This window comes from Zea mays, chromosome 2, assembly GCF_902167145.1.
Source record: "Zea mays cultivar B73 chromosome 2, Zm-B73-REFERENCE-NAM-5.0, whole genome shotgun sequence".
Classification (NCBI taxonomy): domain Eukaryota; kingdom Viridiplantae; phylum Streptophyta; class Magnoliopsida; order Poales; family Poaceae; genus Zea; species Zea mays.
Genome location: NC_050097.1, coordinates 45,214,927 through 45,286,805, shown reverse-complemented (window position 1 = coordinate 45,286,805; position 71,879 = coordinate 45,214,927). Strand labels below are relative to the sequence as shown.

The 71,879-nt window shown below is 47.8% G+C and overlaps 2 protein-coding genes across 3 annotated transcripts; one reads left to right on the top strand and one right to left on the bottom strand.

Annotated features, from left to right (window-relative positions):
• Positions 1-35,968: 35,968 nt before the first annotated feature.
• On the top strand, positions 35,969-40,986 carry LOC100193044 (uncharacterized). Of its 2 annotated transcripts, XM_023301429.1 has the most exons (5): positions 35,969-36,206; positions 36,611-36,930; positions 39,442-40,074; positions 40,190-40,660; positions 40,778-40,986. In XM_023301429.1, exons 1-4 carry the CDS (start codon positions 36,002-36,004, stop codon positions 40,631-40,633), a joined length of 1,602 nt encoding a protein of 533 aa, XP_023157197.1. In that variant the 5' UTR covers positions 35,969-36,001; the 3' UTR covers positions 40,634-40,660; positions 40,778-40,986. The 2 variants fall into 2 exon arrangements, with proteins under 2 accessions (XP_023157197.1, NP_001345532.1); NM_001358603.1 differs by having other exon boundaries at positions 35,987-36,206; positions 40,190-40,825.
• A 516-nt stretch (positions 40,987-41,502) lies between these two features.
• Positions 41,503-46,727, bottom strand: LOC100284078 (uncharacterized). Its single transcript, NM_001156976.2, has 3 exons — positions 46,222-46,727; positions 43,221-43,419; positions 41,503-42,260 (listed from the first exon to the last, which is right to left on the bottom strand). The coding sequence occupies exons 1-3, from the start codon at positions 46,665-46,667 to the stop codon at positions 41,949-41,951; spliced, it is 957 nt and encodes a 318-aa protein (NP_001150448.1). The 5' UTR covers positions 46,668-46,727; the 3' UTR covers positions 41,503-41,948.
• Between the last annotated feature and the right edge of the window lie 25,152 nt (positions 46,728-71,879).

The following is a 71,879-nucleotide window of genomic DNA, read 5'->3' as shown; positions in this document are numbered from 1 at the left end:
TGTGTTTTTAGTTGAGTCTCTTGGATATAATTTGTTATCTGTTAGTCAATTATGCAATATGGGATATAATTGTCTATTCACGAATGTAGATGTGTCTGTCTTTAGAAGAAGTGATGGTTCATTAGCTTTTAAGGGTGTATTAGACGGCAAACTTTATTTAGTTGATTTTGCAAAAGAGGAGGCCGGTCTAGATGCATGCTTAATTGCTAAGACTAGCATGGGCTGGCTGTGGCATCGCCGCTTAGCACATGTGGGGATGAAGAACCTTCACAAGCTTCTAAAGGGAGAACACGTGATAGGTCTAACCAATGTTACTTTCGAAAAAGATAGACCTTGTGCAGCTTGTCAAGCAGGTAAACAAGTGGGAGGAGCGCATCACAGCAAGAATGTGATAACCACATCAAGACCTCTGGAGCTGCTACATATGGACCTCTTTGGACCCGTCGCCTATCTAAGCATAGGAGAAAGTAAGTATGGACTAGTTATTGTTGATGACTTTTCCCGCTTCACTTGGGTATTCTTTTTGCAGGATAAATCTGAAACCCAAGGGACCCTCAAGCGCTTCCTAAGGAGAGCTCAAAACGAGTTTGAGCTCAAGGTGAAGAAGATAAGGAGCGACAATGGGTCCGAGTTCAAGAATCTTCAAGTGGAGGAGTACCTTGAGGAGGAAGGGATCAAGCACGAGTTCTCCGCTCCCTACACACCACAGCAAAATGGTGTGGTAGAGAGGAAGAACAGGATGCTTATAGACATGGCGAGGACGATGCTTGGAGAGTTCAAGAACCCCGAGCGCTTTTGGTCGGAAGTCGTGAACACGACTTGCCACGCCATCAACAGGGTCTACCTTCATCGCCTTCTCAAGAAGACGTCGTATGAGCTACTAACCGGTAACAAACCAAATGTTTCGTATTTTCGGGTTTTTGGGAGTAAATGCTACATTCTAGTGAAGAAGGGTAGGAATTCCAAATTTGCTCCCAAAGCCGTAGAAGGATTTTTATTAGGTTATGACTCAAATACAAAGGCGTATAGAGTCTTCAACAAATCATCGGGTTTGGTTGAAGTCTCTAGCGACATTGTATTTGATGAGACTAATGGCTCTCCAAGAGAGCAAGTTGTTGATTTTGATGATGTAGATGAAGAAGAAGTTCCAACAGCTGCAATACGCACCATGGCGATTGGAGATGTGCGGCCACAGGAACAAGATGACCAAGATCAACCTTCTTCCTCAACAATGGTGCGTCCCCCAACTCAAGATGATGAACAGGAGGCGTGTGATCAAGGGGAGCACAATATGATCATGTAATGGAGGAAGAAGCGCAACCGGCACCTCCAACCCAAGTTCGAGCGATGATTCAAAGGGATCATCCCGTCGACTAGATTTTGGGTGATATTAGCAAGAGAGTAACTACTCGATCTCGATTAGTTAATTTTTGTGAGCATTACTCTTTTGTCTCTTCTATTGAGCCTTTCAGGGTAGAAGAGGCCTTGCTAGATCCGGACTGGGTGTTGGCCATTAAAGAGGAGCTCAATAACTTCAAGAGAAATGAAGTTTGGACACTGGTGCCTCGTCCCAAGTAAAATGTTGTGGGAACCAAGTGGGTGTTTCGCAACAAACAAGACGAGCACGGGGTGGTGACAAGGAACAAGGCTAGACTTGTGGCAAAAGGTTATGCCCAAGTCGCAGGTTTGGACTTTGAGGAGACTTTTGCTCTTGTGGCTAGGCTAGAGTCCATTCGCATTTTGCTAGCATATGCCGCTCACCATTCTTTCAGGTTGTTCCAAATGGATGTGAAGAGCGCTTTCCTCAACGAGCTAATCAAGGAGGAGGTGTACGTGGAGCAACCCCCTGGCTTTGAGGATGAACGGTACCCCGACCACGTGTGTAAGCTCTCTAAGGCGCTCTATGGACTTAAGCAAGCCCCAAGAGCATGGTATGAATGCCAGAGAGACTTTTTAATTGTTAATGCTTTCAAGGTTGGGAAAGCCGATCCAACTCTTTTCACTAAGACTTGCGATGGTGATCTGTTTGTGTGCCAAATTTATGTGGATGACATAATATTTGGTTCTACTAACCAAAAGTCTTGTGAAGAGTTTAGCAGGGTGATGACTCAGAAATTCGAGATGTCGATGATGGGCGAGTTAAGCTACTTCCTTGGGTTCCAAGTGAAGCAACTCAAGGATGGGACCTTCATCTCTCAAACCAAGTACACGCAAGACTTGATCAAGCGGTTTGGGATGAAGGACGCCAAGCCCGCAAAGACTCCAATGGGAACCGACGGACACACCGACCTCAACAAAGGAGGTAAGTCCGTTGATCAAAAAGCATACCGGTCTATGATAGGGTCTTTACTTTATTTATGTGCTAGTAGACCGGACATTATGCTTAGCGTATGCATGTGTGCTAGATTTCAATCTGATCCTAAGGAGTGTCCCTTAGTGGCGGTGAAGCGAATCTTTAGATATTTAGTCGCTACGCCTTGCTTCTGGATCTGGTATCCAAAGGGGTCTACTTTTGACTTGATTGGATATTCAGACTCCGACTATGCTGGATGTAAGGTCGATAGGAAGAGTACATCAGGGACGTGCCAATTCTTAGGAAGGTCCCTGGTGTCATGGAATTCTAAGAAACAAACTTCTGTTGCCCTATCCACCGCTGAGGCCGAGTACATTGCCGCAGGACAGTGTTGCGCGCAACTACTTTGGATGAGGCAAACCCTCCGGGACTTTGGCTACAATCTGAGCAAAGTCCCACTCCTATGTGATAATGAGAGTGCTATCCGCATGGCGGAAAATCCTGTTGAACACAGCCACACAAAGCACATAGACATCCGGCATCAATTTTTGAGAGACCACCAGCAAAAGGGAGATATCGAAGTGTTTCATGTTAGCACCGAGAACCAGCTAGCCGATATCTTTACCAAGCCTCTAGATGAGAAGACCTTTTGCAGGCTGCGTAGTGAGCTCAATGTCTTAGATTCGCGGAACCTGGATTGAATTATAGCATACTTGTGTTTATGCCCTTGATCATGTTCCTTAATGCATTTTGTTGTTTATTTATGGTGCTCAAGTTGTACAAGCACTCCCCGGACCTCACAAGTCCTTTGCAAGTGATGCACAAATTTAGGGGGAGACGTGCTACAACTTGACCCTTTGAGACTAACTGTGTGCTTGAGTTTGCTTAATTTAGTCTCAAAGGAGGTTTGAAAGGGAAAAGGTGGACTTGGACCATGCAAGACTTCCACTGCACTCCGATGAAAGAGTAACTTTTTACCAAGTTCATCTTTGTACTCTTACTGCCTTTTTACTCTTAGTTGAAGATTTTGGTGAGGCAATGGGGTTAAAGGGCCAAAATTGATCCCGTTTTGGTGCTTGATGCCAAAGGGGGAGAAAATAAGGCCAAAGCAAGAAATGGATCAGCTACCACTTGAGAATTTTTGAAAGTAGAGTTAGAGTTGAGTTAGAGTTTTTGTTTGTCAAAATACTCTTGGTTGCCTCTTATTGTCAAAAATTGGTCTCTTGTGGGGCGAAGGTTTAATTATGGGAAAAGGGGGAGTTTTTGAACTCTTTGATCAATTTCTCTTGAAATATCTCTCTTTATGTTTCAACAAGTGTGTGACTTAGAAATTGAGGTTGATTTGCAAAAACAAACCAAGTGGTGGCAAAGAATGATCCATATATGTCAAATTTGAATCAAAACAATTTTGAGTTCTTATTTGAATTGATTTTGCACTTGTTCTATTTGCTTTATGTTGTGTTGGCATAAAACACCAAAAAGGGGGAGATTGAAAGGGAAATGTGCCTTTGGGCCATTTCTAAGTATTTTGGTTATTTAGTGTCCAACACAAGTGCCTAAGTGTTGATCTATGCAAAGTGGTGGACAAAGTGCAAATCAAGTCAAAAGGTATGTTTCTAGACTTAGTACATTGTTTTATGGACTGATGTATTGTGTCTAAGTGCTGGAAACAGGAGAAATCAAATTGGAAAAGAGATGGCTTTGTTCTGCCAAAGTCTGCTCAGTCTGGGTGCACCAGACTGTCCGGTGGTGCACCGGACAGTGTCCGGTGCGCCAGGCAGACTCAGACAAACTTGCTGCTCTCGGGAAGTAATTAACGGCGTACGACTAAAATTCACTGGACTATCCGGTGTACACCGGACTGTCCGGTGAGCCAACGGTCGGCCGGGCCAACGGTCGGCCGCGCGATCCGCGCGAGACACGTGGCCGAGCCAATGGTCGGAAGGGGGCACCGGACTGTCTGGTGTGCACCGGACAGTGTCCGGTGTGCCAACGGCTCTCAGGCGCCAACGGTCGGCTTCGCCACAGAAGGAAAGAAATCCGCACCGGACAGTGTCCGGTGGTGCACCGGACTGTCCGGTGCGCCAGGCGACAGAAGGTAAGATTTGCCTTCCTGGAATGCTCTCAACGGCTCCTAGCTGCCTTGGGGCTATAAAAGAGACCCCTAGGCGCATGGAGGAAGACACCAAGCAACCTTTGAGCATTGTTGATCATTCACACTTCACTCTTGCGCACTAGTTCGTCATTCTTAGTGATTTGGGCTCTGTTCTAGTGAGAACCTTGAGATATTGTCTTGAGCTCAAGTCTTGATCGTGGGTGTGCGTATTTGCTGTTGTTTTGTGTGTGTTGCTACCCTTCCTTACTCTTGTGCTTCATATTGATTCTTATTGTAAGGGCGAGAGACTCCAAGTTGTGGAGATTCCTCGCAAACGGGAAAAGAGCAAAGTGAAAAGAACACCGTGGTATTCAAGTTGATCATTGGATCACTTGAGAGGAGTTGAGTGCAACTCTCGTTCGTTGGGACGCCACAACGTGGAGTAGGCAAGTTTTGTACTTGACCGAACCACGGGATAAAATCCTCGTGTCTCTTGTGCTTGTCCTTATTGTGTCTATCGTGCTTCACAAGAGCTCTCCTCTCTACTCACTTGATTTCATTATACTAACTCTTAATCAAGTTTGTGGTGTTAAGTTTTAAGTTTTATAGGATCACCTATTCACCCTCCTCTAGGTGCTCTCAGCCAACCCAGAGAAAATCACGGCCATCACCAACATGGGGCCTATCAAGGACTTGAAAGGAGTGCAGAGGGTCATGGGATGCCTTGCGGCTCTGAGCCGCTTCATCTCGTGCCTCGGGGAAATGGCCTACCCCTATACCGCCTCTTAAGGAAGACCGAGCGCTTCACTTGGACCCCCGAGGCCGAGGAAGCCCTCGAGAACTTAAAGGCGCTCCTTACAAGCGTGCCCATCTTGGTGCCCCCCGCTGCCAGAGAAGCCCTCTTGATCTACGTAGCCGCAACCACTCAGGTGGTCAGCGCCGCGATCGTGGTCGAGAGACGAGAAGAAGGGCATGCATTGCTCGTCCAGAGGCTGGTCTACTTCATTAGTGAAGTACTGTCCAAGACCAAAATCCGCTACCCACAAATTCAGAAGCTACTAAATGCGGTAATTCTGACGCGGCGAAAGTTGTGTGTAACGCCCACTTTGTAAGAAAGGCTAAAAAGAGAAAGTATATTACTCTATATCTATATGTGTTGTCTATATTTATCATTTCATGAGAACATCACATGAAAACAAATAATTAATAAGAATGTATACCACTAAAATTGTGCATCATGCTGGAGTTTAATTGTTTGTGCATTTAATAATAAAGAAAATATCAATAAGGTTACATTAATGATGTAAATGAAGGATTAAAACCTAATTCAAATCTTAGAATTTGGAAATAAAAATGTAAAGAAAGAAATATTATTCAATATAAAATAATATTAAAAGTGAATAACTTTACCACATGATGGTGAGAATAAATTGCATAGTTAACATGAACTTGAATTTGCACTTAAGTGGAATTCAAATTTGAGATTTAAATTTGAAAAAAATTAGAGAAGAGAATAGAAAATAAAAAAAAGAGAAGAAACCTTACTTGGGCCGACTGTACCAAATTCGGCCCACCTTCACCGCGCCAGCCCACACGCTCCCGCGCTGGTCATGTGATGGCTCGCTGTCAACTGGGGCCGCCGGTCGGTCTTCGGCGCCGACAGGTGGGACCCGCCTGTCGGGGTTTCCCCCTTTCCTCGCGGGTTCTGTTGCAACAGGAAGTCACGCGCGGTCGCTGACAACCCGACCCCCCGTGTCAGCCGTTCCTCTTCGCCTTAACTGACCGCGCGGGGTACTCGTCGCCGTGGCCGTGAATCGCGGGCGACCTCCTTCCAGCCCGAGCCGGGTCCACGGAGGATAAGTAGGCGAACTCCCCTGCTCCTTCCTTCCCTCCTCATCCGCTTGCGCCGCCGTGAATCGCACAGAGAGGGGGGAAAATTCGAGTGAGGTTGAGTGCCGCCGCGGGCTAGGAGTGAGGGCCGGTCGGCAAACCTCGTGCTCCCCGTTGCCGCTGCCCTAACGTCGTGTCTAGAAGTCTCCACGGACCGCGAGGAAGGTGTCGGTGGCCTCGACGTGCACGATTGGTCGACGGAGCCCCCGGGATTCCTCACCGTCGTGTGCCATCTCCGCCGCGCCGTGGTCAGGGGCGTTCGGCCTCCAACTGTTGGTATGAACCCCCATCCCATGTTCGCCGTCGTGTCAATTTTGTTCCGCGAGTATCAGATGCCGGGATGGTGCACCGTAGGGTAGGAATCGGGTTCTCCGGCGATGTGCCGCCGCGTCCGTCGCGGGCGCCGCCGTTCGCTCGGCCGTGAGGTAGGGGAAGATCCTGGTCCGTTGATGCAATGATGTACGGCTATGATTAGATATGAGAGTGTGAGGTTTTCAACCGTTGGATCTTTCACCGACGGTGTTGATTAGTTTATGCGTACCGATTCGGGAAGTGTAACGGTGGCCGTCCGATCGGGATCGGGCGCGTCTGGGGCGTGATCCCCTGTTTTAAATCGGGACCCTAGATCTTGATTCGTGCGGCTATGAGGGCATACCGGTTCGGGGCCGCTGGGATCTAATCTGTAGCGTCCAATGGTGATCGTGCGGCCGAGATTAGAAGATACCCCTTCGCGGGTCAGAGTTATAAAAGAACCCCTCACTTTTTAGCAAATCAACCCGCCATCCACGTGAACTGTGCTCTGTGTCTGCGGGGTTTTACTCCGAAGCCCCTGCGCTTTACAGAAATCGAGGCCCAGTCCAGAGATCATTTAATTTGAATAAATGAAATAGAAAATGGATTTTCAATATGAAAATAATTACTAGAACTTCAATAATTCATAGAAAATTCATATAAACTCCAAATTGAGCCATTCCAGTTCCTAAAATTTTATAATATTATTATCTATCATCTAGAGCCTCTGTTATGTCATGAAAACAGTAAGGAATTTATTTACCACTTAATCCTATTTAAAGCACATAAAACCTTTGAAAATGCATAACTTAAAATCTATAACTCAGAAAATTATGATTCCTGTTCCTAGAATTTTATTTTATTATGTAGAATATCTCTGTGTATTTTGTTTACATGCTTGGTGTAATGTTAATTTTCCCTGTATCCTGTGCTTGTTTGTATTGTGGCGAGTAGAAGAGCCCGTGACCGAGGATCCTGGTGAGCAGCAGGTTGAAGTAGCTGAGCAGGAGCTCATTAAAGGCAAGTTGTGCCCTTGATCACTTACTTTCCCAGCCATGTTCTTATTAATTTTAATGATCTGCATAGGATAATTTTGATGGGAGCCTTTATGTTACCCCAGTTTTGATTACCTCTATACCTTGTTCACCCCTGAAATATTTTTGGGTAGTACTTGCTATTGCTTTATGTGGATTGGGTATGGAGATACACTATTCATGATTATTCTGTTATTAACTTGTTATTATTATTGTTCATGTTAAGATCATTAAATTAATGGGAACATGGAGCGACCACCCGGGAAAACAGTGCTACCACAAGGGTATAATGGGACGCCCTTGGCTGACTAATTAGGAAAGCTAGTGGAAGACTACCTTACCTGAAAGGGGCAAGGGCAGTAGGGGAGAGGTCAGTGCGGGGAGGTCCCTGGTTGATTTTGCTGCGATGGCGGTCAGCCAGGAACCCTGTACTGGATCTTCCTATAAACTGTAGCGGGTTTTCGGAAGCTAGTGGAACTTTGTAAAGGCCTCGTAGTGGATCCCTAGCCATTCACCTCGGTAGTGTCTAAGGGCCTTGCAAACCCAGGCGACATGGGATACACGACTTGTGGGTAAAGATGCGCAACCTCTGCAGAGTGTAAAACTAGTATACTAGCCGTGCTCACGGTCAAGAGCGGCTCGGACCCTCACATGATTAAATATGGAACTTAAATTCAATTTGACATTTGCATCGCATTTGGGATTATTTTACTATTACTGTTCTTTATTATTATTAAGGTTTGGTATTTACTTACACTTAGTAATTGCTAATAAAATTTTGACCAACTTATAAAAGCAATGCTTAGCCTCAGCCTTTATTCCATTGATCAGCCTTACACTTCATGAACTCCCACCTTTGGTGAGTTCATGTCACATTATTCCCCACAACTTGTTGAGCGATGAGCGTATGTGAGCTCACTCTTGCTGTCTCACACCCCCCCCACAGGAGAAGAACAGGTGGTCGAAGAGGAGCCGCCTAACACTGAGGAGTTCGATCTGATCTAGATGGCGTTTCTCAGTCGACATTGGCGCCAACGATCCTTAGTTCGTTTTATATTTATCTTTATTTTGTAATAAGTCTTCCGCTATGTAATAAATACTCTGATGTTTTGTGACATTTATCTCTATACACTCTGTTATTATATATGTTGTCTTCTTGGCGCATGTATGAGATGCACCCGGCTTTGTTCCTTAAAACCGGGTGTTACAGAAGTGGTATCAGAGGAAATGTTGACTGTAGGACGAAGCCTAGATAGAAATGGACAAAACCCTTATCTACTTATCTTACTCTGATTCATTCCATACTTACCTTATCTTGATCCTATCTCACCTTCTACTGTTCTACTCTGATCATTCTTACCTTTTCTACTCTGAGACAAGATGGATTTCAAACCTTGGAATCCCTACCCCTATGACATTCTTAAGAGTTAGGGAACCCGAAACAAAAGTTAAAACTATTTTCTTAAAAAAAATGTTGGTTGATTGTGCTGATGCTAAATGTCTGATTTGCTTCTTTGATTGATTGAATTATTATAGATGGACATCTTAGCATGTACCAACATAAGGTATTGAATTAGCTATAGTAGGTGAAATATTAATCTGCTTAGCTAATAAATCCCCCAAAGTAACACGATTGTAATTACTGCCTTGTCTACTGCTCTTTCTTACCATATGTATCTAACTCAGATGGTCAATACCAGGAGGGGTGGTGGAATTGATTTGCCTCCTAACCGACACACTCGAAGAATTTATAGACAACCTCAGCCGCAGCCTGCAGAGATGAATCCTCCTAATCCTCCACCAGGCGGAGTTGACCCGCTGGTTGCTGCTCAGATGGCGGTGATGCAGCAAATGGCGGACACTATGGCTGATATGCGTGCCCAGATGCAGCAAGAACGCCAGGAAATGCGTCAGGAAAGAGAAGATATACGCCAGGAGTTGCGCCAGGAGAGAGATGAGATACGCCAAGAAAGGAGGGCGCAACAACAGCAACTGCAGCAACAAATGCAACAGCAGCAACAACAGCAACAAGTGCCACTGCCTCCACCACCACCACCGGTTCCACCTCGTGATAAGCACCGGGAGTTTATGAGTCATAAGCCACCTACATTCGCTAGCTCACCTGATCCACTGGACGCGGATGATTGGCTGAAGTCAATTGAGAAGATGCTGAATATTGCACAATGCACTGATCGGGAGAAGGTCTTATATGCTTCTGGACGTCTGACTGGTCCTGCTGCTGACTGGTGGGATTCTTATACTGCTGCCCATGATGCTGCAGATACTATTACCTGGGCAGAGTTCAGTACGCAGTTCAGGAACTACCATATTCCAGCTGGGATGATAAAGATCAAGAAGAAGGAATTTCTGTCGCTGAAGCAAGGAAGTATGTCAGTCAGCGAGTACAGAGATAAATTTATTCAGCTGTCGAGATATGCTCCAGAGGAAGTTGCTGAGGATGAGAGAAAGCAGGAGCATTTTATTGAAGGACTTAATGGACCGCTGCAGTATGCTCTAGTGGCACACACTTTTCCATCATTTCAGAGGCTACTGGATAAGGCTCTTGCTATTGAACACAAGCGTGTTCAACTGGGTGATTTGAAGAGGAAGGCTATCTCACAGGGACAGGGTAGCAGCAGTGTTCGTCCTCGCTACAGTTCGCCACAGGGTACACCGACTCGACCCGGAGGACCACGCCCAGTTCAGCAATCACCACTGAGGACTCCACCTCCTCGACAGGCTACTCCCACGGGCACCCCGACAAAGTTTGCAGGACAGAGTCCGGGCACTCAATGTTTCAAGTGTGGGAAGATTGGTCATTATGCAAATGTCTGCCCACAGAGGATTGCTACTACTCCAGCTCAGAACAAGCAACAGACCCCTGGCAAGGGATATTCTATAGCCAGGGTGAATCAAGTCAGCGTTGATGATACTCCTGATGGTGGGGACCTCGTAATTGGTATGTTTTATGTTAATACAATTCCTGCAACCATATTATTTGATTCTGGTGCTACACATTCATTCATGTCTGCTAGATATGCCAACACAAACGAAATACCACTGCTAAATATGAGAAAACCCCTGATAGTAATTACACCTAAAGGGCCTGTTGAGGCGAATCAAATGACACGTAGATTGACATTAACCATTATGGGTAGAGATTTTGGAGCTACTGCTATAATATTAGAGTCAAGCAGTATAGATCTGATCCTTGGTATGTCGTGGCTAAGAAAGGCAAAGGCCGTTATAGCATGTGGTAGAGGTACCATAGAACTTACTACCACTAAAGGAGAAAGATTTCAAGTTAATATTGCAGTAACCTCCTCATCCATGCGTGCAATGTTCTTTATGCCTGAGGAGTTTGTTGGTGATAACATCCGGGTGGTTAGAGATTTTCCGGATGTCTTTCCAGAGGAGTTACCAGGGATGCCACCTGATAGAGAAGTTGAGTTTGTTATTGATCTCTTGCCTGGAACCGCCCCTATTTCTAAACGGCCATATAGAATGTCTGTAGAGGAGTTGAAGGAACTGAAGAAGCAGTTGACGGAGTTACAAGAGGCCGGTTACATTCGTCCGAGTTCCTCACCTTGGGGAGCACCGGTCTTGTTTGTACAGAAGAAGGATGGATCGCAACGGATGTGTGTGGATTATAGATCTCTTAATGATGTTACAGTGAAGAACAAGTATCCATTGCCCCGTATTGAGGATTTATTTGATCAGATGAGAGGTGCAAGAGTATTTTCGAAGATTGATCTCCGATCGGGTTACCATCAGATGAGGATTAGACCATCGGATATTCCCAAGACGGCTTTCTCGACTCGATATGGATTATATGAGTTTACTGTTATGTCGTTTGGATTAACCAATGCACCAGCTTATTTTATGAACTTGATGAACAAAGTGTTTATGGAGTATTTGGACAGATTCGTCGTGGTATTCATCGACGATATTCTCATTTATTCTCAGAGTGATAATGATCATGAGGAACATCTGAGGTTGGTGCTACAGAAGTTACGAGATAATCAACTCTATGCTAAGTTCAGCAAGTGCGAGTTTTGGATTGACAGGGTGTCATTCCTTGGTCATATTATTTCTAATGGAGGAATAGCTGTGGATCCTGCTAAAGTAAAGGAGATAATGGAGTGGAGAGTGCCCACTACAGTTACGGAGATTCGGAGTTTCTTGGGACTCGCAGGATATTATCGGAGATTTATTGAAGGATTTTCTAAGATTGCTAAGCCCATGACATCGCTTTTGGAGAAAGGAAGAGAATTTAAGTGGGATGAGAAATGCCAAGAGAGTTTTGATCAATTGAAGGAGAGATTGATGTCACCTCCAGTATTGATTATGCCAGATCTGCAGAAGGGATTTGACATTTACTGTGATGCATGTGGCCAAGGACTTGGATGTGTGCTCATGCAAGAAGGACATGTGATTGCCTATGCATCTCGTCAGTTGCGGAAGCATGAATTGAACTACCCCACCCATGACTTAGAGTTGGCTGCCGTTGTGCATGCACTTAAGATTTGGAGACACTACATTATGGGAACTAAGTGCCAAGTATACACGGACCATAAGAGTTTGAAGTATATATTCACTCAGAAGGATCTCAACCTGAGGCAACGCCGTTGGTTGGAGCTCATTAAGGATTATGACTTGGAGATTCACTATCACCCAGGCAAGGCGAATTTGGTTGCAGATGCCTTGAGTCGGAAGGAGCATGTTCACTCCGCTTTCGTTGTCCAGCTACCTGATGAATTAGCAAAGGATTTTGAGAGGCTCAACCTGGGAATTGTTACACATACGGAAGGAGTTACTATTGAATTGGAACCTACCTTGGAGCAAGAAATTCGTAAAGGTCAGGTTGGTGATGCTAAGATTCAAGAAATCAAGGATCTTATTACTGAAGGTAGAGGCCCGGAGTTCACAGAGGATGAGCAAGGCACGATATGGTTCAAGAATCGGATCTGTGTTCCCGATATTGATAGTCTTTGGGAAACCATATTGAAGGAGGCACATGACTCAGTTTACTCTATTCATCCTGGGAGTACTAAGATGTATCAGGATTTGAAGCAAAAGTATTGGTGGTATGGACTAAAGAGAGATGTGGCTGCACATGTGGCTATGTGCGATGTATGCCAAAGAGTTAAAGCTGAACACCAGAGGCCAGCCGGGCTATTGCACCCACTAAAGGTACCTGAGTGGAAATGGGAAGAGATTGGCATGGATTTCATTGTTGGATTACCCCGCACGTCTGCTGGATATGATTCTATATGGGTGATTGTGGACAGGCTAACCAAGGTAGCCCACTTTATTCCAGTAAAGACCACGTATTCAGGAGCCAAGTTAGCAGAGTTGTACATGGCACGGATTGTCTGCCTACATGGTGTGCCAAAGAAGATTGTGTCAGACCGGGGACCACAGTTTACCTCTCGATATTGGAAGAAGTTGCACGAGTCATTGGATACGAGATTGAATTTTAGTTCGGCTTACCATCCACAGACTGATGGGCAGACTGAGAGGACTAACCAAGTACTGGAAGATATGTTAAGAGCTTGTGCTCTTAAGCATGGTGGTAGTTGGGATAAGAGTTTGCCGTATGCGGAGTTCTCATATAATAATAGCTACCAGGCCAGCTTGAAGATGTCACCGTTTGAGGCTTTGTATGGCAGAAAGTGCAGGACTCCCTTGTATTGGAATCAAACTGGTGAAAGGCAGTTGTTTGGACCTGAGATTATACAAGAAGCAGAGGAACAAGTTCAGCAAATAAGGGAGAATTTGAGAACTGCACAATCCAGGCAGAAAAGTTATGCTGATACCCGGAGGAGATTACTTGAGTTTAAGGAGGGTGATTATGTCTATTTGAAGGTGTCACCGCTCCGGGGCATGAGAAGGTTTAAAGTCAAAGGAAAATTGTCCCCTCGCTTTATTGGACCCTTCTTAATCTTAAAGCGAGTGGGAGAAGTTGCATATCAATTGGAGTTACCGGATCATCTTGCGGATGTTCATGATGTATTTCATGTATCTCAACTGAAGAAATGTCTCCGTGTCCCTGAGGAACAGTTACCCATGGAAGAGCTTAGTGTTCAAGGTGATTTGACTTACACGGAGTACCCGATCAAGATTTTGGATACTTTGACTCGAGTTACGAGAAATAAGGTGATAAAGATGTGTAAAGTGCAATGGAGTCACCACGCTGAAGATGAAGCAACTTGGGAAAGAGAAGAAGAGCTTCGCATAGATTTTCCCCATCTTTTCCCTCGTTCCTCCTAAATCTCGAGGACGAGATTATTTTTAAGGGGGGTAGGATTTGTAACGCCCACTTTGTAAGAAAGGCTAAAAAGAGAAAGTATATTACTCTATATCTATATGTGTTGTCTATATTTATCATTTCATGAGAACATCACATGAAAACAAATAATTAATAAGAATGTATACCACTAAAATTGTGCATCATGCTGGAGTTTAATTGTTTGTGCATTTAATAATAAAGAAAATATCAATAAGGTTACATTAATGATGTAAATGAAGGATTAAAACCTAATTCAAATCTTAGAATTTGGAAATAAAAATGTAAAGAAAGAAATATTATTCAATATAAAATAATATTAAAAGTGAATAACTTTACCACATGATGGTGAGAATAAATTGCATAGTTAACATGAACTTGAATTTGCACTTAAGTGGAATTCAAATTTGAGATTTAAATTTGAAAAAAATTAGAGAAGAGAATAGAAAATAAAAAAAAGAGAAGAAACCTTACTTGGGCCGACTGTACCAAATTCGGCCCACCTTCACCGCGCCAGCCCACACGCTCCCGCGCTGGTCATGTGATGGCTCGCTGTCAACTGGGGCCGCCGGTCGGTCTTCGGCGCCGACAGGTGGGACCCGCCTGTCGGGGTTTCCCCCTTTCCTCGCGGGTTCTGTTGCAACAGGAAGTCACGCGCGGTCGCTGACAACCCGACCCCCCGTGTCAGCCGTTCCTCTTCGCCTTAACTGACCGCGCGGGGTACTCGTCGCCGTGGCCGTGAATCGCGGGCGACCTCCTTCCAGCCCGAGCCGGGTCCACGGAGGATAAGTAGGCGAACTCCCCTGCTCCTTCCTTCCCTCCTCATCCGCTTGCGCCGCCGTGAATCGCACAGAGAGGGGGGAAAATTCGAGTGAGGTTGAGTGCCGCCGCGGGCTAGGAGTGAGGGCCGGTCGGCAAACCTCGTGCTCCCCGTTGCCGCTGCCCTAACGTCGTGTCTAGAAGTCTCCACGGACCGCGAGGAAGGTGTCGGTGGCCTCGACGTGCACGATTGGTCGACGGAGCCCCCGGGATTCCTCACCGTCGTGTGCCATCTCCGCCGCGCCGTGGTCAGGGGCGTTCGGCCTCCAACTGTTGGTATGAACCCCCATCCCATGTTCGCCGTCGTGTCAATTTTGTTCCGCGAGTATCAGATGCTGGGATGGTGCACCGTAGGGTAGGAATCGGGTTCTCCGGCGATGTGCCGCCGCGTCCGTCGCGGGCGCCGCCGTTCGCTCGGCCGTGAGGTAGGGGAAGATCCTGGTCTGTTGATGCAATGATGTACGGCTATGATTAGATATGAGAGTGTGAGGTTTTCAACCGTTGGATCTTTCACCGACGGTGTTGATTAGTTTATGCGTACCGATTCGGGAAGTGTAACGGTGGCCGTCCGATCGGGATCGGGCGCGTCTGGGGCGTGATCCCCTGTTTTAAATCGGGACCCTAGATCTTGATTCGTGCGGCTATGAGGGCATACCGGTTCGGGGCCGCTGGGATCTAATCTGTAGCGTCCAATGGTGATCGTGCGGCCGAGATTAGAAGATACCCCTTCGCGGGTCAGAGTTATAAAAGAACCCCTCACTTTTTAGCAAATCAACCCGCCATCCACGTGAACTGTGCTCTGTGTCTGCGGGGTTTTACTCCGAAGCCCCTGCGCTTTACAGAAATCGAGGCCCAGTCCAGAGATCATTTAATTTGAATAAATGAAATAGAAAATGGATTTTCAATATGAAAATAATTACTAGAACTTCAATAATTCATAGAAAATTCATATAAACTCCAAATTGAGCCATTCCAGTTCCTAAAATTTTATAATATTATTATCTATCATCTAGAGCCTCTGTTATGTCATGAAAACAGTAAGGAATTTATTTACCACTTAATCCTATTTAAAGCACATAAAACCTTTGAAAATGCATAACTTAAAATCTATAACTCAGAAAATTATGATTCCTGTTCCTAGAATTTTATTTTATTATGTAGAATATCTCTGTGTATTTTGTTTACATGCTTGGTGTAATGTTAATTTTCCCTGTATCCTGTGCTTGTTTGTATTGTGGCGAGTAGAAGAGCCCGTGACCGAGGATCCTGGTGAGCAGCAGGTTGAAGTAGCTGAGCAGGAGCTCATTGAAGGCAAGTTGTGCCCTTGATCACTTACTTTCCCAGCCATGTTCTTATTAATTTTAATGATCTGCATAGGATAATTTTGATGGGAGCCTTTATGTTACCCCAGTTTTGATTACCTCTATACCTTGTTCACCCCTGAAATATTTTTGGGTAGTACTTGCTATTGCTTTATGTGGATTGGGTATGGAGATACACTATTCATGATTATTCTGTTATTAACTTGTTATTATTATTGTTCATGTTAAGATCATTAAATTAATGGGAACATGGAGCGACCACCCGGGAAAACAGTGCTACCACAAGGGTATAATGGGACGCCCTTGGCTGACTAATTAGGAAAGCTAGTGGAAGACTACCTTACCTGAAAGGGGCAAGGGCAGTAGGGGAGAGGTCAGTGCGGGGAGGTCCCTGGTTGATTTTGCTGCGATGGCGGTCAGCCAGGAACCCTGTACTGGATCTTCCTATAAACTGTAGCGGGTTTTCGGAAGCTAGTGGAACTTTGTAAAGGCCTCGTAGTGGATCCCTAGCCATTCACCTCGGTAGTGTCTAAGGGCCTTGCAAACCCAGGCGACATGGGATACACGACTTGTGGGTAAAGATGCGCAACCTCTGCAGAGTGTAAAACTAGTATACTAGCCGTGCTCACGGTCAAGAGCGGCTCGGACCCTCACATGATTAAATATGGAACTTAAATTCAATTTGACATTTGCATCGCATTTGGGATTATTTTACTATTACTGTTCTTTATTATTATTAAGGTTTGGTATTTACTTACACTTAGTAATTGCTAATAAAATTTTGACCAACTTATAAAAGCAATGCTTAGCCTCAGCCTTTATTCCATTGATCAGCCTTACACTTCATGAACTCCCACCTTTGGTGAGTTCATGTCACATTATTCCCCACAACTTGTTGAGCGATGAGCGTATGTGAGCTCACTCTTGCTGTCTCACACCCCCCCCACAGGAGAAGAACAGGTGGTCGAAGAGGAGCCGCCTAACACTGAGGAGTTCGATCTGATCTAGATGGCGTTTCTCAGTCGACATTGGCGCCAACGATCCTTAGTTCGTTTTATATTTATCTTTATTTTGTAATAAGTCTTCCGCTATGTAATAAATACTCTGATGTTTTGTGACATTTATCTCTATACACTCTGTTATTATATATGTTGTCTTCTTGGCGCATGTATGAGATGCACCCGGCTTTGTTCCTTAAAACCGGGTGTTACAGAAGTGGTATCAGAGGAAATGTTGACTGTAGGACGAAGCCTAGATAGAAATGGACAAAACCCTTATCTACTTATCTTACTCTGATTCATTCCATACTTACCTTATCTTGATCCTATCTCACCTTCTACTGTTCTACTCTGATCATTCTTACCTTTTCTACTCTGAGACAAGATGGATTTCAAACCTTGGAATCCCTACCCCTATGACATTCTTAAGAGTTAGGGAACCCGAAACAAAAGTTAAAACTATTTTCTTAAAAAAAATGTTGGTTGATTGTGCTGATGCTAAATGTCTGATTTGCTTCTTTGATTGATTGAATTATTATAGATGGACATCTTAGCATGTACCAACATAAGGTATTGAATTAGCTATAGTAGGTGAAATATTAATCTGCTTAGCTAATAAATCCCCCAAAGTAACACGATTGTAATTACTGCCTTGTCTACTGCTCTTTCTTACCATATGTATCTAACTCAGATGGTCAATACCAGGAGGGGTGGTGGAATTGATTTGCCTCCTAACCGACACACTCGAAGAATTTATAGACAACCTCAGCCGCAGCCTGCAGAGATGAATCCTCCTAATCCTCCACCAGGCGGAGTTGACCCGCTGGTTGCTGCTCAGATGGCGGTGATGCAGCAAATGGCGGACACTATGGCTGATATGCGTGCCCAGATGCAGCAAGAACGCCAGGAAATGCGTCAGGAAAGAGAAGATATACGCCAGGAGTTGCGCCAGGAGAGAGATGAGATACGCCAAGAAAGGAGGGCGCAACAACAGCAACTGCAGCAACAAATGCAACAGCAGCAACAACAGCAACAAGTGCCACTGCCTCCACCACCACCACCGGTTCCACCTCGTGATAAGCACCGGGAGTTTATGAGTCATAAGCCACCTACATTCGCTAGCTCACCTGATCCACTGGACGCGGATGATTGGCTGAAGTCAATTGAGAAGATGCTGAATATTGCACAATGCACTGATCGGGAGAAGGTCTTATATGCTTCTGGACGTCTGACTGGTCCTGCTGCTGACTGGTGGGATTCTTATACTGCTGCCCATGATGCTGCGGATACTATTACCTGGGCAGAGTTCAGTACGCAGTTCAGGAACTACCATATTCCAGCTGGGATGATAAAGATCAAGAAGAAGGAATTTCTGTCGCTGAAGCAAGGAAGTATGTCAGTCAGCGAGTACAGAGATAAATTTATTCAGCTGTCGAGATATGCTCCAGAGGAAGTTGCTGAGGATGAGAGAAAGCAGGAGCATTTTATTGAAGGACTTAATGGACCGCTGCAGTATGCTCTAGTGGCACACACTTTTCCATCATTTCAGAGGCTACTGGATAAGGCTCTTGCTATTGAACACAAGCGTGTTCAACTGGGTGATTTGAAGAGGAAGGCTATCTCACAGGGACAGGGTAGCAGCAGTGTTCGTCCTCGCTACAGTTCGCCACAGGGTACACCGACTCGACCCGGAGGACCACGCCCAGTTCAGCAATCACCACTGAGGACTCCACCTCCTCGACAGGCTACTCCCACGGGCACCCCGACAAAGTTTGCAGGACAGAGTCCGGGCACTCAATGTTTCAAGTGTGGGAAGATTGGTCATTATGCAAATGTCTGCCCACAGAGGATTGCTACTACTCCAGCTCAGAACAAGCAACAGACCCCTGGCAAGGGATATTCTATAGCCAGGGTGAATCAAGTCAGCGTTGATGATACTCCTGATGGTGGGGACCTCGTAATTGGTATGTTTTATGTTAATACAATTCCTGCAACCATATTATTTGATTCTGGTGCTACACATTCATTCATGTCTGCTAGATATGCCAACACAAACGAAATACCACTGCTAAATATGAGAAAACCCCTGATAGTAATTACACCTAAAGGGCCTGTTGAGGCGAATCAAATGACACGTAGATTGACATTAACCATTATGGGTAGAGATTTTGGAGCTACTGCTATAATATTAGAGTCAAGCAGTATAGATCTGATCCTTGGTATGTCGTGGCTAAGAAAGGCAAAGGCCGTTATAGCATGTGGTAGAGGTACCATAGAACTTACTACCACTAAAGGAGAAAGATTTCAAGTTAATATTGCAGTAACCTCCTCATCCATGCGTGCAATGTTCTTTATGCCTGAGGAGTTTGTTGGTGATAACATCCGGGTGGTTAGAGATTTTCCGGATGTCTTTCCAGAGGAGTTACCAGGGATGCCACCTGATAGAGAAGTTGAGTTTGTTATTGATCTCTTGCCTGGAACCGCCCCTATTTCTAAACGGCCATATAGAATGTCTGTAGAGGAGTTGAAGGAACTGAAGAAGCAGTTGACGGAGTTACAAGAGGCCGGTTACATTCGTCCGAGTTCCTCACCTTGGGGAGCACCGGTCTTGTTTGTACAGAAGAAGGATGGATCGCAACGGATGTGTGTGGATTATAGATCTCTTAATGATGTTACAGTGAAGAACAAGTATCCATTGCCCCGTATTGAGGATTTATTTGATCAGATGAGAGGTGCAAGAGTATTTTCGAAGATTGATCTCCGATCGGGTTACCATCAGATGAGGATTAGACCATCGGATATTCCCAAGACGGCTTTCTCGACTCGATATGGATTATATGAGTTTACTGTTATGTCGTTTGGATTAACCAATGCACCAGCTTATTTTATGAACTTGATGAACAAAGTGTTTATGGAGTATTTGGACAGATTCGTCGTGGTATTCATCGACGATATTCTCATTTATTCTCAGAGTGATAATGATCATGAGGAACATCTGAGGTTGGTGCTACAGAAGTTACGAGATAATCAACTCTATGCTAAGTTCAGCAAGTGCGAGTTTTGGATTGACAGGGTGCCATTCCTTGGTCATATTATTTCTAATGGAGGAATAGCTGTGGATCCTGCTAAAGTAAAGGAGATAATGGAGTGGAGAGTGCCCACTACAGTTACGGAGATTCGGAGTTTCTTGGGACTCGCAGGATATTATCGGAGATTTATTGAAGGATTTTCTAAGATTGCTAAGCCCATGACATCGCTTTTGGAGAAAGGAAGAGAATTTAAGTGGGATGAGAAATGCCAAGAGAGTTTTGATCAATTGAAGGAGAGATTGATGTCACCTCCAGTATTGATTATGCCAGATCTGCAGAAGGGATTTGACATTTACTGTGATGCATGTGGCCAAGGACTTGGATGTGTGCTCATGCAAGAAGGACATGTGATTGCCTATGCATCTCGTCAGTTGCGGAAGCATGAATTGAACTACCCCACCCATGACTTAGAGTTGGCTGCCGTTGTGCATGCACTTAAGATTTGGAGACACTACATTATGGGAACTAAGTGCCAAGTATACACGGACCATAAGAGTTTGAAGTATATATTCACTCAGAAGGATCTCAACCTGAGGCAACGCCGTTGGTTGGAGCTCATTAAGGATTATGACTTGGAGATTCACTATCACCCAGGCAAGGCGAATTTGGTTGCAGATGCCTTGAGTCGGAAGGAGCATGTTCACTCCGCTTTCGTTGTCCAGCTACCTGATGAATTAGCAAAGGATTTTGAGAGGCTCAACCTGGGAATTGTTACACATACGGAAGGAGTTACTATTGAATTGGAACCTACCTTGGAGCAAGAAATTCGTAAAGGTCAGGTTGGTGATGCTAAGATTCAAGAAATCAAGGATCTTATTACTGAAGGTAGAGGCCCGGAGTTCACAGAGGATGAGCAAGGCACGATATGGTTCAAGAATCGGATCTGTGTTCCCGATATTGATAGTCTTCGGGAAACCATATTGAAGGAGGCACATGACTCAGTTTACTCTATTCATCCTGGGAGTACTAAGATGTATCAGGATTTGAAGCAAAAGTATTGGTGGTATGGACTAAAGAGAGATGTGGCTGCACATGTGGCTATGTGCGATGTATGCCAAAGAGTTAAAGCTGAACACCAGAGGCCAGCCGGGCTATTGCACCCACTAAAGGTACCTGAGTGGAAATGGGAAGAGATTGGCATGGATTTCATTGTTGGATTACCCCGCACGTCTGCTGGATATGATTCTATATGGGTGATTGTGGACAGGCTAACCAAGGTAGCCCACTTTATTCCAGTAAAGACCACGTATTCAGGAGCCAAGTTAGCAGAGTTGTACATGGCACGGATTGTCTGCCTACATGGTGTGCCAAAGAAGATTGTGTCAGACCGGGGACCACAGTTTACCTCTCGATATTGGAAGAAGTTGCACGAGTCATTGGATACGAGATTGAATTTTAGTTCGGCTTACCATCCACAGACTGATGGGCAGACTGAGAGGACTAACCAAGTACTGGAAGATATGTTAAGAGCTTGTGCTCTTAAGCATGGTGGTAGTTGGGATAAGAGTTTGCCGTATGCGGAGTTCTCATATAATAATAGCTACCAGGCCAGCTTGAAGATGTCACCGTTTGAGGCTTTGTATGGCAGAAAGTGCAGGACTCCCTTGTATTGGAATCAAACTGGTGAAAGGCAGTTGTTTGGACCTGAGATTATACAAGAAGCAGAGGAACAAGTTCAGCAAATAAGGGAGAATTTGAGAACTGCACAATCCAGGCAGAAAAGTTATGCTGATACCCGGAGGAGATTACTTGAGTTTAAGGAGGGTGATTATGTCTATTTGAAGGTGTCACCGCTCCGGGGCATGAGAAGGTTTAAAGTCAAAGGAAAATTGTCCCCTCGCTTTATTGGACCCTTCTTAATCTTAAAGCGAGTGGGAGAAGTTGCATATCAATTGGAGTTACCGGATCATCTTGCGGATGTTCATGATGTATTTCATGTATCTCAACTGAAGAAATGTCTCCGTGTCCCTGAGGAACAGTTACCCATGGAAGAGCTTAGTGTTCAAGGTGATTTGACTTACACGGAGTACCCGATCAAGATTTTGGATACTTTGACTCGAGTTACGAGAAATAAGGTGATAAAGATGTGTAAAGTGCAATGGAGTCACCACGCTGAAGATGAAGCAACTTGGGAAAGAGAAGAAGAGCTTCGCATAGATTTTCCCCATCTTTTCCCTCGTTCCTCCTAAATCTCGAGGACGAGATTATTTTTAAGGGGGGTAGGATTTGTAACGCCCACTTTGTAAGAAAGGCTAAAAAGAGAAAGTATATTACTCTATATCTATATGTGTTGTCTATATTTATCATTTCATGAGAACATCACATGAAAACAAATAATTAATAAGAATGTATACCACTAAAATTGTGCATCATGCTGGAGTTTAATTGTTTGTGCATTTAATAATAAAGAAAATATCAATAAGGTTACATTAATGATGTAAATGAAGGATTAAAACCTAATTCAAATCTTAGAATTTGGAAATAAAAATGTAAAGAAAGAAATATTATTCAATATAAAATAATATTAAAAGTGAATAACTTTACCACATGATGGTGAGAATAAATTGCATAGTTAACATGAACTTGAATTTGCACTTAAGTGGAATTCAAATTTGAGATTTAAATTTGAAAAAAATTAGAGAAGAGAATAGAAAATAAAAAAAAGAGAAGAAACCTTACTTGGGCCGACTGTACCAAATTCGGCCCACCTTCACCGCGCCAGCCCACACGCTCCCGCGCTGGTCATGTGATGGCTCGCTGTCAACTGGGGCCGCCGGTCGGTCTTCGGCGCCGACAGGTGGGACCCGCCTGTCGGGGTTTCCCCCTTTCCTCGCGGGTTCTGTTGCAACAGGAAGTCACGCGCGGTCGCTGACAACCCGACCCCCCGTGTCAGCCGTTCCTCTTCGCCTTAACTGACCGCGCGGGGTACTCGTCGCCGTGGCCGTGAATCGCGGGCGACCTCCTTCCAGCCCGAGCCGGGTCCACGGAGGATAAGTAGGCGAACTCCCCTGCTCCTTCCTTCCCTCCTCATCCGCTTGCGCCGCCGTGAATCGCACAGAGAGGGGGGAAAATTCGAGTGAGGTTGAGTGCCGCCGCGGGCTAGGAGTGAGGGCCGGTCGGCAAACCTCGTGCTCCCCGTTGCCGCTGCCCTAACGTCGTGTCTAGAAGTCTCCACGGACCGCGAGGAAGGTGTCGGTGGCCTCGACGTGCACGATTGGTCGACGGAGCCCCCGGGATTCCTCACCGTCGTGTGCCATCTCCGCCGCGCCGTGGTCAGGGGCGTTCGGCCTCCAACTGTTGGTATGAACCCCCATCCCATGTTCGCCGTCGTGTCAATTTTGTTCCGCGAGTATCAGATGCCGGGATGGTGCACCGTAGGGTAGGAATCGGGTTCTCCGGCGATGTGCCGCCGCGTCCGTCGCGGGCGCCGCCGTTCGCTCGGCCGTGAGGTAGGGGAAGATCCTGGTCCGTTGATGCAATGATGTACGGCTATGATTAGATATGAGAGTGTGAGGTTTTCAACCGTTGGATCTTTCACCGACGGTGTTGATTAGTTTATGCGTACCGATTCGGGAAGTGTAACGGTGGCCGTCCGATCGGGATCGGGCGCGTCTGGGGCGTGATCCCCTGTTTTAAATCGGGACCCTAGATCTTGATTCGTGCGGCTATGAGGGCATACCGGTTCGGGGCCGCTGGGATCTAATCTGTAGCGTCCAATGGTGATCGTGCGGCCGAGATTAGAAGATACCCCTTCGCGGGTCAGAGTTATAAAAGAACCCCTCACTTTTTAGCAAATCAACCCGCCATCCACGTGAACTGTGCTCTGTGTCTGCGGGGTTTTACTCCGAAGCCCCTGCGCTTTACAGAAATCGAGGCCCAGTCCAGAGATCATTTAATTTGAATAAATGAAATAGAAAATGGATTTTCAATATGAAAATAATTACTAGAACTTCAATAATTCATAGAAAATTCATATAAACTCCAAATTGAGCCATTCCAGTTCCTAAAATTTTATAATATTATTATCTATCATCTAGAGCCTCTGTTATGTCATGAAAACAGTAAGGAATTTATTTACCACTTAATCCTATTTAAAGCACATAAAACCTTTGAAAATGCATAACTTAAAATCTATAACTCAGAAAATTATGATTCCTGTTCCTAGAATTTTATTTTATTATGTAGAATATCTCTGTGTATTTTGTTTACATGCTTGGTGTAATGTTAATTTTCCCTGTATCCTGTGCTTGTTTGTATTGTGGCGAGTAGAAGAGCCCGTGACCGAGGATCCTGGTGAGCAGCAGGTTGAAGTAGCTGAGCAGGAGCTCATTGAAGGCAAGTTGTGCCCTTGATCACTTACTTTCCCAGCCATGTTCTTATTAATTTTAATGATCTGCATAGGATAATTTTGATGGGAGCCTTTATGTTACCCCAGTTTTGATTACCTCTATACCTTGTTCACCCCTGAAATATTTTTGGGTAGTACTTGCTATTGCTTTATGTGGATTGGGTATGGAGATACACTATTCATGATTATTCTGTTATTAACTTGTTATTATTATTGTTCATGTTAAGATCATTAAATTAATGGGAACATGGAGCGACCACCCGGGAAAACAGTGCTACCACAAGGGTATAATGGGACGCCCTTGGCTGACTAATTAGGAAAGCTAGTGGAAGACTACCTTACCTGAAAGGGGCAAGGGCAGTAGGGGAGAGGTCAGTGCGGGGAGGTCCCTGGTTGATTTTGCTGCGATGGCGGTCAGCCAGGAACCCTGTACTGGATCTTCCTATAAACTGTAGCGGGTTTTCGGAAGCTAGTGGAACTTTGTAAAGGCCTCGTAGTGGATCCCTAGCCATTCACCTCGGTAGTGTCTAAGGGCCTTGCAAACCCAGGCGACATGGGATACACGACTTGTGGGTAAAGATGCGCAACCTCTGCAGAGTGTAAAACTAGTATACTAGCCGTGCTCACGGTCAAGAGCGGCTCGGACCCTCACATGATTAAATATGGAACTTAAATTCAATTTGACATTTGCATCGCATTTGGGATTATTTTACTATTACTGTTCTTTATTATTATTAAGGTTTGGTATTTACTTACACTTAGTAATTGCTAATAAAATTTTGACCAACTTATAAAAGCAATGCTTAGCCTCAGCCTTTATTCCATTGATCAGCCTTACACTTCATGAACTCCCACCTTTGGTGAGTTCATGTCACATTATTCCCCACAACTTGTTGAGCGATGAGCGTATGTGAGCTCACTCTTGCTGTCTCACACCCCCCCCACAGGAGAAGAACAGGTGGTCGAAGAGGAGCCGCCTAACACTGAGGAGTTCGATCTGATCTAGATGGCGTTTCTCAGTCGACATTGGCGCCAACGATCCTTAGTTCGTTTTATATTTATCTTTATTTTGTAATAAGTCTTCCGCTATGTAATAAATACTCTGATGTTTTGTGACATTTATCTCTATACACTCTGTTATTATATATGTTGTCTTCTTGGCGCATGTATGAGATGCACCCGGCTTTGTTCCTTAAAACCGGGTGTTACATTGTGACACTACTTCGAGTCTCATCCGGTGACTGTGGTGTCATCCTTCCCCCTGGGGGAGATCATCCAGTGCCGAGAAGCCTCGGGTAGGATTGCAAAATGGGCGGTGGAGATCATGGGCGAGACAATCTCGTTCACTCCTCGGAAGGCCATCAAGTCCCAAGTCTTGGCGGACTTTGTGGCTGAATGGGTCGACACCCAACTTCCAGCAGCTCCGATCCAACCGGAACTCTGGACTATGTATTTCGACGGGTCGCTGATGAAAACAGGAGCGGGCGCGGGCCTGCTCTTCATCTCACCCCTCGGGAAGCACCTCCGCTACGTGCTGCGCCTCCATTTCCCGACATCAAACAACGTGGCCGAGTACAAGGCTCTGGTTAACGGGTTGCACATCGCCATCGAGCTAGGGGTTTGGCGCCTCGACGCTCGTGGCGACTCGCAGCTTGTCATCGACCAAATCATGAAAAACTCCCACTGCCGTGACCCGAAGATGGAGGCCTACTGCGACGAGGTTCGGCGCCTGGAAGACAAGTTCTACGGACTCGAGCTCAACCACATCGCTCAATGCTACAACGAGACTGCGGACGAGCTGGCTAAGATAGCCTCGGGACGGACAACGGTTCCCCCGGACGTCTTCTCCCGAGACCTACATCAACCCTCCGTCAAGACCGACGACACGCCCGAACCCGAGGAGGTCTCGGCCCAGCCCGAGGCACCCTTGACCGTCGAGGGTGAGGCACTGCGCATCGAGGAAGAGCGGAATGGGGTCATGCCTAATCGAAACTGGCAGACCCCATACCTGCAATATCTCCACCGAGGAGAGCTACCCCTCGACAGAGCCGAAGCTCGGCGACTGGCGCGGCGCGCCAAGTCATTCGTCTTACTGGGTGACGAGAAGGAGCTCTACCACCGTAGCCCCTCAGGCATCCTCCAGCGATGCATATCCATCGCCGAAGGTCAGGAGCTATTGCAAGAAATACACTCGGGGGCTTGCGGTCACCACGCAGTGCCTCGAGCCCTCGTTGGAAACGCCTTCCGACAAGGTTTCTACTGGCCAACCGCGGTGGCCGACGCCACTAGGATTGTACGCACCTGCCAAGGGTGTCAATTCTACGCAAGGCAGACACACTTGCCCGCTCAGGCCCTGCAAATAATACCCATCACCTGGTCGTTTGTTGTGTGGGGTCTGGACCTCATCAGTCCCTTGCAGAAGGCACCCGGGGGCTTCACACACCTGCTAGTCGCTATCGACAAATTCTCCAAGTGGATTGAGGTCCGACCCCTAAACATCATCAGGTCCGAACAGGCGGTGGCGTTCTTCACCAACATCATCCATCGCTTTGGGGTCCCGAACTCCATCATCACCAACAACGGCACCCAGTTCACTGGCAGGAAGTTCCTGGACTTCTACGAGGACCACCACATCCGGGTGGACTGCGCCGCCGTAGCTCACCCCATGACGAATGGGCAGGTAGAGCGTGCCAACGGCATGATTCTGCAGGGACTTAAGCCGAGGATCTACAACGACCTCAACAAGTTCGGCAAGCGATGGATGAAGGAACTCCCCTCGGTGGTCTAGAGTCTGAGGACGACGCCAAGCCGTGCCACAGGCTTCACGCCGTTTTTTCTAGTCTATGGGGTCGAGGCTATCTTGCCCACAGACTTAGAATACGGTTCCCCGAGGACAAGGGCGTACGACGGCCGAAGCAACCAGACCAGCCAAGAAGACTCACTGAACCAGCTGGAAGAGGCTCGGGACATGGCCTTACTACACTCAGCACGGTATCAACAGTCTCTGCGACGCTACCACGCCCCGAGGGGTTCGGTCCTGAGACCTCCAGGTGGGGGACTTGGTGCTTCGGCTACGACAAGACGCCCGAGGGCGCCACAAGCTCACACCTCCCTGGGAAGGGCCATTCATCATCGCCAAGATTTTGAAGCCTGGAACATACAAGCTGGCCAACGGTCAAGGCGAGGTCTACAACAACGCTTGGAACATCCGACAGCTACGTTGCTTTTACCCTTAAGATATTTTCAAGTCGTTCATATACCTCGTTCTCTTTACATACACAAATAGAGTCTAACCGTCAAGGAAGGATCAGCCTTGCCTCGGCAAAGCCCGACCCTCCCTCGAGGGCTAGAAGGGGGGAACCCCCTCTGCGTCAAAATTTTTCCACGGAAAAAGTCTTCTACCAAAACGACTTTCGTGTTTCCCGACTATATCAGTAACAGAACCCCGCGAAACGAATAAGAGCACATGTAAGCGGCAAGGCCGACCGAGCCGAGGGACTCCTACGCCTCCGGGATACGGATACCTCACTCGTCACCTTCTGCGAAAAATAACTCTTACTCGGATAAGCGATCCCGCTACTGACGAACAAGTCCGGATACTCGGAATAGGAGGAAAAGAAACGCAGCTTTATAACACGACGACAAAGTGTTCAAGCCTCGGCGGCCGCGAAAGACACATACATGTTCAAAACAAACTGCTCCGGCAGAATCAGGCATCGCCCGGGGGAGGAGCAGCACCCTCGGCTTCGTCTCCACCCTCGGCGTCGTTTCCACCCTCGGCGAGATCCGCCCCGGCCTGGGACGGCGACGCAAGCAGAAGGATTTCCACCTCGAAGGAGGACGCCAGCACTGCGCTTGGGCCCGCGACGGCCGCGTCAAGCCTCTGAACTTCGGCCAGGGCAGCTTCATCTTCGTCGGGAAGACAGTACCCCTCGCTGACCCGCTCCAGATCCACATCGTAGTGGGAAGTGAGCACGGCGAAGGCCCGCCTAACGCCGTGATACAGCGCCTTGTGGAGTCTGCCGCGCACATGGCCACCCAAGGCCTGCAGGTGACTCTGGGGGGAGCTCCCCGAGGGGACGTCATCAAGACCAAAGACCTGGCAGAAGGCCGATATAGCTTCGGACATGGCCACGCGGTCGGCCTCCTTCTGCTCAGCCGCCTGGGCAAGTGCCTTGGCAGACTCGTTGAGGGCTGACTTGAACTCTGCAAACAGCCAAAACAGAATTCTTCAGACACGAGTTGAAGAATGAAGCTGAATCGAAGTCTCAAAGCGGCTAAGACATACCTTTAGCCCGGGCAAGCTGCTCCGAGGCTGCGGCTTGGGCGGACTGGGCAGACCCGACGGCCACGGCCAGGTCCTCCACAAGGGCTCCGGCCCGAGCAGACACCTCGGCTAGCTGGCCCCCAAGGGCCTTAGCCCGGCTTTCAGCCTCGACAGCCTGGTTCTGAGATTGGTCCCGCTCGCCGATGACCTGGCCAAGCTCCAACTGCCGTTGTTGCGCCTCTGCGCGTGCCGCCGCTGCCTCCACCCCCAGCTCATCACAGAGCAACTGCAGGTCCGTCGCCTCGACGCTCCGTTGGGAGAGGCGCTCGGTAGCCTCAACAAGCGTGGTCCTCAGGAACCATAGCGAACCCCAGACGTCGGCCTCGCGACGGATGAACGACGACTTGGCGGTGCTCAGATCCGTCAGATCCTGAGGAAGGGAAGCAGGGCGTCACAAAGAATGCCCTGGTCACGCGAAATGTATGCCTGAAATCCTTACCTGGAGGATCCTGGGAACGTTCCTGGAAAGGACCTCCATGGTCGACCGAAGCGACCCCATCGCTGCCTCGGCACACTCACGGAGCTCGTCCCGAGACTGCTCCTCCCGCTCATCGTCGAGAATGAAGAGGGGTTTCGAGGCACCACGGGTCCAGAACCGGAGCGCCTGTCCACGCCGCTCATTGGGATCGCGTCGCGCGAGGATGAGGTCGCCGCTCCCCAGGACGGGCCGTGGTTCTACGCCCCCTCCTCCAAGGCGTCGGGACCCCCTGTGATCGGCGCATCGGGTACATCCTCGGCTAAGGAGGCAGGCTTCCAATCACCGACCTCGAGCAGCGGTGCCTCAGCCATCTCGGCATCGGCGACGACGGGTGGCTCCACGGGCAGAACGGCAACAGCCTCGGCAGAAGCTGGTGCCAGCGCCGGCAACACGTCAGGTGGGCTCAAGGCTGCGGCCGCGCCAGCAGTCTCCCCCGGCACGACGGCCGCCTCGACGGAGGGGTCAGCCTAGGGAGCTCGCCCCACGGTAACTCGTGTCGCCTAAGCCCCCGCTTGGGGGCATCTTGTGTGGAGGCCAGCCGACCAGCGTGGCCCGGTGCGGCACCGGCTGCAGAAGCCGACACCGTCTTAAGGGCCTTCCGGGGAGCCAGACTGGCCGAACCGTGCCTCCGTTTGCTGGGAGGAAAAGGAAAAGCAGGATCAGGACACACGAAGAAGGAGCCAGGATAGAGGTATCCTCAGATACTTACCCACTCCGGACCAAGGCCAATCGTGACTGCAGGGAGGCCCCTCGGGCCTCGGTCCCCGCGGGCACTGCCGAGGTTTGCCCCGCTGCCGGCTTCGGCACCGTCCCCGCCTCGAGCGCCCGGGGCGCCGAAGGGACGGTCCACCCAGGCGCAGTCACGACGACCTGAGGATCAACCTCCTGTGCGGCCGGCACGGGCGACTGCTCTTGGGGGACAGGCGGGTCGGCCTGACTCCCCGGGGTCACTCCAACTACCTCGGCCGAGGGGTCAAGTACCCCCTCAGCCTGCCCCTGTTCTTCGGACCGGGACCCTGATGTCCCGGCCCCGGATATCGACGGCGCTAGCCCACTCGGGGGCTGGCTCGATGACCCCTGGCCCAGCCTCAAATCTAGGCTGAGGCCAAGCCAGGCCGCCATGTCGTCGTCTTCGTCATCATCGTCGTCGTCATGCGTCTCCGGCGACGGCTCCCTCGGGAGCCCGTCCCTCTCCTGCCTCCGACGGTGCCTCTCCAAGGCGTCCCGAGCACGCATTCGCTCGCGAGCCCGAGCCTTTTTCATGTCCTTCTTCTCCTTCTTCTTCTCTGCAGCGACCCTCCGCGTGGCCCGGTCCACCGCGTCCTCCGGGACCGGCGGCAGGGAAGGCTTGTGACACCCCAACTCCTGGAGACGGACAAAAATCCCGACTATGAGAACCAAGAGCAACCCGACATAAGAAAAAAGAAGGAGCGAACACTCATCAGGGACATGCACCCACGCTCGGGACGCATCAAGGGCTGGGTAAGGGCGCCGGCGTCGAGCCTCCCTACCGTGCCCGCTACCCGCCTGTGGAGGTCATCGGCGGAGAGGGGGACCGGGGACATTTGCGAACCCTCCAAGTCGGCCCCCGGCATCATCTCTGAAAGCGGCAACCACCGCTCTGTCAAGGGGAGCACCCTCCGGCGATGGATGGCGGCAACCACCCCGAGGCGGTAAGCCCTCCGTCTCGCAGCTCTTGCAAGGCCTCCAAGAGGGGCCGGAGATTCTCCTACTTCTCGCGCGCGGCCCCACAGCGCCAGTTGCTGCCGGCGGCAGTCACCACTCGTTGAGAAAACGACGGGAGCCTCCCATCGTCATTCCAGAGGTAAAACCACCGGCGCTGCCACCCCTTGTTCGAAGACACAAGGATGGCATGGATGTACTGTTGCGCGTGTGCCTGCCTCAACTGGAGGATGCAGCCACCGGCCCGCGCCGCCATGCGGACCCTCTTTTCCCCCGTCGTCAAGGCAAAAGGCTCCGTGGAGAAGAGATGGGTCCACAGATCCCAGTGGGGGTCAATCCCCAAAAATCCTTCGCAAACCGCCGCGAAGATGGCCGCTTGCGCGATGGAGTTGGGGTTGAGATTGTGCAGCTCCACCTCGTAGTAATGCAGGAGCGCCCGCATGAAACGGCTTGCTGGCACTTTGAACCCCCGCTCATGGAAGGAGACGAAACTCAGCACATACCCCGGCGGCGGGGTCGGGGCGGCTCCGCTCGGAGGGACCATCCACTCCGGCTGCGGGTCACCAGAGAGGGGACGAAGCAAGCCATCAGCGACAAGGGCCTCCAGATCGTCCACCGTGATGGTGGAGAAAGGCCACAGGTCGCGCGGCGGAACGACGGTTACCCGGTCTGCCATCGCCAAGCGAAGGGGGTGGCGGCGGAGCGGACAAGGTGCGTGGTTTTCCTTCTCTGGCTATTCCCTTGGGTTGAGGAAACCAATGCAGGAGGCGAGCAACAGAGTAAAGAACCACCACCGGTCCCTCTTCCAGATATATAAAGGCCCGTGCGAGACCCGTTCAACACTTCGCTCGAACCCGCCGCGAAATTCAAACTCGAAGGCAAAACGCCCGTTCCTCGAACGACTCGCGCACGCATAACGGCTGCCCCGCGAACCACCCGTCCCGTCGCATTAACTCCGCAGCAGGGCAGGCGACACCTTTGGCAGGTGAAGCGGGCGACGCTTCACCTCCGCCATGATGACCGCGTCAAAAAAAGGTGCGCCCCATCGTTTAATTTCGTATCCTTTTCCTCTTCCCCTATCTCTCTCTTGCTACAGGGACCGGGAAAGGGGATACTCCAAAAGGGATCCTTCTCCGCAAAGGAAGCAGGCCCCGAGCCCTCCTACTGATCAGGGGTTCGAAGGCTGGCCCCTCGGAAGGGTTCGACAGCCGCCCCAGAGCACTCGGGCTTCGCGCCCACTACTGATCAGAGGTTCGAAGGCTGGCACCTCGGAAGGATTCGATAGCCGCCTCAGAGCACTCGGGCTTCAGGCTCATTACTGATCAGAGGTTCGAAGGCTGGCCCCTCGGAAGGGTTCGACAGCTGCCTCAGAGCGCTCGGGCTCCGCGCCCACTACTGATCAGGGGTTCAAAGGCTGCCCCCCGAAGGGTTCGACAGCCGCCCTAGAACACGCAGAGCGAGGGATGACTCTGGGTACGTCCGATACATGGCCGAGGCTCGGGCTATGCTCCCGAGGTACCCTAGGACATTTTCGAGACCAGTAGGAGCGATTCTATAATGGAATCCCACCAGAGGGAGGCATCGAGCCCTCGGACCCTATCAAACGGGACCGGGTCCGGCAAATCACCTGCAGGTACTTTTGGAGCGCGCCTCTGGGCCACTAGCCGACCCTTATCGAACGGGGCACGGGCGTCCACTCAGATCACCCGTTAGCAACTCACTGGAGACACCATGTTTGGCGCCCTCCGAGGGCAACATGGCGCTTCCCCCCTCCTCCTTGCGGAAAGGCGACGAAGGGGCGTATGATAAAAGCCGAGTCAGTCCTTGACCGTCCTCTCGCTCTGTGCAGAGGCTCGGGGGCTGCTCTCGCAAACCCGGCTCTGGCCAAACCGTTGACAGCGTCAACATACCAGCCCGAGAACTCGGAACCTGACCATGCACCCAGGCTACGATCAGATCGCATGAGGGAACAACTAGACCAACCAAGGCATCACGAAAGGCACTAAGACCTCGGAGGAGTCAAACCACTCCTACGAGGCCTTGGGGGCTACACCCGGTGGGTGCGCTCGCGCGCACCCACCGGAACAAAATGTAACCGAGAAAGGCCGGTCCCCTTGCAAAAAAGTGTGACAAAGCCTCCAAGCGAGTACCAACACTCCCTTTGAGGCTCGGGGGCTACTGTCGGGGACCATAATTAGGGGTACCCCCAAGACTCCTAAACTCGGCTGGTAATCACCATCAGCACAAGCTGCAAAGGCCTGATGGGCGTAATTCAGGTCAAGGCTCCGTCCACTCAAGGGACACAATCTCGCCTCGCCCGAGCCCAGCCTCGGGCAGGAACAGTAGACCCAGGTGGATTCACGCCTCGCCCGAGGGCCTCCTCAAGCAACGGGCGCACCTTCGACTCGCCTGAGGCCCAGCTCGGGCAGGCTTCGCAGTGAAGCAACCTTGGCCAGATCGCCTCGCCGACCGACCGACCGTATCGCAGGAGCATTCAATGCAAGGATCGCCTGACACCTTATCCTGACGCGCGTTCCTCAGTCAGTAGGGCCGAAGTGACCGCAGTCACTTCGCCCCCCCCACTGACTGACCTGACAGGAAAACAGCGCCGCCTGCCCTGCTCCGACTGTTGTGCCACCCGCCAGGGTGAGGCTGACAGCAGCCAAGTCCAGCCTCAGGCGCCATAGGAAGCTCCGCCTCGCCCGACCCTAGGGCCTGGGCTCAACCTCGACCTCGGAAGATGGTCTCCGCCTCGCCCGACCCCAGGGCTCGGACTCAACCTCGACCTCGGAAGACGGTCTCCGCCTCGCCCGACCCCAGGGCTCGGACTCAACCTCGACCTCGGAAGACGGTCTCCGCCTCGCCCGACCCTAGGGCTCGGCCCCCGCCTCGACCTCGGAAGACGGTCTCCGCCTCGCCCGACCCCAGGGCTCGGCCTCAACCTCGACCTCGGAGGAGTCACTGCCTCGCCCGACCTTGGGCTCGGGCTGACCACGCCACAGGGGGGTACATCATTACCCTACCCCTAGCTAGCTCAGGCTACGGGGAACAAGACCGGCGTCCCATCTGGCTCGCCCCGGTAAAACGAGTAATGATGACACCCCGCGTGCTCCTGTGACGATGGCGTTTCTCAGCCCCTTACGGAAGCAAGGAGACGTCAGCAAGGACCCGACAGCTGTGCTTCTACAGGGCTCAAGCGCTCCTCTGACGGCCACGACATCACATGTACAGGGCACTAGCACCTCTCCGACAGCCACGTCGACATGTACATAGGGCTCTGGCTCCTCTCTGTTGGACACGTTAGCATATTGCTACACCCCCATTGTACACCTGCACCCTCTCCTTACATCTATAAAAGGAAGGTCCAGGGCCCTCGTACAAAAAGGGTGGCCGCGCGGGAGGACGGGCTGACGGACAGACTCTCTCTCTCGCGGACGCTTGTAACCCCCTACTGCAAGCGCATCCACCCTGGGCGCAGGACAACATGAAGCCGCGGTTTCCCCCTCTTTGTGTCCCGTCTCGCGCCGACCCATCTGGGCTGGGGCACGCAGCGACAATTTACTCGTCGGTCCAGGGACCCCCCGGGGTCGAAACGCCGATAATGTTTTTATGATTTTAGTTAAATTCGAGAAAGTTTGACCGGTGAAGGTATCAACTATTCTAAATATTTAGAATGGAGGGAATATTCCATTACTCTCTTTGTACCGCAGATGGTAGATCTGAGAGCCTTGTTGTGCTCTTCCAATTCGTCGTTCTGTTCCGTGACCTTCGGACTGCAACTGTGGATGTATTTAGTTAAGGTGTATTTGGTTGAGTAGCGGAAAGGAATAAAACGGTTCCATTTTTATTTTATTTTTTTATTTTTAGTTACCATAGAGGAGAGTGGAGCAGCTTCTAGAGTCTATAAATAGCAAATATTTGAGATGCTCTCGCTTCACCAAAACGACCGGATGCAAGCGCTCTCGCGGACGCGACCGCTCTCATCTGTCTCCTCCACTCAAGAGTCATATGGCTCTCCAACCAAATAATAAATGGTGCGGCTCCACTCTATTCTACTCTTCAAATAAACAAAAAATGGAACGATTCCGTTCCGCTTGCCAAACAAAAATGAAATGGCTCAATTCTTAGAAACTGGAATGGAGCCGCTCCATCCCAGTTGGCTCTCCAACCAAACACACCCTTAAATAGTGGACGAGAATGAAACGAACTTCACTCTTATATTTTAGAAGTTTGGTTTTAACGAAAGTAGTAGGACAACTCCTAGAGTCTCCACATAGAAATATAATATAAAAAATTGGAAACCCACGCTCCATCAAAACGCCCGAACGCGAGCGCTCTCCTCCCTTCCATACTTATATGACTTTCCAACCAAACAAAGAATTGAGCGACTCCATTTTATTCTACTTTTTAACCAAACAGAAAATAGAGTGACTCTATTCTGTTTGCCAAACACGAAATAGAACGGCTCCATTGTCAGAAACTGGAATGGAGTCGCTCTATTTCAATTGACTCCCCAATCAAGCACACCCTATCTAAGGCCATATTTGGAAAATAACATTGCTCTATCTTTTAGCTAGGAGAGACCAATTTCTTGTTTATAAAGAAATCGAGAATCTAATTTCTATAAATTGAGTCATAAATGGGTATGTTTGGAACCACCTTAATTTTTATAAACCAGTTTTTTTAAAAAAACTAGGTGCCTCGGTCGTAACACACCCTTCTCATCCGCTTCTCAACCAAACACGCTCTTACGGTGCCGTTCGGTTGTTACGGATTGATGGGTCGGAACGATTCATAACCGGATTGCTTCTCTAATTTATATAAACTTTAATTAACTAGAATGATTCGGGTGTAAACTTGCGCAAACGAACAAGGCCTTAGGGAGATAATATCTTAAGTAGTGCTGACTGTCTGACTTGCACGCCAGTCGGTGTCAACATACAGCTCGCACCAAGAAGCGTCATCTCGCCATTTTGATACTACTAGTGGGAGTGTGGGACTCCTTAGTTTGTGCTCTACATATATACTGTAGTCTAAAGCCCTATATGCCGGCCTCTGAAGAGGAATTGTCGAACTGGAAAGGGCTCTCTCGCTGCAGGAGGGGGACGAATAGGATGGCCGGAGGCGTCATAGTTCCGAGCGATGGTCCTGCCGCCGACCACGGCGGGAGCCTGACGCTGTCGGTGTTCATGACCTGCCTTGTGGCTGCCTCGGGCGGCCTCATCTTCGGCTACGACATCGGCATCTCAGGTCTGCCACTCCTTGCGCTTTAGGTCCATCTCTCATCTCGTCTCATGGACGATGCATGCTCCGACTTCGCTTGCCTGCACGTACGTTGTATATAGCCTCATGGAACAGCTGCTGCTGAGTTCCTCTCGTACGACTCAGCAGAAACAATCCTGTGCTCAAAACAAGACACACAGCTCTGTTGTTCCTAGCTTCCTCTGAAACTCTGAACGAACCACTCCACTCCACGCGTCTCATCTCATGACGCCTAGCTTGTTGCTACCCTGTTCGGCTGTGCCTGCCCTGAGGTCGCTGAAAACTGGAACAGAACGAGTACTAGCTTGACGAACTGATTCACAATTTCACACGGTGATGGCGACTATAGCTGACTGCTGACCCCTTGTTGATTCGATCGATGGACCATCAAGGCGGCGTCTCCGAGATGGAGCCGTTCCTGCGGCGCTTCTTCCCGCGCGTCCTGGAGCGGATGGCGTCGGCCAGGGGGAACGAGTACTGCCTCTACGACAGCCAGACGCTGACGGCCTTCACGTCGTCGCTGTACGTGGCCGGGCTGCTGGCGTCGCTCGTGGCCAGCCGCGTGACCAGGGCCATGGGCCGGCAGGCCGTCATGCTCATGGGCGGCGCCCTGTTCTTCGCCGGGGGAGCCGTGACCGGCGCCGCCGTCAACATCGCCATGCTCGTCGTCGGCCGCATGCTGCTCGGCTTCGGCGTCGGGTTCACCAACCAAGTCAGTCTCAGTCCGCTGTCCCGCACCATCCGGAGCTCGGCGCCAGCCGCCAGCTGTGCGTTCTTCTTCTTCTTCTCTGCGACGCGTCACGCGCATGGCATGTGTTCACTGGAGTCATTGGACCTTGCGGTAGACATCTTCCCTTACAGCGAGTCCACGATAGAGTGCCGCCACTAGTACAGAGAAGTTCTATAGTGGCGGTTGTAAACCTATTTATAGTGGCGTTTTTCGTAACCGCCAGTGCTAGGGGCCAGTAGAAATCATCATTTGTACAGGCGGGTAACTGAGGACCGCCAGTGAAAATCGATTTTCACTGGCGGTCGGCGTAATAAAACCGCCAGTGAAAATCGATTTTCACTGGCGGTCGACGTAATAAAACCGCCAGTACAAATCGTTTCCAGGAAACATAAAACATATTTTAAAAATAGTTAAAAAATTTATTTTTATTAGGCCCACCCCACCCGCCCGTCGCGGCATTTTTCGCGCAAAATTCGCGCGCTACGCGGTTGCTAGTATTCGAACCGGCGACCTCACCCTCGCGCGTACCCTCCCCTACCACTCCGTCTATGACATGTCTTGTGTCTAGTTTGTAGTTGTTTTCTCCACATATTACAACCATTTGAGTGTAAATTGCTTATTTGAGACCCTAAACGAATTCAAAAAAACAAGTTGTCAACTACAAAGATAAATAACTTTTGAAGTTCTACAACTTTTATTTTGACACTTTTTTCATCCGAGGTAGTTTGCAAAATTTGAATTTTAAATTTGACATACTTAGATTCAATTTTTGAGAACCGAAATGAGTTCAAATAAAAAAGTTGTCAACTACAAAGTTTCATAACTTTTAGAGATCTACAACTTTTATTTTGGTGGTTTTGTCATACGAGGCCGTTTGAAAAACTCGAAAAATTAAGGATAAAAATGATTTCTAGTGGCGGTTCCTTAAGAAAACCGCCACTAGAAATCGTATTTCTAGTGGCGGTTCCTTAAGAAAACCGCCACTACAAATCATGGATTTCTACTGGCGGTTTTCTTAAGGAACCGCCAGTAGAAATACGATTTCTAGTGGCGGTTTTCTTAAGGAACCGCCACTAGAAATAGCACAGTCGGTGGTGAAGCGAAACCGCCTGTAAAAATATATCGTCCCCGCAGGCTTTGAGCCTTTTTGTACTAGTGCGCCGGGCCAATTGGAGAGTCGCGACGCGTGTGCCTATATATTTTAAAAAATTGGTGACGCGAGCACGTGAGATCCGCAGGAACAAACAAAAGAGAGCCGTTTCTGTCTTCCCTGATCTACGATCGTTGTTGACTTCGCTACTCCAATGCAAGCTGGAGCTGTCCTATCCGGTACGTCGGTACTCGAGTGGAGTGGATTAAATTTTCTTTTTTAAGAGAAAAATGCAGTAGAGTGGATGACAACAATGATCCACACGGAATATATATACTCTCCATTATTTTTTTATTTGTCACTGTTTAGTTAAAAATAAATTAGCTGACTATAAATATTAGCATGAAGATAATATAATATATAGGCACAAGCTGACTGCATAACTATATATGGCTTCGGATCGGATAGAGACGGTTGGTGCCATGGAAGTGACAGCTGTGAGAATCGAAATTCTTTCTGATCGTACTTGGGATTTGGGAGATGAACGACGACAGTTCGTTGAAAAGCTTTTTCGACCTTTTGGCTGCTGTTTATTCTAAGACGGCTTAACAACTGGCTTAAAATGGCTTTTACTTTTTCTTCCCCTTGATTATGTAGGCAATCTAGCTTGGTCTTAGCTCCGTACGTTCCCAATCCCCATCCCCACCGTGCCACGCCTTCGTGCTCAGCCGCCAGCTTTTTTCTGACCAGCTTTTCTAAAAATCTGGCTGTAGAAAGAATCTGGCTGTGGGAAGAATCTGAGTATCATTACGATTACGTGTGGAGCGAGATAAAATTGTTCATAGGGCTCAGGATCTAGAAAGTGACGGATTCCTACTATTACAACGACTCAGCCGATTATATGTTTATGTTGATTTTGGATAGTTTTTGCCCCCCAACGAATTTTATATAAGCTGACTGAAAAGCTGAGCGTTTAGCAGTTCGCAGCAGCTTTTGGTGGTCAGAAGCTGCCAGAAGCCGAAACAAACGGGGCCAATGGCGGGCTGCCAACGGCAAACGATGGGATGTTGCGGTTCAAAAGCTGACATTGTCTCGAACCCAAAGTTTAGACTACTTACCGGGTGTTTGGTTCTGTGGACTAAAGTTTAGCCCGGGTCACATCAAGCGTTTGACTTTCAAATAAGAGTATGAAATATAGACCCAATCAACTGTACTAGATTCGTCTCACTTTTTAATCTTCGGTTGAGAAATTAGTTTTATAATCCGACTACATTTAATACCCCGAACGGAGGTTCAAACATTCGATGTGATAGGAGCTAAATTTTAGCAGGGGCAAACCAAACACCCCTTACTACCATACGCTGCTCAAAGTTTAAATCGGTCAAGTGGAAACCACACACCAGGCCGCCCCTCTGTTCCTCGCCGAGATGGCTCCGCCGCGGTGGCGCGGCTCCCTGACCGCGGGCTACCAGTTCTTCCTCGCGCTCGGGGTGCTGATCGCCAACCTCGTGAACTACGCGACGGCACACGCCTCCTGGGGGTGGCGCGTCTCGCTGGGCCTGGCGGGCGCGTCGGCCGTCGCCATCTTCGTGGGCGCGCTCTTCCTCACCGACACCCCCAGCAGCCTCGTGATGCGGGGGCGCGCCGACGGGGCCCGGGCGGCGCTGCTCCGGGTGCGCGGGCCCGACGCCGACGTGGAGGCCGAGCTCAGGGACATCGCCAAGGCCGTGGAGGCCGCGCGCCGCGGCGAGGACGGCGCGTTCCGCCGGATGGCCACGCGGCGCGAGTACCGCCCGCACCTGGTGCTCGCCGTGGCCGTGCCCATGTTCTTCCAGCTCACGGGCGTCATCGTGCTCGCCTTCTTCGCGCCGCTCGTGTTCCGGACCGTCGGCTTCGGGAGCAGAGCCGCCCTCATGGGCGCCGTCGTACTCGGCGCCGTCAACCTGGGCTCGCTCGTGCTCTCCACCTTCGTCATCGACCGGTACGGACGGAAGGTGCTCTTCATGGCCGGCGGCGTACAGATGGTCGTCTGCCAGGTACGCGGATGCTTTTACGTTACGTGGATGGATGGATGGTTGGATCAGTGTGTGTGCTAGCTATTTCTTGTGTTCTCCTCATCCCTAACTGACTCTTGGTTCTCGGACGACGAAGGTCGCGATTGCTTGGATCATGGGGGCGAAGATCGGCAAGGGCGGCGAGGCGGCAATGGCGCACCCGTACGCCGTGGCGGTGCTGGTGTTCACCTGCCTGCACACTGCCGGGTTCGGGTGGTCGTGGGGCCCGCTGGGGTGGGTGATCCCGAGCGAGATATTCCCGGTGGACATCCGGTCGGCAGGGCAGGCCATGAACGTCTCCATCGGCCTCTGCCTCACCTTCGTGCAGACGCAGTCGTTCCTCGCCATGCTCTGCCGCTTCAAGTACGCCACCTTCGCCTACTACGCCGCCTGGGTCGCCGTCATGACCGTCTTCATCGCCCTCTTCCTGCCGGAGACCAAGGGCATCCCGCTCGAGTCCATGGGCACCATCTGGGTGAAACACTGGTATTGGAAGAGGTTCGTCCACGACGGAAAGCAGAGCAACGTGGCACTGACCTAAGGACGAACCGGTGGGAAATGTGGACCTGTAAGATTTTTGTGACTGGCATGCCAACGTGTATTTATATACTCGTCGTTGAAATTTGTGAATTTGTGGTTATTGAAAGCACTCTTTTTCTAATATTTACTATGTACTCTTTTAAAGCACGAGTTTCGTGCATTCCCCCATGGCACACCCAGAACATGGGGCCAGAAATTGCAGAGGAGCTGGATCCGAAGCGGTGGCTGCTATAAGCATGGAATATTCCAAAGCATTCGCTTCTGACAGAATTTGAACTAATTGTGCAAAGCACGAGTTTCGTGCATCATATGTAAAGAGCGAAGGTTTGTTTCTCTCCTCCGCTTCTCACCGCAGACACCAGTGGATTGTTATCCTATAGACTTTATTTGTATAATCTAGTATTCACCGCAATACACGTGGATTAAGATAAATACTAGAGTATCCAAATAAAATCATAGATGGATCGTCATCTATCCTGAGCCACCCAAACCCAACATGACAAACCACGTGTAATACAACACTCTCACGTAGTACCACTCTACTCACCGGAAAAGGACAAACGATCTAAGGAGCTTTTTTTAAAAAAAAAAGATCGAGTTTTTTTCAACTCATGTCTTTCTGATTTTAATATGATCAAATGTTCACTTTAAGGGTCTACCACACTAGTTTATTTAGTTTATCGGACCCTCGTGTGCCGCCTATTTCTCTTCTTTCGCCAGTAGACCGTTATCACATACATAGACTGTAAAAACAACCCAAGACTATATTAGAGGACCGTTATATATTCAAACCTAACACGATAGAAACGCTCATATATATAGTATCACCCGCTAGCTAAAAAAGTTAAAAGTACGAGCGATCAGTTAACTATAAAAAAGGGGTTCGCTGATATATAGAGAGTTTATATAATTCGGATTAAACCGGTCCTAGTCATCATATACTCTAATGACAAGAACTGTATTTACAAGACAACCCAGAAACATTCTCTCTGTCCCAAAATAAATCAATTTCTCAGAGTTATCTTAAATCAAACTATTTTTAAGTTTGACCAAATTCATAAAAAGAGCATGGCACTGAATTAGTGTCACTAATGCACCATAAAATATTTTTCATAATGTACTCATTTGGTGTCATAGAGACATAGACGATGGTGCCTTTCCTATAAAATTGGTCAAACTTAAGATAATTTGACTTTAAGTGATTCTAGAAATTGACTTATTTTGAGACGGAGCATATTACTATAAGAAAGAAAAGCATAAGCAGTATAACTACTTCACGGTTCAGCTTCAACGATCATGGACTCGGGATTTGGATCTCAGTATAGAAGAGTACTTCCCTCCTTGAACAGCACAAAGATGCTGCTGCCATCGCCTCTGGAGATCCTGAGCTCTTCGTCAAGGTATGTCGTAAGCAACCACGATTCAGCATTGTTTGTCCTGATCGGTATTTTGAGCGGAGGCTGCTCAGATATGGTCTTTGCAACCGAGGATGCTGCATTTTCGATGGAAGAAAATATGCCTTTCAGTGGACTCAGGTCGATGTTCTGTCCAAATAACTCAAACTTCTCTGGTAGCACAATGGAGTCGGTCAACTGTGGTGTACCAACAATCCCTTCATCAAATTTGATCTGCAAGGATTCAGAATCATGTGCTCAGTCAGAACCATTTATAGCAGAGTTCACTCAGAAGCTCTGTGATCAAGTATGGCAAGTGGGTGTATGAAGGCATGCATTGCCCTATTTGTTTGTTTCCAAGGCAGAGTTGTTCGGTGTTGTGAGCACTCCCAGGCATTGGATCTTAAACACCTGCCTGGTAGGGCTGAAATCAACAACCCCGCCCAACCACAAGATCAACTGAGGCCCCTTTTAGTGGAGGTCTAGCCAGCTCTGGCTCTGGTTCCTTCATGCAATATAGCTACACTATAGCAAGGAAACATTTAACTCTATGGGAATCAAGTATTCAATCTTGCACGAAAAAGCCTAACACTATGAGATTCAAGTATTCAATTTAACTCTGAGATTCAAGTATTCAATTTATCTGCTTTCTTGACTTCGATGAACATTTTGGCCACGCCACTACCTATGTCATACTCCGACCAAAAACAATGTCCATTTGGACATCAGCACAATCTTTAATATGACACTTTGACTAGCAACATCTTTATAAATAATAAATAGTCTTTGATGGAAAGGATTATACATATGAAAATACAGTTCATAATGAACTAGTAAGGCTGATCTTACGACGATAGTTTATATAGAATCTTTGATATTGATAGTCAAAGGCAAAAGATACTTAATTCAGGAGAAGCCTAAAGAGACTTATATTTGTGATCACAAGAAGTAACTCTTTACAAAATTGGGTGAATATTTGTTGTATATCCAAAAAGCACGAAATCCAATTCAAATTCATTAAATATTTATGTATTATGCCGTCTAGGTATGCCAACAGGACAAACATTATTAAACAGACGGAGCAGTTTGTGAATCATCCTGGAATTAAGATTTAAGAACGATGCATGTGAGTGTCTGAAGTAAACTGCTTTCAGTCATAGATGAAAAATGGATATTTAGATTACAGGATCTCACCTGCACACGCTTGGGGCTTCTAATTTCAAATTTTGCATTAGTGGCAACTGAGGTTGTAGCCAAAGGTCCTGAAAACTTGATACAGTTTTGCACTGTGAAGTTCTCAGAATCAATGGTTTGTGATATTTCCTCCACCTTCACCAGCTGAGGCAGATTACCAAACCCCAATAGTGGGAATAGTTGGGAAAATGATGTGTACCTGAAATCACATAATCAATCAGACTCCTTAAGGCTGCAGCAGAGCAGCAGTGTAAGTTAAGAAGAGTTTAGCTTCAATGAACTTGTGTCATATTCTAGTTGGTCAGTTTCAGAAGCCAGAATTCTGTTAGTCACGATGTTGACTGCATGTGCAGTGATCAGAGCAGTGAAGTGGAAAACAAAAATTGATAGAATTCCTTTTATTTTATTTTTATACCAGTCCAAAAATCATATCTCATAGGCCTAAATGTGGCCCCGCCAAGTCTGGACAAACAGACCCCAGGAGGTGGTCATCTGCATAGCCAAGGGGGCACCCAGGGTGGGGCACTGTGGCGGCTCCCACCGCTCCTCTGACCCCCTTTCCCCGACAGAGACCAAAATAGGAGACCAGGAGGAGGTTTGGCAAAATTAGGGTAAAAATATAGGGAAAATAGAAATATAATTTGTTTAGGAAATAAGATCGGTTTGATAAGAAAAGAGACGTCCAAAACTATAAGACTGGCCGCAGCGCCGCACGCTATGGCGCGCGCTCGCTTGCATGCCGGCTACAGCGCACGCGCTATCGCCCGCAGCGCAGCACACTACCGCGCACTCCACCGCGCGGGACTCTTCTCTCTCCCCTCAGCTGCAGCGCGCGCGCGCTCTCCCCCTACAACTGTTCCTGTGGGCCCGCCTTCAATTAATAGTAGAAGAAAAATTGATAGTAGATGAAAAGTAGGTATAGAAAATGATATTTTATATTGTAGTGGGATATAGGGGGAGTATTTAGGGGAAACCACTGCGGGAGATGAAAAAGTAGGGGATACACTATTGATGATGTGACCCAGAAAAGTGATATAGGGGGAAAAATTTAGAGGGAACCGCTGCGGATAGCCTAAGGCTGTGCGCAACGCTGCCCCCTGGCAATCCCCCTCCCCTTGCATGCCGGCTGTAGGGGGCACCCTACGGCCGCAGCGGTGCCCCCTACAGCACCCCCTACGTGTCGGTACCCTTCTCTCTCCCTCTAGATCTAGCGTATCACTGTTCATCACCCTAAACACTGTGCTGTGGGTCCACGAGTAATTATTAGTAGATAAAAAATTGATAGTTGATATAGAAATGATATTTTATAGTTGTAGTGGGGTATAGGGGAGTATTTAGGGGGAACCGCTGCGGGCGATGAAAAAATAGGGGGGAAAATAGGGGGAAAAAGTGATATAGGGGAAAAAATTTAGGGGTAACGGTTGCGGATAGCCTAAGACTAACTGCAACGGCAGCCCCTACGCAGCCCCCTCCCCTTGCATGCGGCCTGTAGGGGGCACTCTACGGCCGCAGCGGTGCCCCCTACAGCGCCCTCTACACGCCGGCCCCCTTCTCTCTCCCCCCAGATCTCGCGTGTCACTGTTCATCACCCTAAACACTGTGTTGTGGGTCCACGAGTAATTGTTAGTAGATAAAAAATTGATAGTTGATATAGAAAATGATATTTTATAATTGTAGTGGGATATAGGGGAGTATTTAGGGGGGACCGCTGCGGGGATGAAAAAATAGGGGGAAAAATAGGGGGGAAGTGATATAGGGGGAAAAATTTAGGGGTAACGGTTGCGGATAGCCTAAGGACTCTTCCTTTAGTTTGCTTGGAATACAAGTCCTCTATGGACTATAAATACAAGTGCCCCCTTCTCTCTTGTGTGCCGCCGCTAGCCCTAACCACCAACCACTCTAGCCCCAACCGGCCACCCCCCCAAGCAGGACCATGACACTTGGTATCCGGAGACCTGATCGGATCCATAGGCAACACCAACACCACCATGGTGCTGCAGCAGCTGCTTCGCGTTCATCAATAACCTCACAAGCGCTTCACTGAGATAAAGGAATACCTTATCAAGATCAACACACGCTTGACCACCATAGAATAAACACACGCCAAGGATGACACCAAGTCATCAACGTGTCATAGCAACAACAGAGTTGTCGCTGTGGTATTCGTGTCGATCAAAGTTTCTCAAGTTTGACTGGACTTGTAGAAACTATTAGCAACATATGTATCTCCAAATAAGTTTATTAGGAAAACAGATACAAAGATCTATCTCATAATAGTAATTATGTACTATAAATATTAATATTTTGTTGTATATATTTGGTCAAAGATAAAAATGGTTGACTCGTAGAGAATGACAAATATTTTGGAACGGAGGAGTATGTGTGGATGTGTGCTATGTAAGCTCAAAATATTGACCAGGTAAGTAAGCTTAATTAACCACATAAGTGAAATTTATGGTTGCCTCACAATTTTGTAGCATCTTTGGTTCTATTGTGAACCTTGAAAGGAATCCAGCACTCTCAATTTAACCAGAGTAGGATCAAGCGATTTCTCAACCTAAAGCGTTCTATCATACTGGAACAATTTCTCAGTAGCCCATGTCATGCTGAAATTATTCGGGAAAAAGGGGAAAATCAATTCATAGAAAATTCTTAACAGTTTTTCATCAGCCAATACCAATCTGAGAGGTAAAATCCAAACTATGCAGTTTTCAGCATCCATCGAGCAGTCCGCAGAGTAGCAGATTTCAGTGCCCACTTGTAATAAGCATTTAAAGGCATGAGATCAATCTCACCAGTTTAAATTTGTGCAACTTCTCTAAGAATCACTGTACCAAACTCAGAAGTGGTGAAATTTCCAGTAAAATTAGTGCCCTCTTGCCCTATAAGTTCAGGACACACCATATGAATTTCACCGACCACGAGAGACAACAGTACCACTCCAGCTGTCGAAGGGGGAAGAAACTAAGAAAGAGACCGGGATCAAAAGGCGGTTTCTTACGCGAGGATCCACTTCCCGTTAAGGAGCGTAAGCGCCTCCGTAGGAGCCGGCGTGGGGTTGCGCGTCTCGAGCTGCGTGATGAGCTCCAGCACTTTGGCTCGTGACTCGCTGGACGCCCGCAGGCCCCGCTCCGTGCCGTACAGCGCGTCCTTTAGCTGCGCCTTGAGCTCCGCGACCTCTCTCGCCTCCGGCGCCTCCGCCACCGCGGCCCCCGTGACAGCGGAACCGCCCTCGGGCTCCGGCCCCCACTCGTCCTCGGGGCCATCGCCCGGCGCCGGCGCTGCCGCCGCCCTCGCAAGGACGAGTCGACGCGCAGAACGCAGGCATGGGAAGCGCGGTGGGTTCGGGAACGCGAAGGCGCCGGTGCTGCGGCGGTTAGACGAGGACGAGAGCGACGGTGATGGCGATCGGAGGACGAGAGCGTTGAGGAACGCGGAGGACGCCATGGTTTACACGCTTTCTCCCTCCTTGCGTAGCTTTGTCCGGCTTCCTACTGCGCTTCTGCGATGGTGAGGCGTGGACGCGTGGTAGCCTGGTACTTCGTCCCTCCACAAAGATATATACAATTCTTATTTTCAGGAAATGAAAATATTTGAAATTATATTAAAAATTATTGTGCAAAATATATTATTTACTATAAATTTAATTAAATTTGAACTAGTGATACGAATGGTTGTATTTTCTCTTTTTGACGGAGGAAAAAGATGATACCTATTTATCGGTTTGAATGGCCGTATAGGACATAGAATTGAATTAAGTTTAATATCAAATCAGTCGTATTGAAGCAAAATATTTTTTATTTTTTTATTATTTTAAATATTATCGAATTAGAGTTTAGAAGTCTAATTCCATGTAATTCATAGGGGTGACACTCTGTAGGAGAGTGAGTTTTTAGTTATAGTCTAATTTCAAGGATTGAGTTTTGTGCTCCAATATCTATAGCAAAATGGATATATAGAGCGTGTTTGGCATGACTCTAGTACAAAACTCTAAGGTAGAGCTAACTAGAGCCTGCCAAACACAGTAACTTCAGAGTTGTAAACTCCATAGAGTTTTTAGAACTACAGTACAATTTATTTGTTGCTGCTACGTAGTCTCTAATATAGCAATCTAAACATGGAGTTTAGAGTTATTTATTTGTCATTGTCACTGGTTACACAACCTAAAATTTGAAGTAGAGCTACTCTGTAATGGAGCAGAGTTATACCAAACACGTTCATAATGTATTTGTTGTAGAGTTCTGTTGGGGACTTGTTCTCAAATGCTATGAATTAAGAACAAGGCAACATAAAGTGTTAAATGTTAACGTCCTTCGTCCATGAAACATTATTCCCTTGAGGATAATGGGCCTTGGACGAAGGCTGATGAGAGTATAATTACGAAGTTAAACCTTCGTAATAAAATTTCAATAGATATTGTAAGACAACATAAAATAAAAGGTATAAGATGGGTGAATAAATCATAGACGAATTATATTATATCTACTTAATATATTGAATCATTAAATACAATAATACCTATGCCTTGGCAAAGGTTGGATTCTGAGAGATGCGATTGCAATTACCAGAATGCGTGAACAGTAAAGGAATACTGTTCACTATTTATAGGCACAGGACGCAGCCTGTGAGGAATTACAAGTATGCCCCTTATAAAAGCTTACAACATTGACTCAGACCTTTATGGACTAAAAGGTCATTCTATCTTTAAGTCGGTTTGTAATACCGAAGCTTCACGAAGAGGAACCTTCGGCCATCTTATACAAACAGCTTCAGCCGAAGACCGCTTCTTCCTGTAAGACCTTCGGCGACGAAGCATAGGCCCAACAAGTTCTACACTACTATTCTTCGTGGACTCATGAGCGTGCGGAGAGGAGGTATAGAAGTGGAAGATGATTCTATAGGGGCATAGCCACTGATTTGACTTGTTTGCTTTGGCTTTTTTTTCTGATCAACTTTTCTAAAAATCTGACTGGAGATAATCTGATTGTGATAAAAATCTGAGTATTGCAGGAATTATATGTGAAGGAAGACGAGGTGGTCCATAGAATTCAAAATCACAAACCCAAGAGACCTTAAAGGGATTATTGAGACGGACTCAAAATGAGTTCGGCTTAAGGATCAAAATGATTAGAAGCGACAATGGGACGGAGTTCAAGAACTCACAAACAGAAGGCTTCCTTGAGTAGGAGGGCATCAAGCATGAGTTCTCTTCTCCCTACACACCACAACAAAATGGTGTAGTGGAGAGGAAGAATAGAACTCTACTTGACATGGTGAGGACCATGCTTGATGAGTACAAGACTTCGGACCGGTTTTGGGCAGAAGCAATCAACACCGCTTGCTACGCCATCAATCGTCTCTACCTTCACCGAATCCTCAACAAGACATCATATGAACTCCTCACCGGTAAAAAGCCCAATGTTTCATATTTTAGAGTCTTTGGTAGCAAATGCTTTATTCTTGTTAAAAGAGGTAGAAAATCTAAATTTGCTCCTAAGGCTGTAGAAGGCTTTTTACTTGGTTATGATTCAAACACAAGGGCATATAGAGTCTTTAACAAGTCCACTGGACTAGTTGAAGTTTCTTGTGACATTGTGTTTGATGAGACTAACGGCTCTCAAGTAGAGCAAGTTGATCTTGATGAGCTAGATGATGAAGAGGCTCCATGCGTCGCGCTAAGGAACATGTCCATTGGGGATGTGTGTCCTAAAGAATCCGAAGAGCCTCCACAAGCACAAGATCAACCATCATCTTCAAATCAAGCATCTCCACCAACCCAAGATGAGGATCAAGCTCAAGATGATGAAAATGAGGATCAAGAAGATGAGCCACCTCAAGAGGAGGGCAATGATCAAGGGGAAGATGCCCATGATCAAGACAAGGAAGATGATGAGGGTCCAAGACCGCCTCACCCAAGAGTCCACCAAGCAATACAACGAGATCACCCCGTGAACACCATCCTCGGCGATATTCAAAAGGGGGTAACCACTCGATCTCGCGTTGCTCATTTTTGTGAACATTACTCCTTTGTGTCTTCTATTGAGCCATACAGGGTAGAAGATGCATTAAGGGATTCAGATTGGGTGTTGGAGATGCAAGAGGAGCTCAACAACTTCACGAGGAATGAGGTATGGCATCTTGTTCCACGTCCTAACCAAAATGTTGTAGGAACCAAGTGGGTTTTCCGCAACAAGCAAGATGAGCATGGTGTGGTGACAAGGAACAAAGCTCGACTTGTCGCCAAGGGATATTCACAAGTCGAAGGTTTGGATTTCGGTGAAACCTATGCACCCGTAGCTAGGCTTGAGTCAATTCTCATATTACTTGCCTATGCTACTTATCGTGGCTTTAAGATTTACCAAATAGACCTCCTCCTTGATTGGTCCATTGAGGAAGACATTTTTCACGTCCATTTGGTAAATCTTAAAGCCATGGTAAGTAGCATAGGCAAGTAATATGCGAATTGATTCAAGCCTAGCTACGGGTGCATAGGTTTCACCGAAATCCAAACCTTCGACTTGTGAATATCCCTTGGCCACAAGTCGGGCTTTGTTCCTTGTCACCACACCATGCTCATCTTGCTTGTTGCGGAAAACCCACTTGGTTCCTACGACATTTTGGTTAGGACGTGGAACAAGATGCCATACCTCATTCCTCGTGAAGTTGTTGAGCTCCTCTTGCATCGCCAACACCCAATCTGAATCCCTTAATGCATCTTCTACCCTGTATGGCTCAATAGAAGACATAAAGGAGTAATGTTCACAAAAATGAGCAACACGAGATTGAGTGGTTACCCCCTTTTGAATATCGCCGAGGATGGTGTTCACGGGGTGATCTCGTTGTATTGCTTGGTGGACTCTTGGGTGAGGCGGTCTTGGACCCTCATCATCTTCCTTGTCTTGATCATGGGCATCTTCCCCTTGATCATTGCCCTCCTCTTGAGGTGGCTCATCTTCTTGATCCTCATTTTCATCATCTTGAGCTTGATCCTCATCTTGGGTTGGTGGAGATGCTTGATTTAAAGATGATGGTTGATCTTGTGCTTGTGGAGGCTCTTCGGATTCCTTAGGACACACATCCCCAATGGACATGTTCCTTAGCGCGACGCATGGAGCCTCTTCATCATCTAGCTCATCAAGATCAACTTGCTCTACTTGAGAGCCGTTAGTCTCATCAAACACAATGTCACAAGAAACTTCAACTAGTCCAGTGGACTTGTTAAAGACTCTATATGCCCTTGTGTTTGAATCATAACCAAGTAAAAAGCCTTCTACAGCCTTAGGAGCAAATTTAGATTTTCTACCTCTTTTAACAAGAATAAAGCATTTGCTACCAAAGACTCTAAAATATGAAACATTGGGCTTTTTACCGGTGAGGAGTTCATATGATGTCTTGTTGAGGATTCAGTGAAGGTAGAGACGATTGATGGCGTAGCAAGCGGTGTTGATTGCTTCCGCCCAAAACCGGTCCGAAGTCTTGTACTCATCAAGCATGGTCCTCGCCATGTCAAGTAGAGTTCTATTCTTCCTCTCCACTACACCATTTTGTTGTGGTGTGTAGGGAGAAGAGAACTCATGCTTGATGCCCTCCTACTCAAGGAAGCCTTCTGTTTGTGAGTTCTTGCACTCCGTCCCATTGTCGCTTCTAATCATTTTGATCCTTAAGCCGAACTCATTTGAGCCTGTCTCAATAATCCCTTTAAGGTCTCTTGGGTTTGTGATTTTTCCTGCAAAAAGAACACCCAAGTGAAGCGAGAATAATCATCCACAATAACAGTACTTACTCCCGTCGATGCTTATGTAAGCGATCGGGCCGAATAGGTCCATGTGGAGTAGTTCGAGCGGCCTGTCAGTAGTCATGATGTTCTTGTGTGGATGATGAACACCAACTTGCTTCCCTGCTTGACATGCGCTACAAACCCTGTCTTTCTCAAAATGAACATTTGTTAGTCCCAAAATGTGTTCTCCCTTTAGAAGCTTGTGAAGATTCTTCATCCCAACGTGGGCTAGTCGGCGATGCTAGAGCCAACCCATGTTAGTCTTAGAAATTAAGCAAGTGTCGAGTTCAGCTCTATTAAAATCAACTAAGTATAGCTGACCCTCTAACAATCCCTTAAATGCTATTGAATCATCACTTCTTCTAAAGACAGTGACACCTATATCCGTAAAAAGACAGTTGTAACCCATTTTGCATAATTAAGAAACAGAAAGCAAGTTGTAACCTAAAGAATCTACAAGAAAAACATTGGAAATAGAATGGTCAGGTGATATAGCAATTTTACCAAGTCCTTTGACCAAACCTTGATTTCCATCCCCGAATGTGATAGCTCTTTGGGGATCATGGTTTTTCTCGTAGGAGGAGAACATCCTTTTCTCCCCTGTCATGTGGTTTGTGCACCCGCTATCGATGATCCAACTTGAGCCCCTGGATGCATAAACCTACAAAACAAATTTAGGCCTTGTTCTTAGGTACCCAAACGGTCTTGGGTCCTTTCACATTAGAAACAAGCACCTTGGGTACCCAAACACAAGTCTTTGACCCCTTGTGTTTGCCCCCAGCATATTTGGCAACTACTTTGCCTGATTTGTTGGTTAAAACATATGATGCATCAAAAGTCTTAAATGAAATGTTATGTTCTTTTGATGCAATAGGAGTTTTAATTTTAGACAATTTAGCATGGGTTGATTGCCTAGAACTAGATGCCTCACTCTTATACATAAAAGCATGATGAGAGCCAGAGTGAGACTTCCTAGAGTGAATTCTCCTAATTTTGTATTCGGGATAATCGACAGGGTATAAAATGTAACCCTCATTATCCTGAACCATGGGAGGCTTGCCCTTAACAAAGTTGGACAATTTCTTAGGGGCATTAAGCTTGACATTGTCTCCCTGTTGGAAGCCAATGCCATCCTTAATGCCTGGGCGTCTCCCACTATAGAGCATGCTTCTAGCGAATTTAAATTTCTCATTTTCTAAGTCATGCTCATTAATTTTAGCACTAAGTTAAGCTATGTGATCATTTTGTTGTTTAATTAAGGCTAGGTGATCATGAATAGCATCAACATTAATATCTCTACATCTAGTGCAAATAGTAACATGCTCAACGGTAGATGTAGAGGGTTTGCAAGTATTTAATTCAACAATCTTAGCATGTAAAATAGCATTCTCATCTCTAAGATTGGAAATAACATCATTGCAAACATTTAAATCTTTAGCCTTAGCAATTACTTTTTTATTCTCACTTTTAAGGTCAGGGAGAGATGCATTCAAATTGTCAATCTTAGCAATCAAATTGGCATTATCATTTCTAAGACTAACAATTGAATCATTACAACTATCTAACTTCTCAACCTTAGCAATTTGTTTAGTGTTCTCATTTCTAAGGTTGGAAATGATATCATGGCAAGTGCTTAGCTCACTAGTTAATTTTTCACATTTTTCTATCTCCTGAGCATAAACATTTTTAACTTTAACATGCTTCTTATTTTCTTTAATGAGGAAATCCTCTTGCCTATCCAAGAGTTCATCCTTCTCATGAATAGCACTAATCAATTCATTCAATTTTTCTTTTTGTTGCATGTTTAAGTTGGCAAAAAGGGTGAGCAAATCATCCTCATCATCACTAGAGCTAGCTTCATCACTAGATGTTGCATATTTAGTGGAAGCTCTAGATTTTACCTTCTTCTTTTTGCCATCCTTTGCCATGAGGCACTTGTGGCCGACGTTGGGGAAGAGAAGACCCTTGTTGACGGCGATGTTTGCGGCGTCCTCGTCGGAGGAGGAGTCGGTGGAGCTCTCGTCGGAGTCCCACTCGCGGCAAACATGGGCATCACCTCCCTTCTTCTTGTAGTATCTCTTCTTCTCCTTCTTCTTTCCCCTCTTGTCATCGCCCCTGTCACTAGAAATAGGGCATTTTGCTATAAAGTGACCGGGCTTACCACATTTGTAGCAAACTTTCTTAGAGCGGGGCTTGTAATCTTTCCCCCTCCTTTGCTTGAGGATTTGGCGAAAGCTCTTGATGATGAGCGCCATTTCCTCATTGTCGAGCTTGGAGGCGTCGATGGGGATCCTACTTGGTGTAAAGTCCTTTTCTTCTTCCGTTGCCTTGAATGCAACGGGTTGCACCTCGGGTGTTGAGGTGGCGCCTTGCTCGATGATTTTCTTGGAGCCTTTGATCATCAATTCAAAGCTCACAAATTTTCCTATCACTTCCTCGGGAGACATTAGTTTATATCTTAGATCACCACGAATTAATTGAACTTGAGTGGGATTAAGAAAAACGAGTGATCTAAGAATAACCTTGACCATTTCATGGTCATCCCATTTGGTGCTCCCGAGGTTGCGCACTTGGTTCACCAATGTCTTGAGCCGGTTGTACATTGCTTGTGGCTCCTCCCCTTGGTGAAGCATGAAGCGACCGAGCTCCCCCTCGATCGTTTCCCTCTTGGTGATCTTGGTCACCTCGTCTCCTTCGTGCGCGGTCTTGAGCACGTCCCAAATCTCTTTGGCACTCTTCAACCCTTGCACCTTATTATACTCCTCTTGACTTAGAGAGGCGAGGAGTATAGTGGTGGCTTGGGAGTTGAAGTGCCGGATTTGGGCTACCTCGTCCGAGTCATAGCCTTCACCCCCCACAGATGGTTCCTGCACACCAAACTCAACAATGTCCCAAATACTAGCGTGGAGTGAGGTTAGATGGTGCCTCATTTTATCACTCCACATACAATAATCTTCACCGTAAAAAACCGGTGGTTTGCCTAATGGGACGGAAAGTAAAGGGGTGCGTTTGGAAATGCGAGGATAGCATAAGGGGATCTGTCAGTACCCTAAATCAGGGGTACCCTCTCCTACAGCATGAAGACGCCGCACCCATGTGACGTCTCCTAGCCACGTGGAGGACGGCGCCTGACCCCACCGCATGAGCAGGCCAAAGGGCGCCAAGTGGCAAGGAAATACAATACATCCCAGTAAGTCCGGACCCCCACAGAAGGGGACAGGACTCCTATACATATAAGTTCGGAGCCTCTGGGTAGGTTTGAACCCCAGCAAGGTCCCGGAACAAGGAAGACCCTGGTATGAGCAGGGGTCCGGTGCTGACACGTGTGCGGGCCTTGCCCTCCACTTCCCGCTCAGGCGGAGACCCGCAGCTTGTGGCCCATGACATAAGCTACCGGGTCGAACCTGACGTAAAGTCAGGCAGCCCCTGCATTTATTGAGGAGAAGACGCGCTGTCTGCCACTGTGCTAATGGGCGACGTGCCCTCTCAGCATTTAATGTGTCCCGTCCCATCCGCTGGCAGGCGGTGTCAAGGTCACCCAGTAGGCGGCGCGCCTGCTGGGTCTGCTGGCGAACAGTACGACCGTGCCAGGCAGCACATTGTACACGTCATCCCTTCCACAAGAAGCTTCCCCTATACGCTAAGGATACGCAGATCTCGAGCGTCAGGGACAAGAAGATTGTCTCGGCAATAGACATTAGTGGTTCCAAGTGCTATATTCTTTATGTTCCTGGGCCCACATGTCGGGGCTCAGTGCCTTTGTGCATGCCCCCTTCAGCTATAAAAGGGGAGGCATGCGACGTTACACACACACACACACGCAATCTCAGACTCGCTAGCTCATACAAGCTCTCAAGCAATACATCTCACAGTGGAGTAGGGTATTACGCTCCGGTGGCCCAAACCACTCTAAACCCTTGTGTGTGCTTGTGTTCTTCCCCTTCACTCCAACGATCAAGCGAAACGCCTAAGCCCCTCCTCATCTTAGGACTTAGGGCGGGTGCACTCCGCCACCCGGCCGGAGATCTACTCTCCCACATTTGGCGCACCAGGTAGGGGCCAGGCATTAGGTTTTCGCTTGATCCCTTGCTCAAGCATGATGGTGCAGATCATAGAGCAACGCGCCGAGACTTCGGTAGACTTTGCGGTGGAGGGAGAAGCTGCTTCCTCCACACCACAGGCTCCCAGTCGCCCGGCACCAGTCACTCCTACTGTGCACGTCACACGGCAGCACATGGTAGCGCAAACATCCCGGACTCCATCAAGGGCGTCTCCAGGGGCGTTGTTAGCAGCCAGGGAGTTGTTGTGACACCCTCCGAGCTCCACGGCTTCACCAGGAGCCATGAAGCAGTGGCGGGACGACGTCGACCGACTGCTCAGTATGGCGCATTCTACCTTGACCAGGTCGAAGACGCGGTCACCACGGCGCCAACACGAGGCATCAGCATCGGTGCGCTCGCCCTCAGTGAGGGGCGCGCAGACCAACGACCTCCGAGCAGAACTCAACCGCAGGCGTGCGGGAGAGGATGCCTGGGTATCCTTGGAAAGGGCGCGTGAGCGCCACCAAAACATCAATGGATGCGACCTCGATCAAGACTTCGCTGCGGTTGCACCGCAGACACCAATAGGCACCCGGTCCCAGACGGGTGTCCCCTTGGCCGAAGTGGGCTGCGCCGCACTGGCGGATCACCTCCGCGCGGCATCCTAGCCACCCAAGTTTCGGCCACACCTGCCAGAAAAATACGACGAAACATCAAACCCGTCGGAGTTCCTACAGGTGTATGTTACCGCCATCACGGCAGCAGGTGGAAACACCACCGTGATGGCAACGTACTTTCATGTGGCCTTGTCCGGACCTGCCCGGACCTGGCTCATGAACCTCACCCCGGGATCAGTCTATTCCTGGGAAGAACTCTGTGCGCGGTTCGTAGCGAACTTCGTCTGTGCTTACCAGCAGCACGGTGTGGAAGCCCACCTCCATGCAGTGAGGCAGGAGCCCAGGGAAACCATCCGGAAGTTCATCTCCGGCTTCACCAAGGTACGAGGTACGATACCTTGTATTTCTGATGCTTCTATCATCACGGCCTTCTGACAGGGAGTACGTGATGAAAAAATGTTGGAGAAGTTGGCCACACATGACGTGGAAACTGTCCCCACGCTCTTCGCTTTGGCCGACAAGTGCGCCAGAGCCGCCGAGGGCCGTGCATGGCACTCGGCCCCGCAAACTGGGGCTGCCCAGTCGGGTGGATCGGGGGCTGTCCTCCGGGACGGAAAGAAGAAAAAGAAGAAGGACCGCGACTACCAAAAGTCGTAGTCCATTGCTCTGGTGGCCACATCAGCGACCAGAGACCAGGGCGACCGCAACAAACGCCCACGGCCGAAGAAGGGTAGCAGCGGTCCATGCCCTGTGCACCCGCATGGTCGCCACAGCGCCGCGGAGTGTCGCGAGATCATTGACCTTGCAAAACGCGTCAGCGAGCGGCGCGAGCAGTCTTCCAAAGACGGCTCCCCGCCTCGCCGTCGGCCTGACAAAGAGAAGGTGGACGACGGCGAGGTAGTCGCGGCTGTGCGGGACCTCGGGTACTAGTCGCCCGAAGGGGACCTGAAAGATATCTTCACCGGATGCTCCTACTCTGGTGAAGACAACTAGACAGACCCCAGAGGAACCCCATGTTCCCCGGTCTACGAAGCTGAAGCACGCCTTTCCTCCGGAGACCCTTCCGGACCCCCACGGGTCCGAGCTGCAGACAGGTATATGCAGAAGTGACCACGGCCAGAGGCAAGGGCTCCCCGTGTCAAAGGCAGACGGGAACCCTGGGTCGGGTCCTAGCCCCACGACAGATACCATACCAAGAGGAGCTCCGCAACTCTCCCCAGCTGGGAAGGACCCTTCAAGGTAACGGGAGTACACCGACCCAGGGGGAACCATCTAGCTACGACTGGAGGAGTACCTTAGCCTGATGCCAAATATCTCTGTAAGTTCTATCCATAGAGCAAGACTAAGGGGTCGAGTCTGTTTCCTTCTTTTCTGTAACTAGATAACGCATATGTGTACGACAACCCGGTGGGTCTGCCCCCATGAACCCAGACTATTGGTCCGCACACATGCACGACAAGTTATGAAGAAGAAACTACCCCCCTCAGTCGTGCTCTTGTGATAGTTCCATCTTGCTGTTCCATGATCGTACCTTGCAATCTTTCAGATAATACCTTTCAGCTAACCCACCCGTACGGTTTCCATCTGTCTGACATGGCGACATCTGAATTGAACAGCCAGGCTTGCAGTTTAGGGCCCCTGATACGAAAGTGGGGAGGTCCGACAGCCTGGGGGCCAGCTCTAGAGAACGGGACCCCGTTCCATAGGGTGGTCCGGAGCCCGTGTAGCCGCTCAGCTAGGTCCCGTACCGTGGGCCTACATGCTCCGCCACCCCGTGATGGGGACTAAGTATCTAGAGTTATAAGTCCTGCGGGTCCGACAACCTTGGGACCGGAGCTAGAGAACGGACATTGGTCTCCTAGGGTGGTCTAGAGCCCGTGTAGCCGCTCAGCTAGGTCCCGTACCGTGGGCCTGCACGCTCCACCACCCTGCGACAAGTGTCCTAGTATCTAGAACCGCGACCCAAGGGGGTCCGGACACGCAACTTGGCCACCCGGACTAAAACCTGCAAGTCCCGAGTATGTATCAAAGGACGACTAATGTCAGACGGAGAACCCTATGAGGTGTACTACTAATGCTTCCTAGCTAAAAGTGGTGTACAGATCCAGATCCCGGCGAGTTTGCCTGCCGAGGATTGTTGACAACCTTTTTCAGAAACGCTGGTATCCAACCTCAACACACCAAGCCTGCATCCCAGGCGGGGGGCCAGGAACTAAGGAGGAGTCAACAACATCGCACACAGCAGGAACGGGCGTTACACAAATAAGTGCTAAATGCTGCTTAGAAGGCAATATTTATTTCTTTACAAAAACAGGGGAAGGCCTGGGTGCCGGTTCTGAAGAACGGATGCCCGTTCCATAGGGTGCTCCGGAGCCTGTTGAAAGGGAATTAGGCTTACACCTATTTCCTAATTAATTTTGGTGGTTGAATTGCCCAACACAAATAATTGGACTAACTAGTTTGCTCTAGTCTATAAGTTATACAGGTGCCAAAGGTTCACACTTAGCCAATAAAAAGACCAAGAAAAGGGTTCAACAAAAGAGAGCAAGGGATAACCGAAGGCTGCCCTGGTCTGGCGCACCGAACTGTCCGGTGCACCAGGGGACTCCAAGCCAAACTTCGCACCTTCGGGAATTTTCAGAGGCGCTTCGCTATAATTCACCGGACATGTCCGGTGCACACCGGACAGTGTCCGGTGCTCCAGAGGAGAGCGACTCTGAACTCGCCAGCTTCGGGAATTCGCTCCGCTATAATTCACCGGACATGTCCGGTGTACACCGGACTGTCCGGTGAGCCAGCGGAGCAACGACTACTTCGCGCCAACGGTCACCTGCAGAAGCAATTAATGCGCGCCAGAGCACGCAGAAGTCAGGCACGCGCAAAGTGGCGCGCCAGACACTCTACAGTACATGTCCGGTGTGCCACCGGACAGCCAGGCGGGCCCACTCGTCAGAACTCCAACGGTCGGAACCCAACGGCCCGGTGACGTGGCTGGCGCACCGGACAGTGTCCTGTGGCGCACCGGACTGTCCAGTGCACCATGCGACAGCAGCCTCCACCAAACGGCTAGTTTGGTGGTTGGGGTTATAAATACCCCCAACCACCCCACATTCAAGTCATCCAAGTTTTCCACCTTTCAACCACTTACAAGAGCTAGGCATTCAATACAAGACACACCCAAGTGATCAAATCCTCTCCCAATTCCACAAAAGCTTTAGTGTTAAGTGAGAGAGATTTGTTGTGTTCTTTTGAGCTCTTGCGCTTGGATTGCTTTCTTCTTTCTCATTCTTTCTTGAGATCAATACTCACTTGTAACCGAGGCAAGAGACACCAATTGTGTGGTGGTCCTTGCGAGGAAGTTTTGTTCCCGGTTGATTTGAGAAGAGAAAGCTCACTCGGTCCGAGGGACCGTTTGAGAGAGGGAAGGGGTTGAAAAAGACCTGGCCTTTGTGGCCTCCTCAACGGGGAGTAGGTTTGCGAGAACCAAACCTCGGTAAAACAAATCCGCGTGTCACACTCCTTATTCGCTTGCGATTTGTTTTTCACTCTCTCTCGCAGACTCGATTATATTTCTAAACGCTAACCCCAGCTTGTAGTTGTGATTAACTTTGTAAATTTCAGTTTCGCCCTATTCACCCCCCCTCTAGGCGACTTTCAATTGGTATCAGAGCCGGTGCTTCATTAGAGCCTAACCGCTCGAAGTGATGTCAGGAGAACACGCCAAGAAGGAGATGGAGACTGGCGACAAGCCCACTACAAGCCATGGGAAGGCTTCATCGGGAGAGTCCCGCAACAAGGGGAAGGGGAAGGAGAAGAAAGCCTGTTCCCACAAGTCGCATCGGAGTGACGACAAGAAAAAGAAGATGAGGAAGGTGGTCTACTACGAGACCGACACTTCATCACCTTCCACCTCCGGCTCCGACGCGCCCTCCGTAACTTCTAAGCGCCATGAGCGCAAGAAGTTTAGTAAGATCCCCCTACGCTACCCTCGCATTACTAAACATACTCCATTACTTTCCGTTCCATTAGGCAAACCGCCAACCTTTGACGGTGAAGATTATGCTAGGTGGAGTGATTTGATGAAATTTTACCTAACATCACTCCACAAAAGTATATGGAATGTTGTTGAGTTTGGAGCACAGGTACCATCTGTAGGGGATGAGGATTATGATGAGGACAAGGTGGCCCAAATTGAGCACTTCAACTCCCAAGCCACAACTATACTCCTTGCCTCTCTAAGTCGAGAGGAGTATAACAAGGTGCAAGGATTAAAGAGCGCCAAGGAAGTTTGGGACGTGCTCAAGACCGCGCACGAGGGAGATGAACTAACCAAGATCACCAAGCGGGAGACGATCGAGGGGGAGCTCGGTCGCTTCCGGCTTCGCAAAGGAGAAGAGCCACAAGACATGTACAACCGGCTCAAAACCTTGGTGAACCAAGTGCGCAACCTCGGGAGCAAAAAGTGGGATGACCACGAGATGGTTAAGGTTATTCTTAGATCACTTATTTTCCTTAACCCTACTCAAGTTCAATTAATTCGTGGTAATCCTAGATATACACTAATGACTCCCGAGGAAGTAATCGGGAATTTTGTGAGCTTTGAGTACATGATCAAGGGCTCAAAGAAAATCAATGAGCTAGATGATCCCTCCACATCTGAAGCACAACCGGTCGCATTTAAGGCGACGAAGGAGAAGAAGGAGGAGTCTACACCGAGTAGACAACCAATCGATGCCTCAAAGCTCGACAACGAGGAAATGGCGCTCGTCATCAAGAGCTTCCGCCAAATCCTCAAGCAAAGGAGAGGGAAAGATTACAAGCCCCGCTCCAAGAAGGTTTGCTACAAGTGTGGTAAGCCCGGTCACTTTATAGCAAAATGTCCTATTTCTAGTGACAGTGACTGGGGCGACGACAAGAAGGGGAGAAGAAAGGAGAAGAAGAAATACTACAAGAAGAAGGGTGGCGACGCCCATGTATGCCGCGAGTGGGACTCGGACGAGAGCTCCTCCGACTCCTCCTCCGACGAGGACGCCGCCAACATCGCCATCAACAAGGGCCTTCTCTTCCCCAACGTCGGCCACAAGTGCCTCATGGCAAAGGACGGAAAAAAGAAGAAGGTTAAATCCAAATCCTCCACTAGATATGAGTCTTCTAGCGATGATAATGCTAGTGATGAGGAAGATAATTTGCGTACACTTTTTGCCAACCTAAACATGCAACAAAAGGAAAAATTAAATGAATTGATTAGCGCTATACATGAGAAGGATGATCTCTTGGACTCCCAAGAGGACTTCCTTATTAAAGAAAACAAGAAGCATGTTAAAGTTAAAAATGCTTACGCCTTAGAAGTAGAAAAATGTGAAAAACTATCTAGTGAGCTAAGCACTTGCCATGAGACTATAGACAACCTTAGAAATGAAAATGCTAATTTGTTAGCTAAGGTTGATTTAAATGTTTGTGATGTTTCAATTCCCAATCTTAGAAACGATAATGATAATTTGCTTGCTAAGATTGAAGAATTAAACATTACTCTTGCTAGCCTTAGGAATGAAAATGAAAAACTGCTTGCTAAGGCTAAAGAACTAGATGTTTGCAATATTACAATTTCCGATCTTAGGGATAAAAATGATATATTGCGTGCTAAAATTGTTGAACTTAATTCTTGCAAACCCTCTACATCTACCGTTGAACACACTACTATTTGCACTAGATGTAGAGATGTTAACATTGATGCTATTCATGATCACATGGCTTTAATTAAACAACAAAATGATCATATAGCAAAATTAGATGCTAAAATTGCCGAGCATGAACTTGAAAATGAAAAATTTAAATTTGCTCGTAGTATGCTTTATAGTGGGAGACGCCCTGGCATTAAGGATGGCATTGGCTTCCAAAAGGGGGACAATGTCAAACTTAATGCCCCTCCTAAGAAATTGTCCAACTTTGTTAAGGGCAAGGCTCCCATGCCTCAAGATAACGAGGGTTACATTTTGTACCCTGCCGATTATCCTGAGAGCAAAATTAGGAGAATTCATTCTAGGAAGTCTCACTCTGGCCCTAACCATGCATTTATGTATAAGGGTGAGACATCTATTTCTAGGCAACCAACCCATGCTAAGTTGCCTAAGAAGAAAACTCCTAGTGCATCAAATAATCATGACATTTCATTTAAAACTTTTGATGCATCATATGTATTAACTAACAAATCCGGCAAGGTAGTTGCCAAGTATGTTGGGGGCAAGCACAAGGGGTCAAATACTTGTGTTTGGGTACCCAAAGTTCTTGTGTCTAATGCCAAAGGACCCAAAACCATTTGGGTACCTAAAGTCAAGAACTAAACTTGTTTTGTAGGTTTATGCATCTGGGGGCTCAAGTTGGATCATTGATAGCGGGTGCACAAACCACATGACAGGGGAGAAGAAGATGTTCTCCTCCTATGAGAAAAATCAAGATCCCCAACGAGCTATCACATTCGGGGATGGAAATCAAGGTTTGGTCAAAGGACTTGATAAAATTGCTATATCTCCTGACCATTCTATTTCTAATGTTTTTCTTGTAGATTCCTTAGATTACAATTTGCTTTCCGTTTCACAATTATGTCAAATGGGCTACAACTGTCTTTTTACTAATGTAGGTGTTACTGTCTTTAGAAGAAATGATGATTCAATAGCATTTAAGGGAGTGTTAGAGGGTCAGCTATACTTGGTAGATTTTGATAGAGCTAAACTCGACACTTGCTTAATTGCTAAGACTAACATGGGTTGGCTCTGGCACCGCCGACTAGCCCATGTTGGGATGAAGAATATTCACAAGCTTCTAAAGGGAGAGCACATTTTAGGATTAACAAATGTTTATTTTGAGAAAGACAGGATTTGTAGCGCATGCCAAGCAGGGAAGCAAGTTGGTACCCATCATCCACACAAGAACATCATGACGACCGACAGACCACTAGAGCTCCTACACATGGATCTATTCGGCCCGATCGCTTACATAAGCATCGGCGGGAGTAAGTACTGTCTAGTTATTGTGGATGATTATTCTCGCTTCACTTGGGCATTCTTTTTGCAGGAAAAATCTCATACCCAAGAGACATTAAAAGGATTCTTGAGACGGGCTCAAAACGAGTTCGGCTTAAGGATCAAGAAAATTAGAAGCGATAACGGGACGGAGTTCAAGAACTCACAAATAGAAGGCTTCCTTGAGGAGGAGGGCATCAAGCATGAGTTCTCTTCTCCCTACACGCCACAACAAAATGGTGTAGTCACTACAGGAAACACATAAATTTTCGTGGGCCATGTTATTTTCGTCGGCCGACCCACGAAAATACGGATGTTATTTTCGTCGGCCTCGTGACCGACGAAAATGTGGCGTATTTTCGTGGGCAGGCCCACGAAAATACGGAAGTTATTTTCGTCGGCCTCTAGACCAACGAAAATGTGGCGTAGTTTCGTCGGCCTCACTGAGGCCGACGAAAATAGTGGCCCTAAATCGTCCATCCCGGCCTGCCGTACTCGCTCGTTCGTCCCAATCCCGCCGCGCCGCACTGAGCCCGGCCTTCTCGCTCGTGTCCGGCACGCCGTTCCCTCCCGTCCCCGCTCCTTCCCCTCGCTAAAACCCATCGAATCGACCGACGCACGTCCTGACACTCCTGCTCCCCTGTCGCCACCGCGTCGCGCGCGGGCAGAGGCCTCTCTCGCCATCTCGCGGCCGCGGCACCCCATAGCTAGCCTACCACCCGACCTCCCACCGCCGCCGCCGCCGGCCTGCTCCCAACCACAAGTCCAGGAGGACGCCACTTCGATCCGCCGCAGGGAGGCAGGCGCCCCCGCCCCCCGCCAGGCTCCATCTCCAGATCCCATCGCCCGCCGGCTCGGTTCAATCTGGTACATCCCCTTCCGATCATCTGGTCTTGTTAGTGCGCACACCCACGTGTGTTGGACAAAAGGTTGCTATTAGCATTCAATTCCTTGCATCTCGTGGGTTGCTAAAGATGTCATCGATATACTGTACCGCGTATGTTTCATGGTTCGATACTGTGGGATTGTGCTCCTGGAAAACATTTGTGCAGTCAAATCCTTCCTCTGATAACTTTTTATGGCCCATCTTTGATGTTGGTTTATGGTTAAATTACTCACACTTGATTGAGCTACCGTAGGTCCACAAATTTGGTTAAATTACTCAGCCCTAAAAACATATGCAACTGCTTGTAAAACTGGCTCAAACGTGGTATGTCAGAAGCTGGATTTCAGATTTAGTGTGAATTCTGAAACTGGAGATTTTGTGTTCTGAAGCCACTTTGGAAGCATGTTAGTGTCCAATCCATACAGTTCTAGACATGGAGGATTATAACAAAGTAGAAGACCATATGTTGGTGTATAACTTTTATTAACTATTGATAGAAGTATAGACTTAATTGAAGAACACAACAAACATAAGTTCAGACTTCACTAAGCAGTACCCACTATCCAGTAGCAGGACCAGCACTGCATGGCTTACATACTTGCATGTTTGACACCTACTCCACACAGGTTTACAACCCCAGCCCATAACATTGTATCTGTTCGAGCCCGCTATTAAAATATCCCACCTATTCACTGGATATGGACAGAGGTAAATACAAATAAAAAAACTCCACAGCAGCAAGGCATATCCCATGTTACTTCCCCTCCCGCAGCAAAGCTTATTCCTATCCATAACTGCCATAGAAGCAGCTGGATTCGTTAGTGGATATTGATCTTTACTGCAGATATTTTTGATCCCTATTGAACTGCCACTGCTTGACTAAACTCACAACTTCACCCCTTTATTTTTCCCAGCTCCAAGCAACAACAGGGGAACCGACCTTAAGGAACCTTGTTCACCAACTAACCCACTATCAATCTTCCATACAGATTTAAGCCTTATAATCCGTAGATCAGACACTAAACAGCTCCAAAGTCAGGAGAAAAATATTGAACCAAATCCACAGTGACTGATTCAGGTTTGCATTTCCATGCCTGATAGACATAGTTCGAACACCTTTTTCTTTCTATTCCAAACAAGGATAGCTCAAGCATTCCTGAACAAATTTGTTCCCCAACCATGGCTCTTCAGGTTTACTATAAAAATCCAGGACCCAAAATATGTAGATCACAAGTTATGTGGCTCTGAAGTTGGCCACACATCACAGCCTGACAGAGTGTTTTGGCATTCCTTTTTCTGTCAACTCTACACTGTAGCAAGCCCACTCTCTGCATGAAACTTGCTCTCCTTCAGATGACCTTTAACTTTGCTACACAGAATAGGGCTCATAATCCATAGATTAATTACTACAGAGCTCCAAAGGTGAGTAAAAACTGACTGAAACTGCCAGCAGCAGTCACTTAAATCCATCTACAACTTGGTCTGACAGAGAGTGTTTAGAGGCATTTTACTCCCAAGTTCTTGTAGAACCAAGTCTTTCCCACTTTATAAAACTTGTTCTCATTACTAAGTTCTTCAACTTAGCTATAGCAACTTTAGTCCAAAACCACTTGCATTAATCACAAATGAGCTCCAAAGTAGACACCATTCACTGATTTCAGGTTTCAGCCACTGAACCAAATTCAGTTACAGAAATGCCTAGCAGCTGATCTTTGGGGGCATTTTTCTCCACTTTTTATGTGGGAACAAGCCAAAGTCACTTAAAGAAACTTGTTCACCATCATATAGGCTTCAAGTCAAAGTCACTTAAAGTCACTTTTTATGTGGGAACAAGCCAAAGTCACTTTTTATGTTGAAAGGCCATTTGTGGGTGTTACTTTGGTGGTGCTGATTGATTGAGGCAATATAATTCGTCGGCCGCTGGACCGACGAAAATGTGGCGTATTTTCGTCGGCCTCAGCCTAGCCGACGAAAATAAGTCATTAATTTATATTAGTCATCTTGTCGTGTTGTGATTAGTTTAACTGTTGTTTGCTTTAATTCAAATTCATATTTGTCTCCGAGTTATTTTTTAATGTTTAGAGTCTAGTTTTAATCGTTAACCGTAGCGAACCGTATGAGTCACCCGTTCGGGAACGGTGAACGTCACATTGGCTTGTGAGGTTTGCCGTTCCGGAATTGTCCACATATTTTGGACAGCCTGAGAGTGTAGGCCGATGCTTGTGATTTGTGACATGTGCCTTACGATTGACGGAGAATTTCGGTTGTGTAACCTAGTTGTTCTCCAACACACCATGTTCAGGCGTGTGCTTGGAGAGCAGCGGGGTTATGCTGTCGAAATTTCACGGCAATCGTAGGCTACACGTCACAAATCACAAGCATCGGCCTACACTCTTGGGTGGGTTTAGGGCCTTTACCTAATAGGGAGTTCACCTAAGCCACGGACGATCGTTGATGTTATTTGTCTTTTGTTTAATTAGCCTTTGAAATGGACGGTGATCGGAGGGTGATGTATGACGGGTGGAGAAAGGATGGGGCACATTCGAATGAATGGATGGTTGTAACAAAGGCTTTTCTTGAGCACGCTTTCAAAGATGCAACTGGTCGTCTAGTGAAGTGTCCTTGCAATCGTTGCGAGAACAAGTGGCCTCAGAAGAAGGAAGAAATGGAGAAACACCTTTGCAAAAGTGGGTTTATGCCGAACTACCTTGTATGGTACTGGCATGGAGAGTCTATTAGACACGTTGACGCGGAGGTGGAACTTGATGATGATCATGATAGGATGGACGACATGTTGCATGATCTTGGTAGGGAGGTTGAAATGAACGCTGAGGAGCCGGGGCAGCTTCCACGCGATGCTCAGGAATTCTTCCGGCTACTCGCCGCGGGAGAAGAGAGACTGCACGAGCACACTCAGATGTCAGTTCTTGGGACTCTCACAAGACTAATGGCGATAAAGTCGAAGCACAACATTTCAAACAGTGCTTACAACGACATTGTCCAACTGATGGGCGAGGTTCTCCCGGAGAATCATAAGTTGCCAAAGAATATGTACTTCGCAAAGAAGATGTTGGCTGGTCTTGGGATGACATATGAGAAGATCGACGTGTGTCCCAATAGTTGCATGCTATTCTTTGAGGAGGATGACAAGCTGGACCGTTGTAAGCATTGCGAAGCTTCTAGATATGTCGAGGTGACAAATGATGAGGGTGAATTGGTAGTTACGAAGGTCGCAGCTAAGCAACTTCGTCGGTTGCCCATCATTCCTCGGCTTTCAAGGTTGTTCCTCAACAAGGAAATAGCTCTGCATATGACGTGGCCAAAGAATGGTGTACGTCTCGTCACTGATCCAGACATAATGGTCCATCCGTCGGACGGTGATGCGTGGAAGGCATTTGACGAGTTTTATCCCGAATTTGCAAACGACCCTAGGAGTGTACGGCTTGGTCTATCGACGGACGGATTCACACCTTTCAATAGCAGTGCAAGCCCTTACTCGTGTTGGTCTGTCTTCATTGTGCCATATAATCTTCCTCCTGAGTTGGTCAATAAAGAAGAGTTCATGTTCCTTGCACTAGTCATCCCAGGCCCCGAGCATCCAGGGCCAAAGCTGAATATGTTTGTTCGCCCTTTAATTGAAGAGCTGAAACAATTGTGGAGAGGTGTGAAGGCTTATGACAGCCATACTGAAAAGGAGTTTACCATGCGCGCTGCTTATTTGTGGTCAGTGCATGATCTGCTAGCGTATGGAGATTGGTCTGGATGGTGTGTTCATGGTCGGTTGTGTTGTCCCATATGTATGAATGATACGGATGCATTCAGATTGAAGCATGGTGGGAAAGTGTCATTCTTTGATGCTCATCGACGTTGGACTCCATTCAAGCATGATTTCAGGAGTTCGCTTACTGCATTCAGAAGTGGAGCCAAAATCAGAAATGGGCCACCAAAGAGGCTAACTGCACCGCAGATAATGGCATGGCATGCTTGTCTGAAGCAAGGAGAAAATGATAGGTTCCAAGGCTACGGGGAGGACCACAACTGGACCCATATTTCATCAATATGGGAGCTTCCGTATGCAAAAGCCTTGATCATGCCGCACAACATAGACTTGATGCACCAAGAACATAACGTTGCTGAAAGCATCATAAGCACATGTTTCGATGTGACTGATAAAACGAAAGATAATATGAAGGCAAGAAAAGACATGGCTGAAATTTGTAAGAGGCCGATGCTCGAGTTGAAAGTAAGCGATAAAGGGCATGAGAGTAGGCCGCGAGCTGATTACTGCCTCAAGCCGGATGAAAGGAAAGAAATATTTAAGTGGTTGAAGAATCTGAAATTTCCAGATCGATATGCGGCAAATCTGAAACGGGCAGTCAATCTGAAGACCGGTAAATTGATCGGTTTGAAAAGCCATGACTACCATATTATTATGGAGAGGCTGATGCCCGTGATGTTTCGAGGCTATTTTAAGGATGAGCTTTGGAGCATATTTGCAGAGCTGAGTTACTTCTATAGGGAAGTATGCGCAAAGACGGTATCGAAGAGGTTGATGCAGAAATTTGAGAAAGAAATTCCAATCCTTATTTGTAAATTTGAAAAGGTTTTCCCGCCAGGATTCTTCAATGTGATGCAACATCTAATTGTGCATTTGGCTTGGGAAGCTTTGGTAGGGGGACCAGTGCAATTCAGGTGGATGTATCCTATAGAAAGGGCGTTGAAAAAGCTAAGGGCGTCTGCTCGGAACAAGGCTAGAGTCGAAGGGTGTATTGCGGAGGCTTTTGCCCTTAAGGAGATATCTCAATTCTCAACCAGGTATTTCGCTCGAGCCAACAATGTGTTTGCGCCTTCAGTGCGACTTCATGTCGAAAATGAATCACCCCAAAGCACCCTTCAAATTTTTGCGAATCCGGGTAAAGCAGTTGGAAAAGGGAGTGTACGTCACATTGAAGCATCAGATTTGAACACGCTAATGCTATATATGTATAGCAATATTGACAGCACACAGGAGGCGTTCGAGTAAGTTTTCCTCATAGTTACGTCCATTTTCTCATCTCATAATTTCTATAGTGTGTAATCTCCATGTTTGTAATATGTCCAGCATGTTTGATGAAGAATGTTGGAAATCTACTAGTAAACCTACGGCCATCCAATTAGAAAATCTTCGACGTGATGGGTTGAAAGGTGGACCAAACTTCGTGCAATGGTTTCGTAATTATGTTAGTAATTGTCGTTCTCTCATTGTCCATACTTAATCTTTGAATTTTGGACTTGGAAGATATAATGCATATACTAATTACTTGTATAGGTTTCCAAATACTCTGTGCACCCGGACTTGCAGCAAATGGCACATACCTCTGTGTCCGTCCGGAACTATACTCGCTATGATGTAAATGGATATCGCTTCCGAACCGCGAAATTGGAGAAGAGTCGACCATTGGCAGCCACCACCAATAGTGGTGTGTTGGCAAGTTCATATGTTGACGATGACAAAGTAGTGGACTATTACGGTGTTCTTCAAAACATTGTAGAGTTGATTTTCGATGGCCCCAAAGAACTTAAAGTCGTGTTTTTCGAGTGCGACTGGTTTGATGCTCATAGTGGGACTCGTGTCGACAAGTATGGTAATGTCGAGGTGAAGCATAGCTCTAGGATTCCGAGCAGTATGAGCGATGTTGTCCTTGCAAATCAGGCAAAATAGGTGTACTACCTGCCATATCCTCACCTAAGCCTTAGGGCTTGGTGGGTTGCAATCAAAGTCAACCCACAAGTCGTCGCTCCAGAGAGTGCTGACTACGTGAGTACGAGCAGGGACAACGATGATGCTGTTTTTCAACCAGAAGCGGCGTCGAATCAAGACATAGCTCACCGATTCCATGTGACCAATGGAGAAGGACTTGAAAATCTCTGTTGCAATTCAAGCGACTTAATTGAAGAACCTAGGTCAAAGCGCAAACGACCTGTCGTCGTTAGAAGATCAGTAAGGATCCAACGAAATCAAGAGCGTATGAATAAACAACGAGCCGAAGAAGCATCATCGGATGCAGATGACTTTTGATTAGTATGTTTCTTTTAGTTAATCAATTAAGCTATCTATTCCAATTTTCACATTATTAATTTTCATATTATTTGTTTCATATACTGTGGTTTGACATTAATTTATCTACAGTTGACCATGTTCAAGCATAGGAGATCGAGGAGGAGTGGGGGCAGCGCGGCCAGCGAGGACAGCTCGGGCAGTGGGCTTTTTCAGGGCACCTCACAGAGCCGACAGAGGCAGCAGCAACTTCTCGACTGTCTAGACGAAGTGCAGGGTGAGGAGGGTGAGCAGGAGGCTCCTCAGCAGGATGGTCATGTGCAGGGTGACGAGGGTGAGCAGGATGAGGAGGGTGAGCAGGATGAGGAGGTTGACCCTATGGGGGCAGGCAGCGCGGGCGACGCGTCAGATGGTTCTACGTCCTTCAGGTATTATTATGCATATTAGTTTAATTGATATTAGTTTTTTATCATTTCATCATATTGAATTTACTTGTATACTTAGGTATAAAAAGAGCAATGCGCTTGGTCCGAGACCTGCCGAGAGGAGGCTCATCCGGCCGCATGGAGAATGGTGGGGCTTATTTCTGTTGTGTTAATTTTTTAATGTGAATGTGATTGCACTGGTTTACTTTTTTTATTAATGTTTGTAGGTCATGGGAAGACTTGAATTGGGACGGTACAGGCAGACGTCCCAAGGTGAACGCGGTGTTGGGTAGCCTCTGTCGCTTCTACTACCCTGGCATGGTGGAGCTCAATGGCGAGAGGTTCGCGGCTATGCAGTGGGCCGACTGGGGTCTAAAGGACTATGTCCAGCCAGGGGAGTCAGGGGAAAGCAGTAGCGGAGGGGGAAGTTCGGAACAAAAACGAAGGACTTGTCAGGTGGCTGTGTGGGACGAGTTCTGGGTGAGTCTACTTTCGTATATAAGCAATTCACTGAATTATTGCTTCTCCTAATATTACTTTAACTTAACTTCTCCATTGATATGTAGGGGAGGTTCCAATTGCCGAATGAGATCGAGGAGGATCAGGCTCAGTGGGCACGTGTGAAGAGGCACTTTCGGAAGTGCGCTGATAAGGTAATCAAGGATGCCATGTACAATGCTCGCATCGCGGCCGTCAACTACTACTACAAGAAGATAAAGGGGCAGAAAATGAGCAAAGCATTAGGGGCCAATGAGATCTACCTCACAGAGGAGCAGTACCTGGAGAGCGTTGTGGATTGGCTGGCGAAGGACATGGAAGCCTGGAGGTGGTTGGCTAAGAGATGGGCGTCGCCAGAGTGGATTGCAGAGTCCCAGAAGCACCGTACCAACCGTGGCACTGAAGGACCGGGGCACAGGTACGGCGCCGATTGACACCTTGGTACCGCACGTCGCATGGTAAGTATATAAATCAAACTTGTATGTTACATCTATGAAAATTCTATGGTTTAACTCTTCTTTTTCATGCAGGAAGCTGAAAGTGGAGTTGCTCCAAGTTTTATGGAGGTTTACGTCCGTGGTCACCGTGGCCCTGATCCGGCTAACCCTGATGTGCTATGCAGCGAGGCGGCAAGGGAGAAAATGGTAAACAAGTTTGTATTTATGAATTAAATTGCATATTTTGTGTCTAACTCTAACTCTAACTTTCTTTGCAGAATGCATATGGGGAGGAAATGACTCAACGCCATGGGCCTGACTTCGACTGGATGCATTCAGACTTAGATGTCTCGGCGTTGTACCACAGTGGTGGGGGTAGAAAGCATGGCAGGTGAGGTGTTTGTGTTTGATTCGACGATTTCATTAACAAGAATGTGTCCACTTAATGGCTCAACTATGTGTATCATGCAGGTTTGCCTTTGGCACCGGCGTTGTGGATTATAACAGGACAATAGGTCAAGGGAAGGCATCGTCTTCGGGAGGGAGTTCTCGCTCCTCCAGGTCTGCTCGAGAGGCTCAGCTGGAGGAGGAGACTCGGGCAGCACAGGAGCAGGCTCGAGCAGCGCAGGAGCAGGTTGGGCAGCTGACACAATATATGGCTTCTTATTTTCAGGTAATTCGTCTATCTCATCACGTGTCGTCATTGAATTCAAAGTATAATGTTGCGATTCTAACGTTGCATCCATTTGCAGGAAATGACTACTAGACTCGGCCCTGATATGAACTTGCCCGCTTTTCGCCCTCCCCAGGTAACACTATCTGAACACTTCAATTCCATAGCAACTCTTTTTTATTATCAAAAATGGCTCGCAGGCACAAGGATGGGGACAGTGGCCAGGACAAGCTCCAGCGTCGCAGCCACC

Coding starts and splice junctions, on each gene's coding strand:
- LOC100284078 (NM_001156976.2), bottom strand. CDS start 46,667: ATGGCGTCCTCCGCGTTCCTCAACGCTCTCGTCCTCCGATCGCCATCA. Junction 43,420..46,221: donor AACGGGAAGTGGATCCTCGC/GTAAGAAACCGC, acceptor ATGTGATTTCAG/GTACACATCATTTTCCCAAC. Junction 42,261..43,220: donor GAAGCCCCAAGCGTGTGCAG/GTGAGATCCTGT, acceptor GAATCCTTGCAG/ATCAAATTTGATGAAGGGAT.
- LOC100193044 (XM_023301429.1), top strand. CDS start 36,002: ATGCCGGCCTCTGAAGAGGAATTGTCGAACTGGAAAGGGCTCTCTCGC. Junction 36,931..39,441: donor GCGTCGGGTTCACCAACCAA/GTCAGTCTCAGT, acceptor ACCACACACCAG/GCCGCCCCTCTGTTCCTCGC. Junction 40,075..40,189: donor TACAGATGGTCGTCTGCCAG/GTACGCGGATGC, acceptor CGGACGACGAAG/GTCGCGATTGCTTGGATCAT.